Consider the following 70750-nt stretch of genomic DNA (forward strand, 5'->3'; position numbering starts at 1 on the left):
CTTTCAAAGAAGATTCAAGTCTTTGGTGTTTGTTTTCTTGTCTTTATAATTCAATATACTGTAATTATGGAGCATATAGATTTGTACGAGTGGATTTTGAACAGCGCTGTTTTGACACATTCAAATGGAAACCTGTGCGATCGTAAGGTTTTTCCAGTGCATTATACCGTAGCATTATACTCAGTTGGCCAAGTCATTAATTTCACATCGTTGCAATGCTTCATGACTTTATTTATCCAAAATGGGTAATTTCGTTGGCATGAGATATTATTCTAGAAATGTACACATTGTGAATTGCTTACTAAACTTTTCAGAGAAAGCATGAAGTATATTATAAAATTTCCCATACTTCGACGTCAACAATTTTTTATGAGGTTTATTCATAGAACAGTCACGTGACAGTTACGAGTGTGACGTCACAGCGAAATGCAGAAATTCGGAAACGCCAAAATCTTATTTGTGGGGATAACAGCGGAAATTGCAGATGGCAACAATACGGAAAGAAAAAATAAAACGGGCCTCGTCATATCATATGTTGGTTTGTAGATTAGGGCAGGTCGATTTTAAAATTTGATATGGAATAAAGTACCGGTAGTTGCCAATAAGTGAAAAACATCTTTCGCAAGTAAAAAAAATAAGTAAAGTGCAACGATCGCTTGCGGAAATACGATTAAATTATTAAAAGTTGCTCCCCGCGTTTTTTTTGAAAAGCGCGAATATGTAGCGCCGTTAGTGGAAGTCGTCATAACAGCCGCAAACGCGCGATGACTTTCTCCATACTTTATAGATGATGTAGGCCTACCTAATCACAGTCAGTTAGCGGGATTTTATAAGAATAGGAGACCTGAACAGTGAAAAACTTGTTGTTTAGCTCGAATTGAAATTAAGCACTTAATTCAGTGATAAACTGTAGGCCTAGTGCTTGTTATAAGCCTGACGCGTCTCTTTCTACTTAGGCTATCCATTAGATTGAGAAGCCTAATCAGCTTATCATTACAGCATTGGAAATGTGCTTTTTATTAATATAATAGATCGTTTTGAGCAATGATTTGACAAGCCAGTGAATTAGTTGATCTAAATAATTTTTTTTTAAATCTTATTTAATTTCAGCTAGTATGTGATAAACTTTCTTGCTTACAAACTCTTATTGAAACATGCCAAAAGAAAATCCGCGTTTAACACGACAAAGTGAACAGCATCATGGAGGCCCTTGCGAGCTTGCCAAAACGGAACCTAGCACTTATAAACAACTAATTCAATATTATTACCACCTTAATAATGCTAAAATTAAAAGAAATATTTGGGGTATTGTTTTGCGCATCAGCGAGGATTTAATTAGTAGGCTATCTGGCAGGCAGTAGGCTAAGCTAAATCCTCGCCTACGTTTGATTTCTGACAAAGCCATCAACAGAAAAATTAAGATTTATTGAAATTGGATAAACTGCATACACGCAAAAGCTAATCTGGGCATGTATTTGTTCGCTGGAAGTTGTCGCATGCAGGGATACTCGAGTCAACTGCAAGCTCTTGGATTGCAAGAAAGAGCACATTCTCTTTGTATTCTCTGCAAATGCCAAAATTCCATTGGAAGAAAGAGCTTATCTGATGGATCAAACGCTAAAAATTGATCCTAAAGGTATCTCAAATGTTAGCCTATTGGTTGATCGATCAGCAGTTTCAAAAGCACAAAATAATGAAAAACGGCTACAAAAACTTGCCCATGACTTCTACGAGGAGGAAGGCGACATACCTGGACCATCAGAATTACCCGAATGGATAAGTAGCTCAAGCACGTCAAGTTCGGCGTCAGACAAGGTATGCACGATTTATTTAGTCGATTGAAAGTGATACATATGAATTGGTACCACAATAAAAAAATCAAAACATGCATCATATTGATGTTATTTAATAAGCTCAGTGCACAAAGAGTATAAGTAACCTAAAAATTTATATACCGAAACTATTTTACCTTTGTTTGCCATAAATCCCTGATGTTTGAATGTTTATAATTTAGGCCAGTAACATTTGATTTGTATCACAGATTTATTATTACCGTAAGTTACTTTTTTTTAATGCCATCATGTTTTATTTTAGGACAAGCAAAGAGTGCCGGCCTGCGAATACAGCACCGTAAAATTTCCTTTTTTCCGTTTAGACTTTAGAGCTTGTGAGGAGCGACTATAATCATCGCTTGGCAATGCATTATTACATGACATAAAACATCTTTTGAGACCGGAAGTTGATCTCCGTCACATCATTATGAATAAGTCCAAACTGGATCGAGCCAAAGCAAAAACCAAAGCTATCGGCGAAAAATTACAGACAGCAGCAAAATCTTAACTGTTTTTTTCTTGGCGTCGATAGCAAAAATTTCAGCAGTCGCTAACTTATTTTTGTATTTTTCTAGCGAGCACAGGGCAGCAAAAAAGATTCCACTAGTCAACTGGCATGCAAACGAGTGGCAAAAGTTAGTGGATATCAGCGATCTTGAAAGCTCAAACCCACCACTGACACAGGAAGTTGACAACTATCGGAAGCTGAACATTTCTGATGTACCTTCACATTCGCAAAGTGTGGAGAGATGAGTAAAACTGGTTTCGGAAGCTTCGCAAGTTTCCTACGGTTTCGAAAATCGTCACAAAGCAATTGTTGCCAAAGCTCTCAGTAGAAATATGCGCCGGCCGTTTCCGTCTTAAGGTCATTATTGTCACTCTTACGACGAATTGCAGTCCGAGCTGTAGCTCAGCTAACCAACTTTCACTTACTGTAGTTCGCGTGTACTGAATATTTGTTTCATTTTTATTAATTTTTTACTTCGAAGAGTACGCCTGAACATAAAAGTTTTCATTTTGAGTTCCCGAAGGATTGAGTCAAAGCAGTTTAAACGAAAAATAAGCAGCCATTTTCGAAGTTGGTTTTGCGCTATCTAGCGGTAATGCAATTTTCTTTCAAAAGTCGAAAAAAATTCAAATCAATTTCCGCAAGCCGTTTCTCATCCGGTATGGCTGATATTTCACAGAAGTGAGTTTTTCAGCTAAATCTAACTACCGGTACATTATTCACTTTAATATTCCAAAAAAAGTATAAAATCGACCTGCCCTATTGTAGATCTCAAAGTAGCACCGGTCTAACCTCAAGTTTATGCGCAGCCTTCTTGATTTTGAAAGCTCAGTATTTTGTAAGGTTCGGAATTAAAGGCAAACGTTTTCAAACTTTGAATCTAAGTTTGTAATTTAAAATTGTAATTTGAATTGTAATTGCACAGAGTAGCCTTGGTCCGATTTTGCTACTATACGTTACGGCTTCTTGATCTTAAAATTATTTGTGTGACGATTTCAAACTTTCATTCTGAGCCGAGAAGACAAGGAAGCCAATCTTTTTGTCCAACTTCAGGCTTGCCAAGTGTTCTGTTAAGACATAGTCGCATGCTCTTGAGCTATTTTGACCTGTACTCTTTTCGGTGTCGTACCAGGGCGATCGTCACTTGGCTATGTAGTCTATTGAGGCTAATTAAAAAGCAGGATCTGGCTATATTTACAACAGCGTAAATTTACCAAAGCACGTTTTTGCGCATACGCATAGTCATGCGCACAAATCGTAACGGCCACTTTAGTGTTTTTTGGTAGATCTTTGCCCAGAAAAACTGCCAGCGGCTGTCTCGTAACACGTTGACGAGTTTTAGTAAAGTAGCAAACAAGCGTAAACGAAATTGACCTAGATGAAATTTGAGAAGAAGTTTTCGTGTCGCAAATATTGCCTTTCTGGAAAAGTTGTCTTCGAAGTAAAGAGTTTAGATGGAAACTTCAAATAATATATTTCAGACTACCAGAGGTGTTAAAATATTCTGTTGCTGGCTCACTGAAATCGAAATTTATTGAAATTAACATCTCCCCTATTAAAGCATGTGACACAGATTTTCTGTTATTTTTCACTTTTAATTTGCTTTCTATGAAGTTAGCCATACACTGTAAGTGGTCGCCGTGTATATTCTGTGTGAACATCAAACTATTTTGAAACAGAAATATTTTATTTCTTTGTTTTCCAATGCTTCAAATATCACCGCAGACAATAATGTACTGCTCTATCTATCACAGCACACAGGAAATTAGATAGCTTCCTCCTTCGGTCTTAAACACCTGAAATGCAAATTAATAATTCTTGATAGTTACAGTGAATATAATGAACAATAACAACATGCAAATATATTATTACAAACGTGGTGTTCTACTAATAAGGTAAATTGCTCCAGAGAAGACCATGAAAATCTAATGCTATAGTCAGTTTGTTGCAAAAACATCTGAAAAAATACCGAAATATAATAAGTTGTTGTGTAAGTAAAACAAACTTACGACTTTTGCAGAAGTATCTGACTTTATAATCCGAGCATCTTCCAGACCGCTGATCAATTCCTCTGCACACAAAGCCAGCAGAAAGACTGAATGTGCTGAATACATCACCGGTTTGTCGAGCAGGAGTCTGTCAAGAAATCAAACATTTTGAAGACAACTGAATATTGTAAAATTAATGAAGCTATTTTACACCGCCTGTCCTCAAAGCTGCAGTTAAAAAAAACTACTCTACAATTCTAAAAGGTCTACAAAAGAAATGAGTAAAAGAACAGCTTACAATACTTTAACGACTGTAAAAAAGCAGAAAAAAAAATGTTCATAAAAAAAAGAATATAAATTGGAATACAAATTGATTTTGACACTTAACAGATTGAATATCATGCTTTGTTACAGTTCAAACTTTTCTTATGAGGATCTACATTTTTCTTACATTTCCCTGAAATACTTGAATAGCAAGAGGATGTACGCAAGATGAAGGAGGATTGTTCCTAGACTCATCATCATCTCCATTAGTGTTGGTTGGTGTTGATGCATCAACGAAACTTGTCCAAATACCTAAAACAAAGATAACCAAGGCGATTCTAACGATTCTTCAATGTAATCTTTTCATTACAAGCGATGACAGCATAATCTTTTCATTACAAACTCCAGCACACAGGCGTCTGAAGTCAAGAAAAAGTTTCCTTGCTTCAGTTGTCCCATTAGGTCATGACGATGTCGCCGCCAATGTGCGGGTTCAACTATGGCAGGAGAGACTGGCAGCCGGACCGACATTGGCCAATATGGAGCTCACACCCATGGAGAGCCTTCCTCCCGGAAAACGTGAACCGTGGAAGTATTGGCGATGCCTCAACCGCTTAAGAACTGGTATTGGCAGGTGTAAAACTTTGATGAGACACTGGGGGTATTCCATGGGGAGCACAAGTTGCAAATGCGGACAGGAGCAAACGATGCAACATCTACTCGAATGCCCTGACCTAAAAGCAAGGTGCTCTGCACAGGATTTGGCCGAGTTCAACGATAGAGCAAGAGCCTGCGTGATGCTCTGGGCTACGGCCGTGTGACACACGATGAAGAAGATTACAGCGATGTCGGCTGCAAAGCCGAGTGGTGAAAACATTGGAACGGCAATCAAAAGGGCGCCAGTTCCACACCGCTCAAGAGCATGCGGCTGTGTCTTTGGCAGGACACTTAAAGGCATGCCTGAAGGTGGACACGAAAATTGGCTTCCTTGCCTTCCCGTCCACTTAATCTAAATCTTCAACCACAGGGTGTAAGCCTGGATACGATAAACCACAGCGATAAAATCTCATTTAGTAGCAATATGAAACTTGTGGATATATTTGCAACAAAATTCCGTTTACTCTGGTTCTACATATGTGTTCTATTGCGTAATTACTCGATTTTTTTCTCGTGCAGGAGGGCAAATAAAACACATATCTCTCTCCCTCTGAAGTGTCACCAGTGGTGATTTTAGCAGCGAAAATTTCACCTCTAAAACTTTCAATCAACAACTGCATGTAGCCAGAATATTTGCAAAATCTTGCTATGTCATATTTTTGGAAAATTATTTCAAAGAAACTTGCAGCAAGTACTAAATTGTTTACTGGTCAGATGGGGCTTCTACATTGATATAATAGAAATACAACCTTTTTGATGAAATATATATTATATGCCATTTGTAGCAACATTTGCAGCAAAGAAGATAACAGTTAGACCAAAGACAAAATTTTTAAAATCTTAATGATCTTAACGAAACCTCATCCAAATTCAAAACAGGTGAAAGAGTTCACAATTTAATGACAAGCAGAAATAAAACAACTACTCATCTAAACTTTTAAAATATTTTTTGTTTCATGTTTTGTTACATGACGGTTATTCCATCCTTAGTTTATCAAACCTTGTCTCAATACCTTTGCTTGCATCCACATTTGGATAATCTGTTCCTCTGATAAATCCTGGAGGACAACTGAAACGGAATTGAATGTTTCCACTAACAGTTCGCTTTTCCACTTCCAAGATATTCCTGCAGATGTCATCAGGCCTGCTTTGCAGCAGGAAATTGAGAAGTTGTGGAGCTGTGATGAATTCTTCGTTTTGGTATACAGTCGGAAACCACACAGTCAGTTCTGGAGTTGTAGCTACAAACCAGAGTACAAATAAGCACTATACGTATGATAGCTTTATGCATATTTAATACACACTGCCTATTTCATATTTTTTATTATTATTAAAGTAAAGAATACGTACTAATGCAACCTAATCAATTAAAACAATGTCTGTCAACTGCATAGCCGAGTGGTGTGAGCCATTGTAAGACATTCAAAAGGGCGCCAGTTCGACACCGCTCAAGAGCATACGGCTGTGTCTTTGGAATGTTTGAGGCATGCCTGAAGGAGGGAAGGTGGACAAAAAGATTGGCTTCCTTGCCTTCCCGTTTACTTACTCTAAATCTTCAACCACCGGGTGTTAGCCTGGATACAATAAAAAGTATAGTACCGGTAATAGGTTTTCAACGATCCTCTAGATTGGCAAGCCAACATTTCTTTCTGCAAATGGTCTAAACTTTTATAAGAAGCTATAATACTTACATCATAAAAGCGTGGATCTTTTTTTTAAGTTATCGCATTGATTTGTACCTGTGTTTGGTGAGCTGTCTACTGAGGCTCTCCAAGGTTCTAAGTTTAGGCAAGGATATGTGCTGCAATTCCTTCTCTGATTTCCTCTTACGCTATCTTGCTGGAAAGGATTTGGCTGAATCACCTCCATGTCATCGAGCTCACAAAGAAGCCTTGCAAGACTGAATTGACGAATTGCTTGAAGTTGGTCTAAAAAAACATACTTTGTTATGTAACAAAATGCCTGGTGAACAGCCTCGTTCAACTTTAAAAAACATTATGTTACGATGTAAACAAATTCCATCACAATCTTTTGTGTTGGCGTTAGACGTCAAGAAGTCGCGCAACATTCCATCTTTATCTGTCACCTCAAAGAGCAATTTTCAAATGAACTAGTTGACTCTTGATTTTAACTGACTCAAATTGACCCACACGGTTGACTTTCAAAAAACCGCCTCTCTGCAGTAGGAACAAGCGACTGTGTCTTGTTGAATCATTGTACGACATGCTACATGGGTCCTATATTTTAGCCAGCGATCTTATTCTTGGTTACAAGACCAGGAGTTTATATTCAAGTGAGCAATTGATGGGGTTTGTTTGTTTTGTTTGTTTGTTTTAGCAATTTTTGCTAACATAACGGTTTCCTTTATAGAATGGTCGCGATATTTGTTTAATCGGGGCGAAAACATTTCAACTGTTAAGTATTAAAAAAACTTAACATTTAATTTGTAACACTGAGGATGAAAATAATGTAATTGTCTAAGTGTAGATTTTTTCTAAAACCTATATAGCCTGTTTCACCTTGAGAGTGGATCATCAGAAGTTCTTTATTCAAATAAAATATGGACCTTCTGATGATCCTCCTTTTAAGGAGAAACAAGCTGTAAAGATTTTAGAAGGTCATTACTAAGCTTACATTTGATTTAATTTGCTATGCTTGTTTTTTTGCTTGGCATCGAGCACTTATTGTAGTATTAATAGTATGTGTTGCTCAAATTTAGATTCTGTGTTTTAGGCTCTGGACGTTTTGTTGAGACATCAATAACTTTCTACATCCAGACATATTGTAACCTGCAGCAAAAATGTTTTCTGTAAAGATTGCCTTTGTATAAGTAAGCTACTCTTGTAAAGAAAGGAGCGTTCTTTGGGACTTTCAGCACAAGACTGTTTGTTTGTCATATCTTTACCCTGCATTGCGGGAAAGCGGACTTGAGCGCTATGCATCGGTGTAGGCTACGCCTTCCGACGTAGCCTACACCTGGCGAAACACGATGTCTATAGCTGCGAATTCTTGCTACTATCGATTACCGAGAAACATATAAGCTACTCTTCATGTAATTTTCTAATTTTAAACTGTAACACGAAATAAAAACGTTTGATCTTCTCTTTGTTTTGTTATTTGTAAAAAAATACCTGGAGTAAAAACGGCAAATTCACCGCCGTTTTCATGCCACAGTCTATCTCCTTTGCGGATGTCTCTGAATTGGTAGCCGAGAATACAGGAGAAAGTTGCTCCAAACAACCCGTCAGTTGTGCTTAACTGCCCAAGCCCAGCCATGTACAAATCCACATCATCAACATCTCTACAATGTAAACAATGGATAGCTTACTATAAATGTTGCAAAAAAGACCTCAATGTCAAGCAAGACGGCAGAGCAAATTATACCAAACATTGTTATGCTACTATTCATCTAAAATGAAAAGCTGTTTAAGATTTTTAGTTGACTAGTTCCTCCAATAACAACACCAATAAACAACAAATATGCTACACAATGCATCTGTTTTAAGCAATCATCTAAAACACAACTACTGTACGTTTAACCAAATAAAATAGAATAGTGTTTACAAGATGTTCACATTTTCTTAGTGTTTACTTGTATACTCTTGCCATTCTTTCAATGTTAATTGAAGAGAAGTCGTTAAAATCCGCAAAGACTTTCGCTCTGTTTAAGCCACAGAACTCTCGATAAACGTTGTAGCCTGGGAGACCATGGTCACGACCTCTTTGTATGTTTCTAGCCAAAAGGTCTTGACCAATATCACCTAGACACAATCGATCATGATAATAATTAATTGATAGGAAGACATCGAAATGACCATATCGTCCACTAGTCAGTTGCCACCCTGATGTTTAATAGAACTGTGCTTTGCTGTGGATAAATTCAGTTTGTTCTAACTTTCCCCAGATTTGTTACTATATTTTAATTTTCAAAACAGACTACACAACGTACTGTTTGTTGGAAGGAACAAAAAATCACGTAAATCCTCTACAAATGACGTGTCTGCAGTCTCTGCAGCATCCCTGGCACATCCTCTCAATATGGAATTTGCTCCTCCGTGTGTGGTTGAGAGCAAGGGATGCGAGTTGAAATACCTGGAAGAAAATAAAAAGCTTTATAGAAAATTCACTTTGTTGCCCCACAGACGAACAAATATTTCGTCACATCAATGGTTTTGAAATACCTTACTCACGTTATAGTTTATTATAAATAATTTTCTGTGTGGAGAAATGATGTCAAACCCCATTGATATTACTATGACTTTATTTAGAGATAGTTATAACTAAATAAGCTTGTTTTTTTTAGGGAGCATCGGCATTGATAAAATTGTTTTCATCAGATGCTGTTGAAAGGTTATGAGTTGCTGTTAAAAAATATAGAATAATACATCTCCATAAATAATAGTTAAGAAATGTGTTACGTCATGTACTATAGCAGGGGTTCTTAGCCAGGGGTGCACGCACCACTAAGGGGTGCGAGCCCTGTGCCTAGGCGATGCGGGAATGCTGAATTATCAAGGTTTGTTCTAATATGACGTATAGTAAGAAGCAAATTTGTTTTAGCATTTCGAACTGTAGGCGACTATTACTTCTCAGCCAATCCTAGGAGGGGGTGCAAGAACTGGTTGGTAATTGCAAAGTGGTGCCGACAAGGCAAAAGGTCGGGAACCGCTGTACTATAGTGTGTATATATTCGGCAGCTATAACCATCATCTAGATAACTTCAATGGGAAAGGCAGTGAGCAGAGTTCAAACAATAAGACTGAAGCAGAAGCTACAGGTGCAAGCATTCTTGATAAGGTGATGCACAACCACATTCTGTGCTTACATGAATTTAAGTCTCAGTAAGTTCCCTTGAGGCCGGTTGAACGATGGAGCAGGTCTTGATAGAGATGATCTGATAAGAGTGTGTCCGAATCTCATTGCAGCAGTAGTATACGAATTTGATGTGGTAGCGTCATATGATGTGTCGTAACCATTCCAATATCCCTTTAAAGTTAACAAATTAAATGGTTTTTGAATCACTTGTAAGTGCAAATTAGGAAGTTTTCATTTGCATTTGGATGTTGGTAAAACATTAATTTTTATTTAACGATATACGACTAAAAAAGCTTAATTCCAGTCATCTTTGCAATTGTACAGTTACCCAAGTCTAAGGAATTGTTTTCCACAATAAAGGTAACCTCATAAACACTGTATAATATACTGTATGTAGCCTGGTTGTAAAATATACCTCAAATATTCAAAGATACTGTTAGATCAAGACGTACACTGAAAATATGGTACTTTATTGCGCAGCAATTTATCAATTTCTTTGCTAAAAATGACATTGACAGCTACAGGTTAAAAATAAGTTAAGTTATTGAACCGTAGTACATCACCATGCCTCAGTGACTTTTTCTCAAAATGAAACGGAAACACTCACTTCATCTATCAACTCAAGACCGAATCTTTTCATGAAATCTGATCCAAGAACCTCTGGAAGATATTCTTTGTACACAATCCTTTGGGTGATGGCTGACACAATCATCCTTGCGTTCTGCAATGTAATTATAGATTAGTGGGGTTTGGTTTCCCATGGTAGGGTAGAAATTTGGAAAATGATAAGGTAATATTTTCTGATCATCGTCACAACTGATGCTAACCCAGACAGCATATCAAGCATTTTTTACGTTGATGATGATGGCGTATGAGCGATCTTTCCAGGCTAGATTGGAGGGCAGAAAATCTTCAGCCACTCAGCAGTCTCGTCGTCCAGGACCCTCAGACCATGCGCACCGTGTGGAGGCCGGTGGGTTAGGCAGTGGTGGATGACATGTTCTGCGGTCTGTTCCGTGGCACCACACTTGCATTCTGATGAAGGAGCCAGGCCCCACTTGTGCATGTCCGAACGAAAGCGGCCGACGCCAGTTCGGAGGCGGTTTAGCCTGACCCACGCAAGCCTTGCGAGGGACATCCCTGGTGGACGGGGATCGGCGTCGGGTATGAAGTCACGGAGCGTGGAGGTGTGATTTTGCCACTCCGTGTTCCACATGTGGTTCGTCCAGTGTGCCGCACTTAAACCAAGTTTTTCTGCGTTCTTAAGGAGTTGTTGTGCGGCAGGCACAATGGGGCGTCTTGATTTCAGCCGCTGCTTTATAGGTGGTGGTCTCTTGAATGTTGCATGGAGGAGATGGTCGGGGTCCAAAGCACGGCGAGCGAGAGAAATCGTGGCTCCTTTACGGCGTAGCTCAGCGGGTTGGATGCCTGCTAGGATGGGTAGGCAGTCCGTTGGAGTGGGACGCAGGCATCCAGTCACAGTACGCAGTGCGTCGTTGATGGCGGTATTAATCTGGTGGGTGTGAGAACTACGACACCAGACCGGCGCGCAGTACTCAGCGGTGGAATGAACAAGGGCTAGGGTAGCTGTACGAAGAGTTTTAGCACCAGCTCCCCAGCCGGAACCCGGCAGTCGCCTCAAAAGTGCGACGCATGTAGATAGTTTTTTGCGCAGTGACTTCAAGTGCCGGCGGTACGTGAGTGACCTGTCCAGGGTTATGCCGAGGTATGTAGGTTCGGCACAGTAGGGCAGGCGTTCCCCATCAATCTTGATGTTTATCTCATGCTGTGCCTCCCGGTTGTTAAGGTGGAAGGCCGCCGACACTGTCTTTGACTTGCTGAGCTGTAGCTTCCATTTCTGGAGGTATGCTGATAGTGTTTGCATGTCTTGGCTGAGGTTCCTCTCCACTGACTGCCAGTTTTCTGCTGAGTGCAGGAGTGCCAGGTCGTCTGCGTAAGCATATTTCCTGGAAATGGTGGGGGGCAAGTCGTAGGTGTATATATTGAACAGGAGAAGAGCCAAGACTGAGCCCTGTGGGACGCCGTTTTTAAGCCGGCGTAGTCTGCTTCGACGACCGCTACCGGTTGTGAGGGTAAAACTGCGGTTTTGCACAAGTTCCATCATCATATGGACCATGTGTCTGTCAGGGAGCAGACGGAGTAACTTGCAGGTAAGGCCGCTATGCCATACGTATCATAGGCAGCCGTGAGATCAACAAACACGGCGCCAGGCTTCTTCTTAGCCGAGAAGCTGTCCTCAATGTCTTGGGTCATAAGTGTGACCTGATCTACGGTTGATCGTCCGTGTCGGAAACCAGCTTGTTCACGGGGGAGCTGCGGATCTATTATTAGTTCGACACGGGCGTTGATGAGTCTCTCGAGGATCTTGAAGGGGATACAGAGCAGTGAGATTGGACGGTAACTCTTCGGGTCCCCTGGGGGCTTCTTCGGCTTAGGAACTGCAACCACAAGGGCTCTTCTCCAGATTTTGGGAATTTTCAGGTGGCACAAACAGCAGGAAAGGAAGTCTTTTAACCAGGATTTTAAGGAGGCAGAAGCATGGAGTATCAACTCCGGGCATAGGTGGTCAGGGCCCGGGGCTTTACCTGGCTTTATGTGCTGGAGGGCGGCGGAAAATTCTTCCGGGGTGAACTCACCCGAGAAGTTGTCCCCGTCTGGGGTTGTTACCCTCCAGAGGTCCGTCATTTCTTGCAAAACGGATCTATCTGATTCACGGTCTCTCGATTTGTATTTCCCGTTCTCCACAAGTTGTGAGGCGATGGAATTTGCTGAAACGGGACATTGTTGACGAGAGGCACGTGATCTGCTAGTTAGGTTGTTCAGTGTACTTCATGCTATGCGGCTGGAGTGCGTGAAGTCGATTGATTCAACGGCTTCTGTCCAGCGCTCCTTTCTCTTTAAGTCCAGCCTTGCCAGCAGAGCTGTGGCTGAGCTGTTGGTGTCATTGCCCTGAGGGGCGTGGAGGAAGTCGGAGTAGAGGCTTTCGCACTCCTTATCCTAGCACGGTATGTAGGTCTTTCGTCGGCCGCGGGGGATGGATTGTTTTGCCGCTGATGTTATTGCATCACAAAAGTCCTGGTAGGCTTCTTCCACGTTGTTGGTGTGAGGGGATGGGAGATACTGTGTGGCTTCATTGGTGATGAGGCTATAGTACTCCCAGTTAGCCATTCTGAAGTTCCATCGCTTAACAGGCTTGCTCGGGACAGGCATTATGAGCGTTGGAGCCGTGATAATCGAGGGTCGATGTTGGGACCTGGGGAACTTCTCTAGCACACGTCTGTCCGGTTGGCAATTATCGGGGTCATCACTTGCGAAAGCCACATCCGGGTTTGTACCAGTGTTCCAGCGTCCGGAGAAGAAGCTCGCTGCACCCTTGGGATTGTGCAGTAAGGTGAGGTTATTATTGACTGACCATGAGGCCAGGCTTTCTCCGTCGGTGTTGGTAGTGTTGTATCCCCAGTCAACGTGGTGGCAATTAAAATCGCCAGCATAGAGGCTGGGTTGGGGGAACACTGGGATGGCTGTTGGTGTTAAGCGTAAGGGTGGTGGCTTATAGACATTGATGATGTGATAGCCTGATATGTCTATGCATAACCACTCTATCTCCGATTGGGCACTGGACTGGTCTATTGGCGTCCAGCTCAGTTGCTCATAGACAAACGTGGCGAGGCCGTGTTTCCTGCTGATGGTTGCGCCTGCGAGTGTGAAGTTGGGTAATACCAACTTATCCACAGATGTGCAGTGGGTCTCCTGGAGGAGAATAACGAGGGTCTGATGTTTTGTGGCCAGATACTCGATGATGCTGAGCTTGCTGGCCGTGATGCCCTCGGTGTTCAGCTGCAGTATACGGTGGGTCGTCAGTACTTTTCGACAGAGGAGCTGCAGCGCCCTGAGAAGGGCGTTTCCCTATCCACCCTGCGCTGAACATGGGCCTGTTTTGCTCGAGTGTGACAAGCTTCGCTTCGCATATCTTTTTTCTTAAAGATATGGTACTGACGGGAGGAACCACGAGAAGGTGCTTGTTCTTTTTTACGTTAAATCAATGTAAAAAAAAACGGTTGATGTTCTGACTGGGAAGTTCAAATATTTTGAAACAGTTGTAAGTATTTGCAAGATTTGTAGTTTGCTTGAGAAAATTGACATTAACAATATTGTTTGCATACCCATGATGTGTAAAATTCATCAAAAACTAAATAAATTAAAACAACTCTAATAATACAGAAATGATTCTGAAACAAAAGATATACAATACTTTGATTATTTCTTTTCTGGTCCATTGTGGATTAATTCTTTTCAGCTCTCTCACAACTTTATTGTGAAATCGCATGAACAAAGTGTGAAAAGACGCTAGAGCTGTGTTTTCATTTGCACGAAAATCACCTGAAACAGTAAAACCGGTTTTAATGACAATTGCATCTAAAAATGACTTCCATGAAATGTTGTTGTGTACAAGGCACCACGATGTTTCTAGTTGTCTTTCCCTTTCCGAACCCTTTTCTATTCTAAGGCATTTTGTGCTTTCACGTAAGTGATAAAGTTAATACAATGGTGAGATGAGTCTCATGCTTGAATCCAATAATCGTGGAAAGAGAAGATAGGGTTATCATTACAATAAGTCTTCGGCACTAACGAGAGTAGGATAGCCAGTTACTTTCTCTCGACCGCCTTTCCCCGGACCAGACAATTTTGAGGTTATTAAGCTGCTGGGTCTATTAGCGTAGAGACGATTCTCTGCCACTCCTATACATTTAGTAATTTCGTACAGACCAAACTGGGCTTAATAACTGGAAACTGCTGTATTGGGTGTAGTAGTGTATTCGAAGTGAGATACGAGAAGCATATGTGAAAGTCTGATTGAATGAACAAGCAAATAAAAGCCCCTGGCATTGTTTCAAAGTGCATGCTTATGATACAAAAGTACAAGTATGTAGACTGCGGTTGTACTTTCGTCAGTTTGTTGTCCTTTCAAATAAATTTGATTGGTAATTAATCATCGCAGTAAAAGTTTGATTTTTTTTCCGTTTGCGCATGCGCGGTCTAGAAGTGATGTTAAACGAGAAGTGACGTGGCTGAAAATTAACAAATGTTGAAATGGAGAATATGTTAGACCAGTGGAGCTCTAAGTGGGGCCTGAAGGAACAACATTTGGGCCCGTGGCTACAAACTTTTGGAACCCCTGTTTTGCACATTCAACTCTGGCAGAATGTTAGCTTACTTTAGAGTTTTCATAACGACTTTGGGTTCTAGCTAAATAAAACGAAACATTCCTTTAAAAATAAGATCGGGAACAACGCCAATATCAATTCGCATTGGTAGATCCTGTGAGAGGTTAATTTGGGGCAGTGGTACCAATGGCATTTCAGGGCCGCAAAAATAAGATATAAGTTAGTCTCTTGTGAAAGTTAGCGTTTCAATATTTGAAAATATCTACAAAAAATGCTACATTTCGTTGAATTGCTTATTCGTCTTATTTAGATTATTCCAAACTATAAAAGCAAGTGGACTATTTTAATTTTATTTACTAAATAGATTGTTTCCCCTACTTTGTGAAGCCAATATATATATTGTACTGCAAATTGTCGACATAAAGATTCGCGTCATGTCATGGTATATTGTCATGCGTGTCCGACGTTTTTTTCATAAACAATTGTTCGTAAGCAATTGTTCGTAAAATTATTTCTTCGTAACACAATTCTTCGTAAAGCACTTCTTCGTGCATGCAATTGACCGTAATATTAATTGTTCGTAAAACAGTTACAATTCTTTACGAACAATTAATTAGGGTAGCGTACATGCTAGAGATGTGCTAGATGTGACGTGCTGTAGACGAGCAGAGAGAGTGTAGAGTCGCTGAATGGTGGCCAGCTTTATTACAAAGATTATAGTGCACTTAACGCACAAGGGTAAGAAGCTACTTATTGGAAATTTGAGAGTTTTCAAAGGAAATGTCCTGCACGAGTAACAGCAGGGGCGCCGAAACAATTTTTGACTGGGGAGGGCAGGATTATAAAAAAGGGCACTTTTGTTGCTGAAAGGCCAATTTTTTTAAAACTTAAGATAAGATATAGCGATAATGCTCATCTATCAGCTCACTATCGAGTAATGATACAAGTGTCCGGTATACAAAGGGACACGTTTTCTTTCTATCTCTTACCAGAAAAAAGACTTGGAAAGATTCAATGACGTAGTTTGATGGGTCAACCGAAAAGCAGTCAATTAAATGTCGAATAATTCTACTAGCGAAATGATAATCTGACTTCTTGAAGAACTTTAACGAACGGCTTCTCAAATAACTCTAATTTCTGCATCAACTACCAATCCACAACTCATAGCACAACTCTCATAATCAACTCGTAACAATCACCATAATAATAATCTCAGCATCTCAGAATACAAACTACACCACTATTTATAGTTGGCTGTTCAGTCCAGTAACTTCGAGAAGGTTACATCATAAAGAACCATCGTTCGGTCACGTAGCATTTAAATGTAAACAACAGAAGTCTCTAGAATGTCACGTTCGCAAGAAGATTCTTACATAATAACGATTTCGCAATCGGACATTTACTGATAAACAACCTAATGACGTCATGACAAACGACGCTCAGAAATCATGAAAAACAACAGAACCTTCTAGATTTGCATGCTTACAGATGATTCTAGAAATACGTTACATAATACAAATTTCTCAATCAGAGGTTACTTCAGGTCATACCCGATAATAACACAACGCACCAGAATTCCATAATGAAAATAACACGCTTGTTGAAGATACAAAGCAAGCCATCGCGAGGCTTTGCACATTGATTGTGACAACGCTATGTTATAATAATGTAACCTACTCTGTTGCAGAATTTGTGCTGTGAATATTATTTTGAGTTTTTGATTGAAAGCTTTTGATTAACGATTTCAAAAATATTTTCATTGTCGAATATCTCGAAAACTAGAGCCAATTCGAAAAAAGTAAGTGCATTTTTGGAATCAGGGGCCTTGAAATACTTTAAAATGACTCTCACCTTTATTTGTGCCAAAAAAATTTTGTTGGCCTAGCTAGGTTATAATTAAGCTAAAAGCGAATAGCAGAAATTGTTTAATTGCAAAATGTGCAGTAGCTTACATGACTTTAAAAGGGCACCATTGCCCCCCTGTCCCTCCATGATGCCCCCCTGCCCCCCGCTTCCGGCGCCTCTGAGTAACAACTGAAAAATTGTTCACAAACAATTGACCTATCACCTGTTTACGAACAATTCACTATACGAACAATTGATGTATACGAAGAAATGATTTACGAAAAATTGTTTTACGAAGAAATAATTTTACGAACAAGTGTTTACGAACAATTGTTTTACGAACAACTGTTTACGGACAATTCACCTATAACCATTGTCATGTATTGCTTACAAACGTGAGTGTCATTCTATAGAGCTATTGCAACAGACGTTTACATTCCTAACTAGTATCCAACAAATCAAAAATACCTGCAACAAAGCAAGGAACTCCAATAGGCTTGTGAATATTGAGAGGACATTCAGATTCTGGCCAAGAAAAGTTAACCTGTGTTTCCAATGGAAGAGTAGGGGCAGTTGGTGTAGATCTCCCGAACCTTTCTATATTGCCAGTCTTTAATTTCCCACTTGCTGAAATATGCAACACAGCGCATGTTTGGTTTGGGGTACACTGACCATTAGCAATTTCCTTCGCGCACCTGGTTGCCTGTCATATATTGCAAATATTGCACAGCCCATCCCTGAAGGTTAACTGTTCTATTAAAGAGTACCAAAAATATATGACTTAAACTCAATTCCTTGTCGTGGCAGATTATTTCTTGGTCAATAACATTTGCAAATTAAAGTACTTAGTGATTTACAAATTCACTTCAAGATCACACAGAAAGAGGTACTTGTATGAGTTTAAATAATTGCAACCATCCCTTTTTGAAACATAAAAATTTGCAATTTTGTGAACTGAAATTTAGAAATATGTTTTCTGTTTATTTTAAAAAATACCAATTTAGACATCATTGAACATTCCACAATTTTTCTGTTTTTTAGCACTAGCAACACCTTGAAAAGTTGGGTTAAATTTTCAACTTTTATCTCAGCAACCAAAGTTAAGGCTCACTTGAGTTTTCATCCAATAACTCTTCATAGATTAAGTCACTGTTGCTATAAATAGTTCCTGCATCTATGAATGGAGTAAGGTCATTGATCTGTTCCCTCTGAGATGATGACGATGAGTTACCTGCAAATGAACACATGCATTGAAAGTAGCATCTCTTGTTTTAATTTTGCTTTTTGTTAATTAGATTGATTGATTGCGGGAATCGCGATCCTCGGACTAAGAAAGCCTCTTTGACAGTTTAATTTTGGAAGGTTTGCTGCCTGTGAACATTACGTTATCGAATTAGACAGGGTGAAGTTTTTGATTGTTGAAGTGTTGTTGATTGTAAGTTGTTCCATCCACTGGTAGCCACTAAATGAAGAGCAGTCCTTGAAATGCGCTGCTCAAGCGCACATCCCTAGTTGCACGTCGTTGTTGCACTTTCTTGCACCGTTTTTCATTAAATTTTACTTTAAGTTGAACTTAACCGTACGTTTTTGCATTCCCTGAATTAAAAATAAAAGAATACGGTAGTATCCACAGTTATATCTAAAGTCTTGTTAAACAGACTGATAATTTACCCCGTTAAATTTCTTGGCATAAGATTGATCGAACGATTCTTTAACTTAAAAAGATGGTCTGACTCAAAAAGAAACTTCTTATGAAGATTAATCCAGGCAGTTTGATATTATACTAGTAGTCTCCATTTGCGAAGACTTGAACACTGAACAGGTCCGGTACACAAGCTGACTGGATAAAATCTCCGCTTGCCTTAGAACAGAGGTCGGCAACCTGCGGCTCCGGAGCCACATGCGGCTCTTTCAGCCCTCTGCTCTGGCTCCCGTGACTTTAAACACTGCGAGCTTGGGCAATACAAAAAAATTTTGTTGTAACTTAATAACTGCTCTAGGCTATAGTTTAAACTAGTTTTGTTGAAAATTATGACTTACAAATCCGTTTAGTATGTTTTTTTTTCACCAAGATTTAATGCTTTTATCTTGCTAAGGAAAAAAACATTTAGGACTGTTAGGAATAATGGCGGCTCCTCACGGCTTACAATGCATGTATTGTATGCGGACAGATTCTGATTTGCCCGCCCCGTCTGTGAAACGTTAAAGAGCATATTGTTACGTGATTTACCGCACAATTAATGTTAGCATTATCTTATACCTGGCAGTGTCACAGTGCAGTTTGTAGTAGCCTGTAGTATTTTGTAAGCAGTTAAAAGTGTCAGATACTTACTCTTTGTTAAATATGTAAATCGCCATTAGTTATTAATCAGTAACTTTGGCAAATTTGCCAAATTATTGCCAGTATACCAGCGTTATCTTTACTAGTAAGCCTAGTTTCCGTAGTCTAGAGCAGGAGCAAAATTCAGGAGCAAATATCGCATTAGCTGGGTGAAATAAATGATTATTTGAAAATGTATGTTTTTACCCAATACTGTGCCCGTAGGTAGCCTACTAAAAAGGGTTGTGTTTAATAGTCAGGCTTTGTTTGTTGAAATTCTAGAATATTCGCATGTACAAAGCAAAAATTGAAAGAAATTCTACATGAAGTGTAGGCTATAATTACCTTTGGTTTTAGTGGCCAACTCGACAGTTACATGTTATGGCTCCGAATATGTCTTAATTTGAAGAAACTTGGGAACATTGGCTCTTTTAATGCTAAAGGTTGCCGACCTCTGCCTTAGAAGAATTCCATTCATTAGGTACCGCTGAATAGAGAGCTGTTCTTGAATGGTGTTAATCAAAAACGGTCATGATAAAACCAATGAAAAACTGAAGGATCTTTGTAGTGATTGCGATGGTTCAGTATTTTAAGTTTATGACATTTGATGTTCTATCAAATCTACTGGAGTGGATAGTTCAAAACATCAAGATCAATACAATGCTGGTTCGACTCTCGAGACGTGCGCTGAGTAAAATAATTTTGAAAAATAAAACGCAGACTTATCACTTTCAAGTCTGGCTTAGATTAACTTTAGATACTCAAATTAGGCTAGACTTGGTCGTATATGTAAAAAAATGACTTCATTTCGTTTTTTTTTCAGTTGTAAGTTTTAGTATATCTACTGGGTGTTTTATGTTATTGCCACTCATTGGTACATGCAGCAAAGAATCAACTTCAGCAACAGATCTTACATATTGGAATTTCTAAAGCTTCGGAACGGACGATTGGTAAACATGTTCTGTTTTCTTCACCGGATATTTCATCTCCTCTTGGAATTGGAATGTTAAAACAATCTTTGTCTTCATAATTACAATTGTTGCAATCTGTAAAAACAAAACATGTCTTCATTTACTTGTTAAAAAAGAAGCCTCATTTTATCCAAGCAAAAAAAGTGAATTTGAGACATGCTGTAATTTCTTATTGTTTTTAAATTGTTTATGCTTCCATGTGACATAAATTGGTAACAATTGTTGTCAAGGAACGACATTGCTGCTTATTCGTACATGCCAGTGCACACATTTTCAGTTTAGTATTACGCAGAAAAAACACAGCACTATACTACATGTAGAAATACATTCTTCAAAAAATTAACCTTTTTCAATGGTAGGGGTCGCAGAAATGTCATGAGATAAATACTGGCCGAAAAAGGCTAACATATGGGTATGTGTGGTAGACTTTGAAACATCTACATCTTGAAATTCTGTTGATACTTCGCGGGCGGATGGCAAAGGTCTTCCATTAGCAGCTTTACGTGGCTCGCCTGTAATTATAACCAAAACAATAACACATCGACGGATTTTAATAACACTGCAAACGTATGAAAACAGTAATGGAACTCTATGAGCAACCTAACTCATACCTCTTCCATCAGAGTAAGCAGCCGAGACAAGCCTCTTATGAGGGCGGCCTACTTGTCCAATAGAACCATCCAATGGATTGTTACAGCGTCCATCAGCAGTGTAGAACCTGGTGATTGTTTAATTGTTAGGTTTGTACTTACTGGAACTAAAATGAAGTGCAACCAGAAAACACGTGAAGAATTTAGTCCGATTGGTATTGGGCTACACTAAGTTTACAACTTTGTAGAAGCGTTACCACTGGGTAACTTTACCACGTTGCACTGAGTACAGACATTGTTCACGTGACAATTTTGCCGCGGTATATCTCTTGTTTCGCAATATTTCTTCTTCCATTTTGCTTGTTTTATGGCCTTCATGTTGTGTAGCGTTAATATCAAGGCGGCTGTCTTCTCAAACAGCAAAATTCGTCATTTTTACATTGATTCTACATTGATTTTGCCTTTTGGTTTGCGAAGTGGTAAGGGCACCTCCACGACGTTCCGAAGAGCGTCAGTCCTACTAGCTGTACTTTTGCCACGACACGCAATGACAAGGATAAAGATAAATAAGAAAAATACCTTTTTTGTCTTTCCGCATAGATGCAAAGTTTGCTCCATTTTTCTAGCAGATTACTCAAGTTGACTATACAGTACTTAACCAAATCAGCCGTTTTTACAATGATTGTACATTTGTAGACGTTAAATTAATCTTGAAAGGACAGATTTTGCTGGACGAGACAGTGGCTACCAAGGTTGAAAGTTTGAAGTTTTGCGTATTTTACTTGTTTTTGCTGGCAGCTGTTCCATTGAAGAATCAATGATAGATAATTGAGTAGGTTTATGAAACCAGATAACTACAAATTTTCAAAGAATGTTTTGAACTTGCGCTGTGATTACAGATGTAGATTTGAATTTTTATCAGTCGGATTTTCCTTGTTTGCCAAGCTCTTACCTTTCATGTTGAGAGGGACATTCAGGCAATGGTGTACATTCCTCTTCATGAACTAAAAAAAACATAAAGCATTTTTAGTAGTTTTTAAAACTCTAAAAACTTAAAGTTTTTAAAACTCTAGTTCTTCGTTCACACAAGATCTCGGTGTCGCGCACAATGAAACCAAAGACTGGCTTCTGTCCAGTTGCTTTTTTCAGTAGTCATGGAAAACATTGGTGGTAAGAGGTCGAATTCTGGTGCTATAGGCTCCAAAGACGATGATAAGTATGTCACGTTATTACCAACATTATGTTATCTACTGGTAAATGTAAACAGCGTTTCAATCTGCTGCAGCATAGATACTCGCAGAAATTGGTTTACTTTCAAGACAATTGGCTGACTGTATAGTTAACAACAGAACGACACTTACCATCAAGTGCACAACAGTAAGAAGTGAAGAATATAGCGACTAACACAATTTTAATTGCCCTCATTGCGACAAAAATTTTCAATTTTTAGTTTGTTTCTAAATTACTGTTTTGCTAAAAAGTGGTTGGAAATTTAAAAATTAAACTAAGCTAGAAAAAGCTTGACTTAGAAAAAGAAATAATACTCGATATCATTTTTTTCAAACTCCTTTTCAAAACTAAATTTATCAAACACAAACACAAATTAACCCAAAATTCACAACTAACCAGAATTTCATTTAAATTAAAAATTTTGCACTAAAAATACGCTTTAGATATTTTCAACTTTATTGCTTTAAAAACGTAGCAACAATAAATTTTTATCACAAACTTTTTTTCAGCTAAACTTCCTCTTTTGAAAATCGTATGTCCAACAAATTAGTAAAATCATTTTTCAGATCTGACTTTTAAGTCAACCTTTCCTTTTCTAACTTTCTTCTCAACAACGTAAGAATAATAAATTACTACATTGGGCTTTTTTTACTTGAACGAAAAGCAAAGTTCCGGTGAAGTTCGCGAGCGATTATTATGCGCTGCGATTGTTTACGGAAGCTTTGCGTTACGACGAAGATCCTGCGGAAAATCTCAAGTTTAAAGTAAACAAACGCAAGCTCTAGTCTTTTCTCATTTAAATCACAAATCAAGTCATTGGCATATGAAATAACCATATTGGCTTTCGCAATCGCAAATATTTTGAAAGTGCAAAGGACAAGGAACAAAAACTCATTTCCTTCATTAATCATAACTAAACAAACGGTTTCAATGCAACATCTGCATACATTTTGTATGACCACCAAATGGGGCTACCACCAATGGGGAGATTTCCCCATTCTTCCTGCCCATTCGTTTTTCTTTTCAGGTGGTGTGGCACATTTGTCTACCTACAAACATAATGTTTTGAGTTAGAGGATAAAACATGAGATCACCCAGCACAAGAACACACCATAAAACCTACCTCTGAAGGTGGCCATAAACAAGGCCAAATTGGATCCTCTAAAGCAGTGTTTTCCAACCGGAGTGCCATTTACAATACTCTGGGGTGCCACGATCTATTTCTCATATTCATTTATTATCTCTTTTCAAAGTTTTAGCTTGGATGTTGGATCATTGTTACTAAAAAAACTTGCAAACACGATTGTTTTTGTTGCATCATTGCATGTGTCCAGTATCTTGTCATACTATGTATGATGTTTCGTGGTCACAAATTCTTAGTGTGGCATCCTTCTTTTGTTGTGACTTTGTGATGCCACAGTGTCTGCACAAGTTGAGCTGATTATTCATTATTGTTCAACAGGTGAACGCTGCGCATGAAAAGTTTTTTTTTTCCATTTTGTCTACTCATGGAAAAAGCCTATATTTGCCTAAGTTTAACACTGACTTCGAAATAAGAAGGCCTACATCTGGTACATCAATGTAAATTTTGACATGGATATTTCGGAAAATGGCTGTGTCTAATCATAGATGACAAGTTTGTTTTAGAAATTAGCGATTCTATTATATCACAATATCGTCAATTTCGCAGGCCAACAAAAGCAAGAGTCATTTTATGATACTTCAAGGACACGAATTTCAAAATGCTTCAATTTTTTGAAATTGACTCTAGTTTTCAAGATACGGTACTGTATTCGACAATCAAAATATTTTTAAAATCGCTATTCAAAAGCCTCCAATTTCCACATCACTCATTTTTGGCCCTGTTTAGGCTACTATTAGATGTTATTATTGCACTTGTCTAGTTCATTTGGCTGCTATTGCAGCAAGTTCAAAACGCAAACAGGGGTTGATGAAATATGATTAATGAAGGAGGGCATGAATATTCAATCGAAATGATTGTGAATCAGTTTATCACAAAAAAAAATAGCATAACTGATAGTAATCTCAATACATTCAGTAATGTTTTGGAGCAAGGACAATTCTTTTCTGAAAACCATCTCTATCACCTACTGTAGTCAGAGATTTAGCTATCAAAGTGGAAGCTGAGATTTTGACTCCTCGTGGATCAATATGGCATTCTTAACTCCAAGGCCAAGATTACGTTCTTCTGTAACAAGGATGAAATTCTAAGTAGTTACAGTACTTTACTAAAGAACATAACTTTGTAATGGTCTTCGTACCTAGATGGGCGTCGTTCAGTACCATAATAATGAGTTGCGTTTGTTTACCGATACCTTTGTTTTGCTTTGTTGTCTAGTTTGTTTTAAGCAACACAATGTATGTAATCTGTAAGTAATTATAGTAGCCTAGGCTACATAGCAGGTCCGATACTGTTGAAATAAACAAATAACTTATATGTAGGCCTACTTCATCTAATTGTATCTTCAGGACTACTTCACATCAAATTTTGAGTGTTACTAGGCCAGCAAACTTTAAATAGCTGTTTGTTTGTAATTCAAGCTGCAAAATTACGTTTCACTTGCGATCAATTCAATTCAAATATTGTTATTAAACTTGTTCAACTTATCTCCAAAATTTAAGATTTAGAAAATCCTTGTGTTCATTCGAACACTCCACTTCTTTGGCTTCACTTATCACTCTCCTGGAATAACTAATAATCAGACAACTGCACCACACTTTGAAAAAGAAACAAAAAAACAATTTAACTCACCGACGCGTTCTCTCATAGGATGACACATGCCGTTCAAAGTAGAAAATTAAGAGGAATATATCAAACCCGATATGCCAAAAGCATGGTTGTTTAACAAATCCTGCGCAATCTTAAAATTTCCCGAACAGCAAAACTTACTATCTCTATCTAGACGAGGTTGCTTTTTCAAACTTTTATTTGTCACTTGATACTAGAGTAATACTTCCGATTCCACTGATGTTTCACTGGTCATTCCAGGCTCACCAGAAAAGAATTTGCAGCAAAGTTAGTACAGATGGTCAGAAAGTTTTCTATTTGATTTGGGAAAGGTTTTTGGGCTTAGGTCAAACATTTGATGATTGCTGCAATGTGAAAAGTGGTTTTGGTCTAATTTGTAGTCCAGTAATAGGGATAGCAATCTTCTTACATGTGCCATTTCAGTTTTTGAGTTTAAACAAACATTAGCTTGTTTATTTTGAAATTCGTGTTTTGGGTTATATTTTACGAAATATTCGTGGTTAGGGAAATCACTATACTAGACTAAATTTTTATTTTACTGTTTGGTGGCTGAAGTGGCTATTTTACCACCAGAGAGCTGAAGTGGGCCCGGTACCCCGAAGGGGGCCTGGTAGTTTACCATCTGACGGCTGAAGTGGCTGTTTTAACCTCTGATGGCAATTCCTTTAGATCTTGATAATGTTTGAAGTCGCGGGGAATCTTTTAAATCCGAGCCCCTTAAATATTCCGGGCTCGGGTCCAAAAGTACCACTTAGACCCCTCTGTCAACGCCCCTGCCACTGTTCAACCGTTTGATGGCAGTGATGTAGTTTCAGGTCTCTCATTAATCATGTTTCTTAGGATTTTACATAAACCGCATTGCGTTCTGTATTGGCTGCTCTGTTCTATTTTGGCTGCTTGTTTATGTTTGTGACTCAATAAATACTATTGTTTCTATATTTTTTTAGACATGAGTGAGGTAGTAGAGATCCCCACAATACTCAAGTGGGGCAGCGAGACAAAAAAAGATTAAGAACCGCTGTTCTAAGAGGTGCATGGTATTACAAGGATATTATATGCAAACACCACAAGACATTATATGCAGTCCATAATAGCAGCCTAAAATACTTATTCGCTGTCAGCAATGCAAAATACCCTGCCAAAGAGCCTTCGAGAGAATGTCATACTCACGCTCACTGATGACGTAAGTTCCAAGCTCGGAGCGAACAAAATGATGGGTATTGAGCTATGTGTGTTGAATGGAAAATTGTCCTTAAAATTAGTAGCTCAAGCGCATATCCCGACAGCCTAACTAGATTTCTTCAAAATCGCTACCGATAAATCTATAGACTGAACTGCTCATACCGATAACGCACGGTATACTCGAGGCTATGATAACGAATAGTAAGCAGCCTAGCCTGAACATCAACTCATGTCCCTGCATTAAATGAAAGATCATGCGGTATATCTTTATTAAATACAATACAAGTTTGGCAATGGGTCTTTAGAATTGTAGTAGTCGCAAATGTATCGCACGTTTAAACAAATACTGTTAAGAACAATTACGTTTTAACGATGCAGTACAAACTCTGTGATAGGTAAGTCACATCACAAACACTTAAACATACATTCACACCATTATTTCGGGACCACCCTCATAATATGACACCCTCTATATTACATAACCATCTTTTTGCAATAAATATCTGCCTATGAATAACTTGCACACGTCACACATCGCCCTCCCACCCTTGATAAGTCTTTGTAAGGTATTATTCGAATTCATTAATTGGCATAAAAACAAACGTCGCCTAGTCAGGAAGAATACAAATCAATAGCAATAATGATAAACGATATCAAAATTATGATTGAAAAAAAAAACAATTAATTTACAAGAATATAAACTCGCATTAACCGGCTAAATGGTTTAGTGGTTAGAAAGTCTCCCCTTTCAATAATTACGAGGCTTGGATTCAATAACCTACAGAGCAGAGTCATAGCATGAACTTATAAAGTTGATACTGAATCTTATTCCTGCTTGACAGGCAGCAAAGAATGCATTTATGGCAATGATGTAAGTATTTGCGAGTCTGTATGGCTGCTCTGAGACTATCTGCTCTGTAATTTGTTGAGAGCAACGCATATACTGTATGTGATGGATAAAGCGATATACAAAACACGCTATCATTTCTTAGAGGTACGGCAGCACATTGCACAGTCATGGAAGATTCTCACGGAGACGTTTGATTAATTAGCACATGGCGTGCAAACATCGCATGTTTTTGGACATGCTATAAGCACGTCGGGATAGCCTTTGGCCACATTACAATAACCAAGTTCATTCCAGTGACCACAAAATTCATTAGTGTCCTTACACGTTGAGCTGAAATACATCAGAAAAAGATTTAAAATAATTCGAAAAATTGAGTTTTTATTCAAATTATATTTATAATTAAAATCATTTAGTTTAAAACTTAAATAGAAATAATTCTCTTATTAACTTAATATATGATTGACACTTCACCAAACGTGAACTGCAGCTAGATCGTAATCATCAAATGCTGTTTCTACGATTGAAAGCTTTATTTTAGTAAGAGTCTTATTTTGATGCTTACCAATCTTTCGCCGTTGTTGTTGCTACAGTGGTCGTGGTTGGTGGCTCAGTTGGGCAAAGTTTACAAACTCCACATGACAGCGGGCAAGCAATAAGAGTGTCCGGGAAACCTTTCTTTTTATCACAGTAATTTCTTTTTTTCCATAAAGCGCAAGGTTTATCAGGAGAATCTTGACAATCTTGAAAAAGCAGAAAATTAACTCACAATTTTTTAACAAAGTTAGTGAATTATATTTTAATTACAGTAGCCCACACTGCGATCACAAATGCGATACAACAAAGAACAGACAACAACACGCGGCGAAGGGACATATTAATTTTCGAATCAGCTGCCCCCCCCTCCTTGGCTTGGCTTGCCATTAAGTGTCTTAGCCAAGACACAACCGCGTGGTGTGGAAGGGTGTCTTCCAAAGTCCTTTGTCGTGCAGACATTGTCACCACTCGGCCACGCGGACGACCCAGATAGCAAAACCTGTCATTTTTACATTGATTCAACGTTTGCAGACGTTGAATCAATGTAAAAATAACGTTTTTTTTGTTGTCTGGCGATACAAAAAAAAAATTAAAATTAAATTAAATTAAATTTTACATTTTTATTCCATTACATTTATAGAATTTTCATTCACCTTTGGTACATGCCAGTTCTGTAGGAGGAAGCTTACATGGCTTGCACAGTTTACAACTTGCTTTGCATTCGTTTGCATAAATCTTACAGGCATCTTTCACGTCTTTTTGCACTATTCCGCACCAAACTGGGCCTCTGGTGTCTAAGCAGGGTCCTGTAAAACAAACAAAAGTATGTGTATATTGAACTCCTCCCAGTTAGCTCAGTGGTTACTCGCCCGGCTCAAAATCACGCGGCGAGAGTTCGACTCTCGGGATGTGCGCTTGAGCAACGCATTTAAGGACTGCTCTCCATTCAGCAGCACCTAGTGAATGGAATAATTCCCCGGCAACAACACTTCAACAATCCGAAAACTTCACTCTGTCAATCTCTGTAACCGGCCTTGCGTCAAGAGCCTCCACAAGTAAGCGAAACTACCAGGAATAACCAATCAAGGCTTTGTCAGTCCGAGAATAAAGATTCAAAACCAACTCATTAGTAAACATGAACTTTGTTAAATAAATTCATCGATCCAATGCAAAATGATGGTAATATCGAAAATATAAGTTTCCAATGCCATTCAGTGAAACCAATGAAAGTGTACAGACATGAAATTGCAAACTCACCAAGATCACAGGTCGCGGGAGGTTTACCACCACCACGGGTAGATACTCCTGTCAATGTTGCTTTTGATCCCGTACATGGCGTGCATAAGCCACAAGCCCTTTGGCAGGCGATGCTTGTTGCAAAGCTAGCACATTGTTTATTCAAGAATATGCATACATTTGTTCCAGCCAAATCTTTACAATTGTTTTCTGTAATAAAATTTATTGTTTTATCTTTTAGTAATAGATTACATAAAATATGCAAAACATTGAACTTCAGTAAATTCGACAAACTTTACATTTGAATTTAGTTCTGTTTGAATTAGCGGTTCAGTTTGTTTTTATTCCTTGCTATCACGATAATAAATAGTGTAGGCTAAGTCATCGTTAGAAGTCAGGCAAGTCAGACAAATGATAAGAGCTATAATACGTAGAAACTAGTTTTATAGTTAAAAGTTCTCTTCAATTACAATTTTAATAGATTTGAAATTTTACATGTTGATTATTATCTAGTGTATTGACCTAAAGTCTTATAGTTATATATAATATTTGATCTTTTCTATTCTTTTACTATATTATCTACTTTTTTAACACTTTCATTAAGTTTTATAATCATCTTAATAGTATATCATTTTTTATTATTGTTGCAGTTTATACTGATGAAGCCACACTTGTGTAGCGAAAGCTTTGTATTTAAATAAACCGATTCTTCTGATTTGGTGTGATATTGTTTACTTTATTTACATTTAAGTTTTGAAAATATTTTTGCATAATTGATCTTTGCTTTTTATAAGGCATAACATATTGGAATTGCAATGAACTATTTACATTAAATATAAACCATATTTAAAGAAGTTGGTTTAAATTTAATGTCTATTTTTAGAACAGTAAAACTTTTCTTTGATTACTTACGGCATGCAAGTTGAGAATACACTTGGTGTCCACAAAGAATAAGAATTGCTGATAAATAAATTGCTTCCATTTTAAGACTTCTTAAAAGCTTTGGGGTCTTCTGTTAAGTCAATTCAACTTGAATTTAATGTGTAGTAATTCTTTGAATAACTGATATTTAAAAAACCTAAAACAAATCATTATTTTTTTACTTTCATGAAATTTACCCAACGAAAAACAAAGCTTCTTTTTGTGTGGCTCTAAAATCGTTTCAATATTTTAAGAACTTTGTAGCAGGTGTCTATCAAACTCTAAGGAATAAAACTGAATTATGATGCTATCAAGCTTTCAATCTTACATCAAGAAACCTTAACGAAATGTCCAGATTGGTTGTTAAATCAACTTCCTGTGCGTTTGAAATTAATACAAACATCTACTGAGAGGGGAATGCAGCACCTATACGATGTGATCACATGTTAAAGCTTTTATGAAGATTCAATCAGCAAAAATAAGACTCATTATTTAGTTACTTTAAGCACCTTTGTTTGTGTTTGTTAATGCACACGCGTTGCAATAACAATATTGTTTTGTTCTTATTCTTGCTTTATACTGAATTCAATCGGAATGTTGTCAGTATGCACAGTGTTAGTAAATGGTGTTATTCCAATAATAAGTTTCTCCCCAAAAAGGAAAACAAAACTTTTTGTAAAAAAATAAAGGCAAATGACGATTGAAAGAAATCATGGTATAGGGGATTTTAATCAATGCAGTGGTTATTCATCAAAGTGCGTGTTTGCGCCATCTGTTGAGTTATACCACAAAGGTGTCTCAACCGTCTGGGGTGATCGAGTGACTTTTCCTCTTAGCTGTACAACAACGCGAAGTAGTACCTTCTTGTAAGGATGCTGCTAAGGTATGGACCGCAGACCATTTATTATCGATTGTAACATTTACTGCCCCTCAAATTGAGCAGAGAGTCTGTGTGCTGTGGGCAACGAAGCCACAGACTTGCTGTTTTCTCATAGCTTCCAGGAAGAGGCCTTGAGAAGATAATTTGGGCTCGGTACCAATAAAATTTTCGGCCCCAAATTGAAAAACTTCTAAGAAACACGCATTGTATCCAAAGAACAGGGGTGGTTTTTTCAAGTTCACGGGCCCTTTGGAAAAGTTACCGCCCCTGAAATGATCTCGCGCCCAGTTCCAAAAGCAACTGTTGGACCCCCTGTCAACGCCACTGCTTCTAGGTGCAGTCTTGGGAAACACTGATAACCTACATGGTAAGGTGATGGATCATTGCACCAAAAGCTCAAAAGACTACAATAACCATGAAGCGTCGTTACCAGCATATTTCGCTTATTAGAAACTTTAAATGTTAATTCAGCCTACTGCAGCATGCGTGCACGTAAAAAAGAGTTCACTTTCAAAGTATGCTCGATCCCATCTTTATTTATAGCGTAACCTACCCACTATGAAGTGCGCAACATAACACGACTGAGATGACCAACGCAGCACAACTGATACAATTTTAAGCGCCAACGTTGTTAAAAAAATTATAAATTTGCTTATTTCTGAAAACTCATTTGTTTTGCCGATAAAGAATTGCAGTAACGAAGCGAAAGAAATCATTGATGTGATCAGCAATTTCAAAGATTTTTCCCATTATTTCTTTTTCAAAATTTCTTTTAAAAAACTGAATAGGCTTCACTGAATAAATTAATATTAACCAAGGTTTTATAGCAATTAATTTTGAACTGCAAATAATTACCCTTCATGGATTTTCAACTTTAAGTTTTCAACAGTAAGATCACAACTACAAAGTTTATCTCTGAATTTTATCTTTTTAAAACAAGCGTAGAGCAGACCTAAAAAACAGCAATGGGTGAACGTTGCTTCCCCACCTTTCTTTTAAAGCCATCTTTTGCTTCCTATCTGACTTCACATAAGTGCTAAAATTTATCTATTGTTTGGACATTTCTTTAAAGAAACATCCAGTTTACGTATAATTATACTGTGGTCGTTTACGGAAGCTTGCGCTTTAACGGAGATCCTGTTATAAACAATCAATTCACGGACGTTTCAATAATCTTCCTTTGTCGACTTATAAATGAAATTGTCAGCATATACAAACGAACGTGTCATCCGCCGAATACTGTAGGCCCACTCATTCATCCACTCATTCTTACTAAGGACTTGCTGAACATCAACGTGATAAATTCACCTTGGGTTAAGTTTATCTCTTTTGGAAGTGATAACTTTTGGAACTGATAACTTTTGGAACTGATATCTCTTTTGGAACTGATAACTTTTGGAACTGATATCTCTTTTGGAACTGATAACCTGATAACCTTCTGAACAAGTTCCTTTGAAGCTTTTACTGTGGTTTGAAAACTTTTCATAGGAGAATTTGGTTGCTGCTGGTGATAACATCTTTAATCTTGAAAGAATTCCTAAAGTGACTACGTGACATTACATAGAACTCTAGTTACAAGCACCAGAAGCCCCGTTTTGCCTTATCCACAAGCGCTACATTGTGAATTTTCGTCATGGAAAGGAAACTAATGGATACAATTTAATTCGACGTATTTTTAGATGTTGCTAAGAAAGTTGAATATCAAGAACCAACTGGTTTTATGGAAGATCTTCATCATATTTAGATCGTTGCGTTTCTGGTTGGGCTACCAGTAGTCCAGTAGTTTTTCCGCTGGTTAGCATGTATGATATCTGATAGTGCATGGAAGATGATTGGGACATGCTCCAAAGGTGCGACAATTTTCAAGATAGTCTCCTGATAACTTACATGAAAACCGCTGAATGTTCTGTTTTAGTAATCTTTTGTTTGTCAACTCACTGTTTTCCTGCATGCCGAAGAAAGAGATTTCTTGGGCGTTTCAAAAGAAAATTTCCGTTATATCAACAAGTGAATGTTGTTATATTGTGGTTGTTTACGGAAGAGTTGCGTTCTAACGGAGATTTTTCTATAAACGTTGATTTTAAACAAAACACAAGCACGATAACCAACAACACCTTCTCACAAAATGCATAGGACGCCAGTTGTTTAGGGTTAAAACAACAGTAAACTAAGGGTCACCAACTGGCGGCCGCCATGTTGTTATGTGCACTGTGCAGCCTGCAGACGGCATCAGCATTCAAGTACACCCAAAACTCGGGGACGCCAAAACTACCAGTCAGATTGTAGAAGTTTGCTTCTGGGCAGTTGAAAAGCATGAGCAAAAACTCCTTTAAAACAATTTTGTATGTTTGAAGGTAGAGCACAAGGTATAGCAAGTATAGTTGAGTTGCACAGTTACTTTTTACTCTTTTTTTATATTGTTACTGAGATACAAGGATAATGAATGAAAATTATTCAGTAGATTGGATTTCGCTTTTGGCAGCATGATCGTTGTTTGCTTCACAATAAATACAAAGACCGGTTTTAGCCTTATTCTGCCGGTTTGCTGTGGTAGTTGCGGTTTGCCTGACTCCAACACCATTTGTCATGGCGCATGACTAATTAGACTGAAATCAAAAATCTTCAACACCTACGTTCTACCAGTCGTGCTGTACAGTCTAGAATGCGTAAATTGGACATTATCAACAATGAAAAAACTCACTACCTTCCAAAATCACATCATGAGAAGCATGACCAACAAAAGGCTACTTGACCACACGAAAACAGAAGACCTTTTAACTATGACAAAACTACAACCAATTGCAGCAATAATAAAATCAAAAGTTTTAAAACTTTTCGGCCACACTAAAAAATCACAATTCGGAATCAGCAAAGTTTGCACAGAAGGCAAAGTAGAAGGAAAAAGAAAACGTGGCAGACAACCAAAACGATGGCAAGATAACATTCAATCATGGACCGGACTCAACTTGGCGACACTGGGCGAGTTGGCTCAAAATCGGCACTCTTGGAAGCAAATAATCCATGCTGATGCGCAATCTGCTGCAGACGGAGATACTCATAATGATGACTAGGGAAATCATAGAAATGTGTTCCAATAGCTCATGACCGCTACAACCACAGCGAACCCTCAGAATCAAGCTCAAACAGGTCGTGTGCATCTATATTTGTGAAGAATAAAAATTCCTTTATGAGGCAAACTGGTGGCAGCGTGGTTGATTCATTGAGTGTTTTAATAAGTCATAAAATAAATCTTCATGCGTTACAGAAGTTTGCTTGCAAAGAAAATTTTTGTTGGTAGGTTTCCACTAAGTTACCAGGTTTACCCACGTGCCATGTATCAAAGTGGTCGATGAAACATATGGTTTTTGATATAAGATGTGGCCATCACTGCATTATTTTAAGTTCTTTTAAAGGTGTTAAAATAAACTAAGATTTTTGTTAATATCTCAAAAGAACTTTTGCAGTTGGTTACATTAGCTTGTAATCTCGAAGTGTAAGCCACGATTTAAGGGGAAAAAATGAAAGTATGACGCGCCAACCAAGACTCATAAACAGCGACTCTCGAATCGTGTTTTACAAACTTTAGACACCAATGATCTCGATCTTCGTTGCAAGTAGCCTACACGTTGTACGTCGGGTACGTAGCCTACATGCTTATTTTACTGCATTGTTTTACATGTAGGATTGTAGGTATTCACTTTATTGACATTTGACATATTTGCATTTACAACAGATTTGTCACATTTAAAAGAACGTAGCACAATTAAAGTTGAAAGATGTTTGAGTGATAGTCGACTTTTTCTAAGCTGTCACATTAAAAAGAAACGTTTTTGCGTTGGCAACATGATGACTATGCAACAATTTGTGAAAAATCCACAAGCGCTCTTGGATACAAAACATGTTTGAATATATTGCTACAGGTATGCACTTTTTCAAAGATTAATGTCTTAGAACCAATTGAATAACGAGTCATTGCACACCTATCTTATACGCAGTCTATACATTCACTATTTCAAACGAGATGTACTTTATTGTGCTATGAATAATGATTTGAAAAATGTATCTTTTCAGCTGGCAATGGACTTTTCCTCTTTATGATTGGCAGCACACACCGAAGATGCGGCATAATTTCCTCGTTTGTCTTTGGACGCCTGAAAGGTCAATGCTTTAGTTAGTCGGATTGTACAAACCAAACAATGATAAAATTGATGTACAATTTTTCACATCAGATCAGCTATATTTGCAAACATAAAACAGTATACACAGCAGGGTATATGCTGTATTTAAGTGTCACTTAAAGCGCATTTGCATTGTGTAAATTTGAGTTAGGCTAATATGTTTTCAAAGTACCCTTGTGGTTGAACATGTTGTCCAAACGACACTAATGCAAGAGGTACAGTAGATTACTTTTGAATTTACTAAAAAAATACATTTATTCGGCTTGGTAAAAATAGGTCAATCTCCGAGTTGTCTGCACAAAGCAGCAGTTTGCAACGCCTAGGTTGCATAAATCGAACAAATGCAAACGCATTGTATTAAACACAATTTTCTAAACTAAAAAGAAAAATGAAGATTTTTGGTTGAGGGGCATTTGAAGACCATTTGGGAGATACTTGGACTCAATTAAACCAGCCACAACTGATAACTTTGATAGTGGGATAGACTATTTATGAAGGTATAAACAGTAAACACTGCAAAAACTTAACCTAAACTCTTACTTGTTGGTGTTCTCCTTGTTGGAGGTACTTGTCGAACTGAAGAAAAATAAATAAACAACCATGGTTGAGTTTTCTGGACATCGACCAGATAAATACACGGTTGCAACTTGTCAGTTTTATCTCTCAAACTCCAATTAAAAAAAGTTTAGGATGTATACAATGGGATGTAGCCTACATGTTTATTTTAGATAATTTTGTGTTACAACTTACAACTATTTAAAATATACAGAATGCAGTTGCTAAGTTATCATGGTTGGTCAATGATTTGTTGCTTCTGCTGGATACAATTTGCCAAGAAGCAATGTGAAGTAAACTAAGTTAGATTTTAACCGCAAAAGTAATATTCTTCACTCATATGGTACCCTTAAGAAAAAAATGTCAAAGATGTTCAACAAATCATTTCGGTTTCGACCACGCTTCAACGTTGGAGTTTACTCGTTTCTGCTTTTCTCTACAGTCCTGCTATGTTATGGCAAGAGCCACCTTCCAATTTGGTGGTCGGACATAAAAGAAAAAAATGAAAAGAAACTGAAAGACTTATGAATTGTGTATGATTTATCTGTAACAAATTACAGTGCAGCATTTTAGTGTAAGTTCCGCTGTGTCGAAAATACGTCAATAATTTTGTCGCCTACTCGAAATGGAACTTACGGCTTTTGCAGAAGTATCTGACTTTATAATCCAAACATCTTCCAGACGGCTGATCAATTCCTCTGCACACAAAGCCAGCAGAAAGACTAAATGTGCTGAATACATCACCGGTTTGTCGAGCAGGAGTCTGTCAAGAAATACTGCACATTAAATTGATGATAACAAGAGCTTTAAGTAAATAAATAAAGCTATCTTTGCTACACGACTACCTGCCAAAGGTTTAGTTTTTTAACAATTAAAATGGCCCCAAAAACTCAAGCAAAGATGACGAACAACTAAACGAATAAGCAACAAATGGCTTCCGCATGTAAATTAACTTTGCAAAATCTTTGTCAATACTTTCACCCACGATACGCAACAGGTTACAAAAAATTGTTTTGTTACAATTATGCATGCATTTGGCCAATCTTCTTACATTTCCCTGAAATCCTTGAATAGCAAGAGGATGTACGCAAGATGAAGGAGGATTGTTTCTAGACTCATCATCATCTCCATTAGTGTTGGTTGGTGTTGATGCATCAACGAAACTTGTCCAGACACCTAAAACAAAGAAAAAAGAAAACGCACTCATTTTAGATAACACATGAAAGCAAACTGGGCGCTTTGTCTATTCGATAACTTTTAGAAACATTTAGTACCTTTACTGGCATCCACATTTGGATAATCTGTTCCTTTAATCGATCCAGGAGGACAACTGAAACGGAATTGAATGTTTCCACGAACAGTTCGCTTTTCCACTCCTAAGATATTCCTGCAGATGTCGTCAGGCCTGTTTTGCAGCAAGAAATTGAGAAGTTGTTGTGGTGTGGTGAACTCTTCGTTTTGGTATACAGTCGGAAACCACACAGTCAGTTCTGGAGTTGTAGCTACAAACCAGAATACAATTAAATCGCGTTGAATCAAATGAGCATTTTATCAATATCAACGTTCAATATCGAAAAGATTTCTTTGCTCGTCCATCTTTCAAATTTGACTCATGCAAATACAAAAATTGCTGTCTTGTTTACTTGTTCTAAAGATGAGAAAGATCAGAATTTATACCAGGGCTGTGGAATCAGAGTCGAAGCTGTGATTAGAGTCAGAGTCGTTGAAAAAAGGGTGAAACTCTTGCTTGACACAAAATGATGAGCAAAAAATTTTGTTTGCACTCTTTTTTTTAATATTTATCTTGTTCTTTGTATTAGGCCTACGCTCTTAAACTTTACCAGAAAATAGAATTGTTTGTTCTTGCCAGTTTTTGGAAAAGTCGCCGTTTCAACTTCGATTGCAACTGAAGTGAAATTAAATTTTAAAAAAGGAAACAGGACAAAACTTAAAAAGTCTGGCTTCCCTTAAAAAAATGGTAACACTGAAGCCGGAATCGGAATTTGCCAGTTATAAAGCAAAGAGTCGCCGTCGTATCGTTTTATAAATGCCGAAAGAAACAACAACCGACTTTATGCGCTTTTTTATATGTAGGTCTACGACAAATGTTTGCTACGTAGTTTCTTGCAAGCTGTTTCTGCTGATATCGCTAATGAAAGAAGATTCAAATTTCGTGTTTTTTTAAATTGATGTTTAGTTTTGCACGCTAGTGTTACTGATTGTACTTTTAATTCGATAACATTGTTCTGCAAATTTCTTAGATGCAAAAGTTTAGAAACTGAAAGGTTTTGAGTTTTCAAAGCAGGCAAACAGATTAGAAAACTTGCTCGATTCATCAAGCCAGCAGTAAACAAATTCCTGTAATTCAAGAGCTTTAAGTTGCAGGGACCATATAGCTGAAAACAAGAGTTACTTCATTGGCTTTTACCGGTGTTTGGTGGGCTGGTTACTGGATCTCTCCAAGGTTCTAAGTTTAGGCGAGGATATGTGCGGCAGTGTCTTCTTCCATTTTCTCTCAAGCCAATTTGCCGGAAAGGGTTTGGCTGAATCTCTTGCATATCATCGAGCTCACAAAGAAGCCTTGCAAGACTGAACTGACGAATTGCTTGAAGTTGAGCTGAACAGATGTAATGCGGTTCAACCAAATTGAAGAACTAACGATTTAATTAATGTCTTAATTGTTGCTTAACCATCAAGAGTGCAATGTCAGGTGGTCGCATTTTTCTTATTTCGAACTACAAACAATTTCACAAAAAATATATAAGCAACACGGCCAAATGGTTAAATATTTTGCTCTATAGTCTAAATCTCTCTCCTTCGGAACCATGCCACTGTACCTTGACGAGACACGAAATAGTGCTAAAAGGAAGACAAAAAGATTCGCTTCCCATGCGTTTAATCAAAGTTTTTCAACAGTCAGCGATAATCTTGAATATGTCAAAAAAAAGAAGTTACAACCAGATTTAATTCCAATTCTCGTTTAGCGAATTTGAAGCATCACATGGCCTGTGTCTTTAAAGTGCCTTCACAAAGTTGGGAAGTCTTGTAGTTTTTATTTGTTATTATATTGTTTGATCAGCGAGCTGCTTTAATTTCTTTCAAAAAGCGGTTTTCTTTCAATGGACTTTTACTAGATCCCAAGTTGTTCACTGAACATTACACGAATCTGTGTCGTCATAGTCGCTGCATGCAACAGAAAATTACCAATTTATTATGTCACAAGATTTAAATTTCAAATTGAATAGCAAAATATTAGTAAAAAATACTTTGTTTGTGACAAGTTACATTGTAGGGCGTTAATTTCAAATTACTTTTTATTAAATACTGTAAAACATTATGACTCTCTTCTTTATTTTGTCAACGGAAAGAGATACCTGGAGTAAAAACGGTTAATTCGCCGCCATTTTCATGCCACAGTCTATCTCCATTTCGGATGTCTCTGAATTGGTAGCCGAGGATGCAGGAGAAGGTTGCTCCAAACAACCCCTCACCACTGCTCAACTGTCCAAGCCCAGCAATGTACAAATCCACATCATCAACATGCCTGCAATGTAAGTCCATTGAAAAAAATGGTCATTTGTACAAAAAATGTTACTCTCTAAGAGGCAAAAAGGTACTTTTTAAGTCGCAATTCAGGAAGTGATATTTTGTTGAAAATTACAGTTTGTGTTGAAGGCTCATTTTACTGTACTGTAGCCTACATCAAAAATTGAAAATGTTTGTGAAAATACAACTGTCTGCAGCTTGATCAATATAGAAAACGGTTATAAAACATAAAATTGATTCATGCAAAAAAAACAACGTAAATTCATATCACACAGTCAGAGCTTTGATAGAGAGTCGACCCTGTTTCATTTAAAAATTTCAAAGTTAGGCAGTGGTTTCAGCCAATGTGGTGTACCCCTTTACTTTTCGATCAAATGTGGTGTTAGTTATTTCAATTCAGTTTTTTTTACGTGACGCCAACGAGACATACACAAGAAGCCTAGTTGCAATCACATGTTCATGAATTATAAAGCAAAAGCCAAGGAAAATTTGACTCTTGCAAGTACTGTAGATATGCATTGTGCAATCATAGATCATGTTGGACTCAAATGTTCAAAAATCAATATAAAATTACATTCGAAAGTTCAGGAGAAAATCCTAAAACACACTTCAAATAAAGGGTAATAATCCCTAATTATTTATTATGATCATCCAGCCATGGCCACCTGGATTGATCATCCAGCCATGGCCACCATGGCCACCTAGGTGGCTACCATCCAGCCAAGTATAAGAAATTGTGCTGAAAAATTACGTAGTATCTGCTACAACTAACTTGTACACTCTTGCCATTCTTTCAATGTTTAGAGGTGAAAAGTCGGTGTAATCCGCAAAGACTTTCGCCCTGTTTAAGCCACAGAACTCTCGATAAACGTTGTAGCCTGGAAGACCATGTTCACGACCTCTTTGTATGTTTCTAGCCAACAGGTCTTGACCAATATCACCTACGTGTAAACATAGTAAATGGAAATAAAATATTATCTACTCTAAATTTAATTCAAACCTATTTACAAACTTTATTTAAACTATTTGTCGGCAACCAATAAGCGTTTTAATACAACCTATCATACTTTTGTGCTTTGTAGTATCTACTAAGTGTTCAATAAAACTAATATATTGTTCAAGGCATCCGTTTGTTTTTACTTTTAGCACATTACCTACAATGACTTTATGTACAAAGCATATCACGCACTTTCTCTTGGAAGGAATAAAAATTCCCGAATATCTTCTACGAATGTTGTGTCCGCAGTTTCCGCTGCATCTCTGGTGAGTCCTCTCAATATGGAGTTTGCTCCTCCATTGTCCGTAGTGAGCAAAGGAATCGAATTTGAAAATCTGTTTAAAAATAATTAATTAATGAAAGCTGTACAAAATTGTAAGCTCTCAATTCTGTTCTTCTAAACTGCATTCTTACAAAGCAAATTATTTGTACTGTATGAGTGTATAATATTTTATGGACATCAAATTATAACTCTGCTGCAAATAATGTTTCGGCTACGACAGTGCGATCTTTTTAATTTCTCCAGCTAGCGTTCACATCATAAGTGCCGTAAATGAACACAACTTAGACTGCTGCTGAAAATATAAGTGCCGGAAAACGTCATAGACTGACTCAAAGTTAGTTTTAGTTTTGATAGAGCTTTGGTTGAGAGTACTGTCACAAGTATCCAAAGCCAAGTGAAGTAAACGAAATTAGCATGATGCTGAATCTGGTTGTTATACTTGACTTTGTATGCTTCCAGTACAACAGAGTGAACTTCTCCTCATTAGCCCCGTTATCTCAGTGGTTACTCGCCCGGCTCAAGATCACGCGGTACAAGTTTGACTCTCGGGGTGTGCGCTTGAGCAACGCATTTCAGGACTGCTCTTCATTCACCGACATCTAATGGATGGAATAACTCCCCGGCAACAACACTTCAACAATCGAAAAACTTCACTCTGCCAATCTCGGTAACTGGCACTGCGTTGAAAGCCTTTACAAGTATGCGAAACTACCAGGAATAACCAATCAAGGCTTTGTCTGTCCAAGGATAAAGATTCAAAACCAAACAACTCTAGAAAAGTTTAGAGCAAGTTTTGAGCTTTACTTACAAGTTTTTAAGTCTCATTGTTTCTCCTTGAGGTCGGTTAAAGAATGGAGCAGGTCTTGTTAACGATGACGTAAGAAGAGTGTGTCCGAATCTCATGGCCGCGGTTGCAAACGAATTCGATGTTGTGGCATCAAATGATGTGTCATGACCATTCCAGTATCCCTATCAAGTTAATCATTAGATATGCTCTATGAAATACAGTTATTTTCAGCCCAGCTTGAAAATATTATTTTGCTTGTAGATTACTAAGCTGCAGATGTTGCTACTATTAAGAAATTGATTTGCATTTGAAATGTACAGGGTGGTCCACAAAAATGTGACATATTTTGTTTATCTGTCATTTCCATAAAAATTAATTCTACCTCTTGATTTTCAGGTTATTCATAGAGTACAGCTATAAGTTTTATGTGTAGCAGTATGGAGCCGGGATATCAATTTTCAGTGGCTGAGCGGACAAAAATCATTGAACACTACTTTTCGACAAAATCTGTAATCTTGACCCAGAGACATTTTCGTCATGACTTTCCTGGAAGGAAAACACCGTCTCGGAATACTATCAAACACTTGTTGGAGAAGTTCAGAGACACTGGCAGTGTGACTAACAACAATAAGAACCATAGTGGTCCACCTTCCACCGCAAGAACCCCCGAAAAAGTTCACGATGTTCGAACTCGTGTGGAGAAGTCTCCACAGAAATCCACCAGAAGACTTTCTCAGGAAGTGGGGATTTCAAGATCTTCTGTCAATAGAATTATTCATGCTGACTTGCAACTTTTCCCATACAATATTCAGCTTGTTCAGACTCAAAGTCAAGCCAACAAGGATGAACGATTTGAATTTGGTCAGCAAATCAGTGAACGGATTGAGAACAATCCCGGTCTTTTGGATGTGCTTCTCTTTAGCGACGAGGCTCACTTCTATTTGAGTGGCCATGTGAACAATCAAAATATGAGATTTTGGGCAGAAGCACAGCCTCATGCGCATGTGCAAGCACCCTTGAGTGTAACAAAAGTCACAGTTTGGTGTGCAATAGGACGTAATGGCATTTTTGGTTCCTACTTTTTTGAGGACGACGAGAGATGCCAGGTGACTGTTAACACTGAACGTTACATCAAATTGCTCAGACGACAATTCATTCCAGCAGTAAGGAGGAGAAGGGGGGCCGACTTGAATACAGCTGTATTCCAGCAAGACGGTGCCCCACCGCATTGTTCCAATCGTACCCTTGAGTATCTGCATCAGTACTTTCCTGGGGATCGATTGATTTCAAGGAGGACCAACAACCCCTGGCCGCCATATTCACCTGATCTTAACCCTCCTGACTACTTCCTCTGGGGATATCTAAAGGATAGAGTCTACCAGGACAATCCTGATACCATTGACAGACTGAAGGAAAACATTAGAAGAGAAATTAGAAGAATTCCGAGGGACATGTTAGGGAGAGTAATGGACAGTTTCAATGTGAGAGTGGCAGCGATGATTCAGCAGCGAGAAGCATGGATCGAACATATTATCAAATATTGAAATAGCTCAGAAACCGGTTCGTTTTTTCAAAAGTGTTTTTGAAGGCAAAAACTTATAGCTATGACCAATCTCGGGCTGAAAGGATTTTGAAAAATCTTCAGATTTGTAGAAATTATGAACAAACGAAATGTGTCACATTTTTGTGGACCACCCTTGTATCTTGAAAATTTAGATTGTTGTGCACATACCATGCCAAACTTGTAAAAAAATTCGAATAGCAGTAAATTTCAGCCAGGTTTCCAATTTTATATGATAATGTTTGTTTTGTATTTTGAAAATACCCTGCATCCTGCATTTTTCTTTTAATTTACATTAAAACACCATATCGTTTGTTACTCTTGGCTTCGTTTGCTTATGCTTTAAAAAAAACATGACATGAAAATAAAGTTGACTGTTTGCGTTTTGCTTAAAATAAATATTTATAACGTGTAAAAAGATGTAATTCTGGCTACAGGCTTACTGTATAGTGGCTTGGTCAAATTGAAACGGAAACACTTACTTCATCTATCAGTTCAAGACCGAATCGTTTCATAAAATCTGATCCGAGAACCTCTGGAAGGAATTCCTTGAAAGTGATCCTTTGTGTGATGGCTGATACAATCATCCTTGCATTCTGCAACATCAACAAAGCAATAGATACATGGGATTCATCTTTGCATAGTAAGCTGGTGCTTTGGGGAAGTGATAGTGACAGATTTAAGATTACTGTTCAAAACAAATGTTAAAGTGGCATTGTCCACAAACAATTTCTACTATATAGTTTGTGCTTGCATAGGCTACAGTCTAAAAAATATTGTAAAAGTCAATCTGCATAGCAACGAAACAATATAATAAACCACACAGAGTGGTTGATAAAAAATGTTAAGTAAAGCAAATTGTTAATATTTTGGAGAAGCAATGTTAATCCAAGCACATAATATTATTATCAGAGAAAAGTTTCTTTCAGGCTAAAACAGCGGTATTAAATTTATTTACAAAATACGTAATGAGGAAAAAGTAGTTACGTCGATTGTGTCTTGTCTGGTCCACTTTGGGTTAATTGTTGCCAGTTCTCTCACAAGTTTGTTGTGAAAACGTAAGAACAAAGTGTGAAAAGATGCCAGAGCTGTGTTCTCATTCACACGAACGTCGCCTGATGCAAAGGAAAAAACGTTATCAGAACAATTACAATTAAGAAACACTTCACTAAATTTTGATTGTCCATGTGGGACAACGTCCTCTAGGTCTTGTTTATTTCATGCATGTCTCTTACCTTAGACTGCAGGTAAATTTGATTTTATTATAAAGTTAGTATTTATTGTGTTCAGCAGTTAGCATCGTCCATTTAGGATGTTTGCCCCGATTGATCTCTTGGCAAAGCGCCTAACTTTCTGACGAAGAAACGGTGTCCGGTAATTTCATCGCAGTAATTTCATCGTGGTAATATCATCGTGGTAATTTCATCGTGGTAATATCATCGTGGTAATTTCATCGCATGGTAATTACATCGCAGTATATCACATCGTCAGGTAATTACATCGCAGTGTGAGAGCTGCGTAGACTACCAGCTGCGGGGCGACGGAAGCACCGCCGGCCGGCCGCGCCCTGAAAGGGCCGGCTCCGGCAAGAGCACGGTCGTCGGGACCCGAAAGACGGTGAACTACGCCTGGGCAGGCCGAAGCCGGAGGAAACTCTGGTGGGAGGGCCGTAGCGATTCTGACGTGCAAATCGATCGTCCTACCTGGGCGTAGGGGCGAAAGACTAATCGAACCGTCTAATAGCTGGTTCCCTCCGAAGTTAGGGTTAGGGTGGGTGGACGTTAGGGTTAGGGTGGACGTTGACGAAGACGATTAAATTACTGACGATGTGGTGTCTTGCGATGTAATTACAATGCGATGACAATGTATGCGATGTAATTACCATGTGATGAAATTACTGCGATGAAATTACCACGATAAAATTACCGCGATGAGATTACAGTGAATCCGAAGAAACCTCAAAATCAAGCAGCGCTGGTTCAGCTCTCGGGGTGTGCGCTTGAACAACGGATTTCCAATGACTGCTCTCCATTCAGCGGCATATAGCGAATGGAATAACTCACTAGCAACAACACTTCAACAATCGGAACACTTCACTCTGTCAATCTCGGTAACCGACTGTGCATCAGTGGTTCAAAGCCTCTATGTCTACAAGTATGCGAAACTGCCAGGAATCGTGTATCAGAAGCGTTCTTATTTAGAGGATAAAGATTGAAACCAACATTTTCAGAAGTCTGTAGGTGTGCCTTAAAGTAAAAAGGGTTAAGAAATACTGGTCTAAGTATATCTTTTATATGATTTATAAATGATTGTTTCTTCTTTGTCATTGAATTGTCTCGGGTGACGAAAGAAAGATGAAAGATCAAAGAAAGATTTTCCAGCTTTTGCTTCCATATTACGAGGCCGACAAACAAATAGTGCCTGCTTTTGACATTTTTTAATGGAGATCTGATATTTTGATTAGTTTTGTCTATTGTAAAGTTTAGTTGCCAGGAGTTTAGGAAGGTTTTTGTCCATAGATGTCTTGATCAAGCAATAAAACTTATAAAGGATGAAGAAAACAATGGAAGTATAGGAGCAAACTTGAAGAACATATTCTTAGCCGTTTAATATTTGTACATTGAATTGAATCGTTTAATTGTTCATATTAATGTTAATCGTAATAGAAAACGGAACAGTGTCTTTTTATTCTTGAATCTTGATTGAAGAGTTATTTTCACTACGCAATGCCAAATCTTGTAGATACCTATGCCACAAAAGATAGTCCTGACATTTTGCTGCCTTTAGTGACGGCTGCTATTCTATGAGAGCTATTTTGGCAACCCCGTTATCATCAGTGTTTTCATGGACTAATTGAAGCCCAATGTCAATACCTCCATACATACTCAAGAAATAACACGCCGTTGTAAAGCAAGACACATCTTAAGAAATATCTAACGAGAGAAAATAGTCTAGTGCTGTAGCGAAATAACCGAAAAAAGATTGTTTTACTCTCAAAGAACAGAAATTGTCACCAAAATAAAATAAACCAGATGCAAATGCATTACAGTAAAAAATATGCAACGTTTTCGTCAACATTACAAGATTTTGTGCCTTAAAGTTATTTCGGGCCCCGTTCTAAAACTATCCTTTGGACACCCTTGCTAAAGGTATTGGTTATCATAATAAACTTCTATCTATGGCATAATGCACTAACACACCTGCAACAAAGCAAGGAGTCCCGACAGGTTTATGAACGTCAAGGGGACATTCTTCTCGCGGAAAAGAAAATTCCACTTGTGTTTCAACGGGAAGGGAAGGAGCATTTGGTGGAGAAGTCCCAAAGTCACCTAAATCTCCGGTCTTCAATTGTCCAATTCCTGTAATAAGCAGCATTATCTCCATGCTTGGTTCCAAGTAGGTCAAAATACTAGCTTATCGATTTCTGGACCTTTAATTTTGCTTTCATATGCACTTTTTGAATTGCACTGCTTTGTGATAAATAAACGTTTCTTAAACGTTCTGAGCTTAGTGCTCCATAAACATTTTTGGTTATGTTATCCTCTATCATCTACTGTTGCAGTGTTTCCCGTAGTTTCTCATTGTACAAGTTTTTTGTCAAACTAGCAAATAAAAAATCACCAACGTAGCGATTCAAACACGAAAATATTGAACTTTTCATTTTATATATTTAATTTGAAGGTTTTTAAAAATTAAAACTACTTTTAAAAAATATCGATGATGATTTTATTTTTTATGACTACACCCTGAAAATATGGCTTAATATTTCAACTCAATTTATAAACCACGCTTCAGCTTACGTGATGTTTCATCCAATAAATCATTGAACATTGATTCACTGTTGCCGTACAGAGTTCCTCCATCTATGAAAGGAGTGAGGACATTGAACTGCTCCCTCATGGATGATGAAGTTGTGTTGCCTAAAGAAGATCAAACAAATCAAAAATCGAAATGATAAGTTATATTTTTGGTTTATTGCTTAGTAACTAGTTCCCGCTTATTAAGCCCAATAGTTCTACCATTCATCATCATCATCATTTTCAGCCTGTGGTAGCCCACTGCTGAGCGAAGGCCTTTCCCTTTTCTCACCAATTCAGTCGTTCATGTGTTTTTGTGTGTTTTTAACTCACCCACTTTATCAGCCCAAAATAGTTGGTCTCTGGGATGGGCTTAATAAACGAAAATTACTAGTAATCTTAAAATTATATTTGGGTCAGGCTTAAGCCATGTTGCCATATTGACCCAAAACAAAAATGATAATAAGTATCTAAAGTAAATTGCAGTATGAGAAATCAACTTGAAAGCTATTGAAATTGTTTGCAAATACATTTAACATAAATAAGCTCGTATTTTATTTCATTAAACACTCATAGTTTGAATGCCTTAGATCAGTGTGGTCCAACTGCAGACCCGCGGGCCAAACCTGGCCCACGAGCTCCGTTTTTTTTGGCCCGCAAACTGATAGTCAGCTTTGCTTTAATCTAGCAATATCACTTCAATTTTTGTTTCTTTGTTGTTATAATTGACAAAAAAAAACTTTGTAAATGATCCTTTGTGATGCATAACAATACCACTTTATTTAAAAAAATTGTCCCATGGGCGTAAGAGTGAGTACACAGCCCCCAGAGCTTCAACTCCAATTATGTGAACTTCAGAACGATCCGTTTTTGCTGTCCAGTTTCCCCTTTCAAAAGATGCTGTTCTGAACCTGTAAGCCACTCGATGTTTGGAAGTACATACATTTGCGAATGTAGCCTACGTTTTCAGCAATGAATTATTATATTAAAACCAAAAATCGAAATCAACTTGGAAACGAGGCTCTTTACGCTTGCATTCGCATGGCCACAACTACGATTCTCATGGATACCAACGCTATTGTCTAACTAAAATTAAAATCTAAATTTAATGAAGTTAAAGATGATCCCCCTTTTAGGGTGAAACAAGCTGTAGAGGTTTAAGAGAGTAGTAACCATATGCCATAGGTTATGTATAATTTGCCAGCAATAAGCCGACGAATGGCTATTTAAAAACATTGGCTCACAAAAAAAAAAAATTTGGCCCGCGATGAAAAGAAGTTGGACCACGTTGCCTTAGATTATAGTCTTATCAAACAATCTCATTATAAGCTTATAGTTATCAAGAAATATCTTCATATTGCTCACTTCTCACTTTTCGATTAGATTTCTGTCGTTGATAACCAGTATAGGTAGGCTGCCTAAGTAATGGAAACAAAACACCATACGGGAGATTAATAAGTTTCTAACCTGGTCAAATTTCAGCGGTTCTGATGACAGCACACTTCTGTTGATTACTGTAGGTGCACTGATGATTCTTCATCATTTTTAAGTGGCCTACTGTACGTTAAAAACGTCAGGTTCAAGATATGATGTTTCCTGCTGTTTGCAGTGAATGTGCATTGTGCATGCCTTCAAATGCGCTATGGCTTATAATGTTCTTGTCAAATTTTAATTCTTGCAACATGCTGTGCAAAATACACTCAGCAACAAATCTTACATATTGGACTTTCTAAAGCTTCGGAACGACGGATGGGTAAACATCTTCTGTTTTCTGCACCGGATATTTCATCTCCTCTTGGTATTGGAATGTTAAAGCAATCTTCATTTCTAGCATTACACTCTGTACATTCTGTAAAATTGGTTCATAGTACTTATTTTTTTGTGCATAACATATTTGATCATCAATTTTAGTTAATAACAAATTAGCCCATCATTCTGTTTGATTGAAAACTTTTGTGTAATTTGTAAACAGAAGCTCTCTCTTGAGTAGAAGGGGACATGAATAGTTTTGCTGCTTTATTGGGAAAGTAGGTTGTTCAAACTCACACTGTGTCTCCATCCTATCCGCTTTGTCAATTGCCTACACCAGTGAGTCAGCTAGAAAGAAAACTTTTGGAGCAAAAGAAACTCTTGATAGGGGGCAAATGTTTTAATGTTTGAAATAAAGAGTTTCTTTAAAAATATAGTTACTGAATGTAGCCAAACGTTTATGAAACGTTATTCAACGTATAATTTAATGTCAGTATAACGTTGTAATAGTATCACAATCATATAGTGGCCAGCTAAAAGTTTGGCGAGGTGATTGCTCTCTCAAGTCCCCCTGTAACTACGTTCCTGACTTACACTCTAGATGACATTGAGATGCGACACACATACTTTCAAGAACTAACCTGTTTCAATCGTTGGAGTTAGGGTAATATCGTGAGCTATGAATTGGCCGTAAAGAACCAAGATATGAGTATGTATGGTTGACTTTGGAACTTTCACGTCTTGAAATTCCGTTGATACTGTGCGGGCAGATGGCAAAGGTTTTCCATTAGCAGCTCTACGTGGCTTGCCTGTGATTATAAAGTGAGTGAACAATCACACAACATTGGCTTTTGATAAGACGACAGATACACAAAGACCCAAGGGTGGATCTATCAAGTAGCCTTAGGGGGGGGAAATTTCAACAAAACACAATAATGTGTAGGTCTATATTAATCCAACCTTGCAATACACCGTGAATGAAGTTACTTGTCTGGGTTTTAGGGGAGGAGTGATCGCTGCTACTGACAAAGATAATGATGGAACCATATAAACACCCGACTCATACCTCTTCCATCGGAGTATTCAGCCGGGACAAGCCTCTTGTGAGGACGACCTGATTGCCCAATAGAACCATCCAATGGATTGTTACAGCTTCCATCAGCAGTGTAGAACCTGGTGATTGACGTGATTATTCAACTTACTGTATGTGATAGAGCTTTGGTGGAAAGTTTGCAAACATTAACACCTTTGTATTCAAACAGAAAATAATGGATGCAAGAAAACATGTTGAGAAGTTTTGGTTATTTGTTATTAAGTAACTAAGAATATAAGACAAACCGTGGCCTTATAATTGATCATTCCAAAAGAAATTGAATCAAACGCAGAATCCTCTGTTGTAGCCTGCAAGCAATAGCGCAATACTCTCTGGCAAGTAACTTTATATGTTTTACCGTCGCCACCGCTTGCGCCAATAAACACAAATAATAATTGAACATCTAGATTGAGTTTCGCTTTTAGCGGCATGATGGCTGTATACTTCACAATGTAGGTACAAACGACCTGTTTTGGCCTGATGTTGCGGGTTCGCTGTGGTAGTAGCGATATTACACTAACTTTCGGAATACAGAACATAGAGCAGGTCGTTTGTATCTACATTTGTGAAGATAGATCAACTGCATACTAAATTGTATCAAGAAAAGAATTCAATGTTTTTGAAGTGAGTTTCATAATGTGTAATGTAACTATTCAAACTTTTAAGGTTTTCAATTTTTCATCTTAAAAATGATCTGGTATTTACAGTTTTAGAACAGATTTCATATTTAATTCAGTTTTTACAAGATTTGTAATTACTGGTTAGCAAAACAATGCAAAGAAAAATCTATTGGTGATTTTCAATACGAAGTTGAATGTCGTGGATTCTTCAAAGGACGCAGTTTCTTCAGTCAAGTGAATTTAGTTTGCATAGATGTGTACACTAGGGTGGGCCGTTTTTGACTTTTTTTCGAAATTCAAAAACGGCTAGTCATAAAAAGTGGCACATGCATGAAAAAATTACGTGTGCAAAATTTCATCAGTTTGGGAGTGCATCTTTTGCTCCCGCAAGGGGTCAAACTTTCAATTTTTTGAAAAAAAAAGGGAAATTTCACTTTCCGTTTTAACATAATCTTTTTTATAATTTTTCTACTGGCTAGTTATAAATTGTAAGTGGGATGTACCCAGAACTTACCTATGTAAAGGCATGTTCGAAGCTTTAGGTTTACTGCCCCGCATCGACGACCAAAATGCTGAATTTTCACCAATTTGAAATGCTATTTTGTCATTGCTCAATAAGCAAACTTGTCGCAAAAGGGCGAGATGGTGTTAACGCTGTACGCTCATTTATGTTCTGTCCACTAACTTTGCAGGATGATACGAACTGACAAACTATAAGACGTAGTCTTGCTTAAACTAAAAGCAATAGTAGCCTACGTTTGATCAGTTGCAGCTATAAAACGCAACCTATAATTTACTTCAGAATAAAAGCAATATGATCTGCAGGTTCCGTAAATGGAATGTATTGTACAGTTCCACGTGAATTGTTATCATGATTTTGTTTACACAAATTTGTCGTTTACAAACATTTACAAATGTTTTCAGGATGGGCATAAAACGCATTCCTCTATATTACTTTGTTGAGGATATTGGGGTTTAACTTATTCGATAGCTTCTGAGCAGAGTGTAGAATTTTAAAGAAATGTTTTTGGTCATTAGTGAAATTGCTTTCCTTTATAATGGCAAACCATATTGAAATATAAACATTCATAATATAGTCCAAACGTTCCACCAATACAGCTGACGCGTTAGATGCAACATATAAACGTAGAATTCTATTGACTGTGTTTAACCATCTTGAGTGGTTCATCATACCTGGACTCCTATATGCAAAATGAATTGATATATCTCCAATTTTCACTGCTCTGTGCATGTGTAGAAGATATTTTTGGTCAGTGCTTAGGTCATTTTCATCAATTTCAATCTCTGGTGCAGGAGCTGCTTTATATTTTACAACATCTAGTTGTGTGACAGTGGATATAGCTGCTTTATAATGGGCCCAGTGAAGCTATCAGGTCTGCTAGAATTGCCATATCTTTAATAAGATGCCTAAGAGGCAATTCATTACTATGGAGTAGGCATATTAACTATTGAAGTGGCTTTTGGAAATGATCTTCCAGGAGCTTTATCACGACGCCTTTTTGACCTGTGTTTATTGCGGTTCCATCGCATCCAATTGCCATTACATTATCGTAGCTAATTTTATTGGATCCAAGATATTCAAGAATCTCGGTAGCTATTGACACATTAGATCAGTTGGCTGCAGTAAAATGACCAATGAAATGATAACTTGGCTCCTCAAGTAAAGTAATGTGTTCTTCAACTGCGAAATGTTTTCGAAGTCGCCCAGCAATTTCATTTTGTTTGATGGTTTTTTAATCTTTTCGGCCATCAAAATATATGCCTTGCAAATTTATGCACATGATAGGCCTACTTTCCATTTGAGTTGTAAACCTCATTTTTTTCTCGCTCTTCTCACTTTGCTTTTATATATGACTGATTGAGATTCGCTATCCGTTACAACTCCCGCATCTTGTAGAAATGATGAAGCAATAAGTGCTGCAGACCTATCTGAAATACCAGTACGATCGCATGATTCAGCAAATACTACTAAACTGGAAGTAACCTTGCTTTTTCTGGGGTTTTCCGAGGCAAAACTGGGTTGATAATCAAAATCTTCGCAGCGTTCTTCATTGGATGACAGAGTTTCTGAGCTTGAATAAGAAGTTAAAGGTGTTTTAACCAAAGCGCGACTTGTGCCTGCTCCTGGGTCTTCACGTAAATAACCGAATTGTTCTGATTCTCCTCGGAAAACGTTTAAAATTAGATTTTGTGGCCGATTTATCATGTTTATCAATCACCATTATGCGAGTTGTTCTTTGATCAAGAAGGAACTGTTGTTCTGTAACAGGGACACGATTTTCCTGTGGGCAAGTACATTGCAGAAAATTGAAACACTTAGGCTACAACAACCGATTTCAAATATTTTTGCTTTGCAGACTCTTTCATTTGGTCCAAATTTTACTGAAATTTAGGCCCACCTCTGGAATTGGACTTCAAAAGGTTATTCATTTTTTTTATAACTCTTTATCATAAATATGTACTGATGTTCGTACCTCATTCGTATCATCCTGCAAACTTAATGGACAGAACATAAATGAGCGTACAGCGTTAACACCATCTCGCCCTTTTGCGACAAGTTTGTTTATTGAGCAATGACAAAATAGCATCTCAAATTGGTGAAAATTCAGCATTTTGATCGTCGATGCGGGGGCAGTAAACCTTAAGCTTCGAACATGCCTTTACATAGGTAAGTTCTGGGTACATCCCACTTACAATTTATAACTAGCCAGTAGAAAAATTATAAAAAAATTATGTGAAAACGGAAAGTGAAATTTCCCTTTTTTTTTCAAAAAATTGAAAGTTTGACCCCCCTGCGGGAGCAGAAGATGCACCCCAAACTGATGAAATTTTGCACACGTAATTTTTTCATGCATGTGCCACTTTTTATGACTAGCCGTTTTTGAATTTCGAAAAAAAGTCAAAAACGGCCCACCCTAGTGTACACTGCTGGGTAGAAACGGTTTACAGTACAGGAAGCTACTTGAAGTTGACAACTGTGGCCAAAGTTGACAAATTGGAATTGCCGCTTGCATTTTAAATTTTGTTCCTTGCAGCTATTTTGGAAGTCTCTTGAGTTTTGTGCGTAACTACGTAGGATCATAAGGCTTCCAAACAAAATGTCCTCATCTTGCTCTTAAACTACAGGCTTGACTTTGAATCTATAGGTTTATATTATTTTCAATAGTATAAACAAGCTCTTACATTTCTGGTTGCGAAGGGCATTCAGGCATTGGTGTACATTCTTCTTCTTCATCATGAGCTGAATTATAAAAAGTTTCAATGTACTTCATCAAAAGCATATTTTTTCAGAACTAAGTTATACTCATATTTTTCGAAGCGTGACGCAACAGAATTTGACTTAATTTCAATTAGACATTTTACATAGGCTATATTTCCAAAAAAATAAATATCGGGAGATGAGAACATCTAATCATGAAAGGGTAGTAGGAATAAAGTACTCACTTTCTAAACTTGCAATCTTAGTTCGACTCCCAGGAAAGCTGGTTGTCGAAAATCACGACTCAAGTACCATCAAGGTGTAATCACCTGGGTTGGGGTCACCCTACTCTGGGTAGTGCCGAAAGCTTATTATAAATAAGAACTTTGCCTTTATACACCCCCATTGCTTGGATTTAAAATAAGAACCATCATCATTATGTTCCTTCCACGTATTGAGGGTTAGATACAATGCGCCATTGTTCTCGATCATGAGCCGCCCTTTGTATCACACTTTCATAATTTCATTTTGTTCATTTAGAGATGTTTGTTGTCCAAATCATTCAAAAGAACCACTTTCTTTTTAGTCACGGTAAAAGAAGTGATTGTTGTGATTTAGCTTTTCTCTGTAAGGGGATTATTGTGAGACACTCGTGCGCGTGTTGAAGCGTCAGTGTCGCGTGCCAACAATTGTATACTCACGCGGTGATAAAGTAGTTGTAGCTGGTCGTGGTTTGGGGCGTGTTCGTCGACCAGGTACACGATTGAAAAGTCGCGCTAAAACAAAGACCACATTGTCAGCCAAGTCATCATCTTTTCCCAAAGTTGAATAATAAAAATTTTGAATTTTAGTAAATTTGAATTCTTACAATGTTTTTGCAATAAAAATACATTTACAATAGATTTTAAGTTGGAACAAAATAGCTGTTATGCATGGTCAATGGATTGCTTGAACGACGGAGTAGTTGGTTGATAGTAAGGATCTATCCTCGGACTGAGAAAGCTTCTTTGTGTGCTATAACTTCTAACACTTTCACATACTTGTAGAAGAGGTTTCGAATCACTGGCTCAGTCACCGAGTTTGACAGAGTGATGTTACCGCTTGTTGTTGTTGAAGTATTGCTGTCTGTGATTCTATCCACCGAGTGTAGTTGAATGGAAAGCAGACTAGGTTTCTCAAGCGCGTACCCGGAGAGTCGAACCACCGTTACGTAATATTGTCGTCTCTTCACCTCAATTGGTTGAACGTATGATAAGCTATAGGTTGGCTGTCTTGTTATCATTCAAACATGCAATGTATGTTGACCTCTGCTTAAAGATTTTAGAATCACAGAACGCAATCATCGATGGTTTTTGTGTAATTATTTTATGTGTTGATATTATTACGCAATTATGTAATATTTGAAAAAATTTGATTTCTGTGCAAACATTTAAAGCGGAAAAGTAGTGACAGGAAATCAGTAGAGCATTATAGCTTCTCTTCATAATGTAATCTGACGCTTTTTGCCAATTTTGCATCGTGCTTTCAAGAACATCTATAACTTTCAGTAACCGATCATGATTTAGCTTATGCGATGCGTAAATATCATATTACAAAATACTGCATTAGCTGCATATAAGTTAAATATGACAAACCAATAGTTAGTTGTACAGCAGTTACGCTTAGAATCAGGATATTTTACAGCTGAACAACATTCCGAAAATAACCAGATATGGTTCAAAACTGGCCAGGACTAACACAAGCAACCATGACTGAAAACTGTGTATGCACATCAAAGGCAGAAAACAAACTCAAGAGTTATTTGTAGAAACACGGTAACCAGCAAGATGTTGGTAGATTTTAAAAGTATCCACTCAATCTACTGCGACACCTTTATACAGAGAAATTGTCTGACTTGCGAGCTAGATTTGAAGGGACAGTATTACCTTCTTGTGCGTAACAATAAGAAATGAATAGTATAGTAACTAATAAAATCTTGAACGTCTTCATTGTTATAATTGTTTCTTAAGCTGCGGCTTGTTTCTTGCTAAAAAAAAGATTTCTAATTTTACAATTAAACCAAGCTGAAAAAACAAACTTGATCAGAAAGCAAAACTAAAAATAACTGTTTTGAAATATGGTTAAAGGTTCTCAAGATGCAAGGGAATCGACCAAGTTAAAACAAAATCAATCTAATAAGATTTTACTTCAATTAAAATTGCACTGAAAGATTTTTTTCCGCTCAGTATTTAATGCATTACGATTTGAACACTAAAGCCTTAAAATACACAATATGGCACCGGCTAAGAACGTATTCGTCTGCTTTTTATCTTTTTAGTTATGCAATCATTACCACAATAAGTGAGAGGCTTTTAAACACCTGTCTTTTAAGGTGATCTTTCGTTTCCTTCAATTAGCTCGCTTCCTCATTGTGTTGAAAAACTCATTTCCGGAATTTTCTTCGTAGAAGCGAAAATCAGATTTCCGGATAAGTTCATGATGGATTTTTCATTCTTTGTTAATGTTTACGGAAACTTTGCGTGCTAAATGTGCTTTCCCTTGAAACCCGATTGTAAAAAAAAACAAAAGCAGGTGCATAATGCACCCATACATCAAATCACGAACGCAATTTACATTTTCCTTGGTTAAAGTTACAAACCACTGCTTATTGAAAGTAAAATTTTGAAATTGCAAATTTCTCGAAGAAAAACATCTTTTTTCATGTAAAAGACTATACTAAACGACTAATCTGTTTCAAAAAAGTACAAAATACACGCTTACGCATAACATATTCACATCAAGTGAATCTTCGTCATATTCGAATCTTTTGGAAAGCGTAGCAAGCAGCTTGGAAGCAAGATCGCCGTGCAATGCGGTGCGGTACAATGCTGTTCGATTTAAGGTCACAGTAGGCTACCTACCTTTTTGTTAGCCTCAAAGGAGTTCCAGATTACCTAAGTAGAAGGAGTGTCTGAGTGCATTGTGAATTTCCAACGCCGAAATCTATCTTGTTTCTCTTGGAGAGGCTGATCAATTGGGTTAACATGGAGCTGGAACAGACGTTTCAACCGCCCTGTCTACTTTATCTGTGTGACAGAGTTGTTGGTTTAACAGGCTGTATTGATAACAGTCGACCGTTTTGAAATTTCCTCGATGCACTTCGGGACAGGGTTTTACAATATTTGGCCCGGTTGTAAAAAAAATTGTGTTGAGAAATCAAGAACTTTCCCAGCCCACGTCTGCCGGTCAGAGAACTGTCGACGCTTACGGACTAAGTCAAGAACTGTCCATTCCTCAGCATCCAGAGTGAAACTGGCTGGTCTCTTCTAGTAGTGCAAGAGGAACAAGTGGTTAGTGGTGGTCCGGTCGGCCAGGAGTTTGTCCCAGTCGGCCAGGAGTTTGTCGTCACTGATTTTCAACTTTTTAATTCAACTTCAAAAATTCGGTTAATACGCAATGTGAATTTTGAAGTGTGCATCCTAAATATAGCCCAAAGCCGTACAGGAGCAAAAAATAAGTAACATGTTACCTAAACAAGATAAAGTTTGTCGAAATGTTATGCAGGGAAAGCCCCAAGATGAAGCAGCCATAGACTCCAGGCTTCTGTAATTTTCATTTTTATGTTATCAACTTTTGCTGACAATTTTGCCCCAAATTTTTTGTGGTGTTCCATTTTTTTGTAAGATCTGCGCCTGCATACAATTGGTCCATGGTCACTAAATACAGTAGTAAATAACTAAATGATAAAATGACTTAAATGCAGGATGTCTTATTGGATCCACACAACAGTTTTCTGAGACGTAGGAAAACCCGAACATTTTTTTAGAACAATACCTAAAATTGGTAAAACTTCGATTTGTGGGAAATGTGACAAAGAACATGCAAAAATGTCGCTTTGTGGTGACATACAAAGTTTAGGCTAAGGTCTACTATGCAAAGAATCATTATCATTTTGTGATTTCTTCCATTGAAAACAACATCGCAAGCATGAATCATAGAATTGAAAGCTTAACAAAGTTAAAAAGACCTAAACTACTATCCTTAGACATGCGCACGAGCACAAACGGCTCTTGTTAGATTATATAAAATAAACCAGTGGTTCTCAACTTGTTTGTTTTGGTAGACCTCTTTTGAAACCTTCAAAGCGATCACGGGACTCTAAAAAAATTGATTTTAATTTATTGTGTCTTCTAACAGAAACAAATGAAATACAGGAGAGTAAAATTTACAATATTGTCCTTACAATCACCTTACCGAGCTGCATTCTAGTACAATTATCTATTTTACACGTTACAATGCTCTAGCTCGATGTTGATGAGATAGTGACAATCTCATTTTGGTATTACAATATAAAAAGTGATTGATGCTCTTTGCAACAGGTTTTTGAAATGTTATAATGAATTTCTCTTTGAAAAATATGTTCTGCATTGCCACATATTAACATAAGGTGGCAAATGTTTCAACCAATTACAAAAATAAACCACAAACAATCTTTAAGTCGTAATTTATCAAACATGCTGCAAATTTAAAAACTTTTACAGAACCCCTGATAACATTTCGCGGACCCACGGTTGAGAACTGCTGGAATAGACAGTAGTTAAAAATGCCTGTTTTATTGTTTATATAACACTTCCTAGTAGCTTATCCAAGCGATGTAATGAAAGATCAAAATTCAAGCTGTTACTGTTTTTTGTTTATGCGTTAGTACCGTAGGCCTACATGAAAAGTGAACGATACATTTATTCCATTAGTTTGTGCTGTGAGTCAGCAGCCTACCGTAAAGGTGTTTATTGTTATTAAGCAAAGAAAATTTCTTTATAGCCTATCCTGACAATCATCGGAAAAAGTCTTTCCTGTGTGCGCTAAAAAGCGAATTTTCCGCTTCTTGCTGGTATTGTTGTCTGTGAATCATTTCATCCACTAAGTGCGCTGAATGGAAAGCAGTACTGAAGTACATTGCTTAATAGAGTGGCTCGTTTTTGAACTTTTTTTTTAAATTCTTTCGGGGTAGTGGGGAAATGGTGCTAATGAGTGAGAAAACGCTCATGACAAAATTTGAGATTTGTAAAAAAATGTCTTCAGCCTCCTCATGGGGCCCAAAAATCGAAAAATGGGGTCAAAAACGCAATTTTTTTTTTAAATATTTTTATTTTGGGTAGATACAATATTGTTCAGATATATCAAATTAACCTAAGAAAAAAAATTGGCGTCATTTGAACTATTCCTTCAGCTTCCTCACAGCTTCTGAAAATTTCCATTTTGCTGAAAATTTCGCATTTTTGTTTGTGGTTACATGATACATAATTGCGTTAGACATTTTTCCAGCTATAAAACGTCATTGTATTTCTCTTTATAGACCTGCCCTGAGCTGTTGCGTCATTTTTTAATGAAATTGGGTTAATTTGGTAGGAAAAAGTGACGTCTTTTATTTGAATTTACGTCACTGACGAAGTTTGTAGTTATGTAACCACAAACAAAAATGCGAAATTTTCAGTAAAATGAAAATTTTCAGAAGCTGTGAGGAAGCTGAAGGAATAGTTCAAATGACGCCAATTTTTTTTCTTAGGTTAATTTGATATATCTAAACAATATTGCATCTACCCAAACTAAAAATATTTTTAAAAAAAATTGCGTTTTTGACCCCATTTTTCGATTTTTGGGCCCCATGAGGAGGCTGAAGACATTTTTTTACAAATCTCAAATTTTGTCATGAGCGTTTTCTCACTCATTGGCACCATTTCCCCACTACCCCGAGAGAATTTAAAAAAAAAGTTCAAAAACGAGCCACCCTATTGCTTAAGCTCACACCACCAGAGCCAAAAAGCGCGGCTTTGATTTTGAGCTAATCACTTGATTGGTTACTATAGAATTAGTTTAAAAAGTTCATCTGTCCATCAGGCTCACAAAAGGTTGAAAAACACCAATAAAAAGGAGAAAATACAGTAAGACAAAATATTTACTTTTCTGAAATAGGACGTGATTTTGATTTTGTATCGAAAATTTTTGCAATATTTTCTTGATTTTATTACTTGGACTTGTACTGTTGTCAGCGTGTGATTAGTACCAGCTTACTTAGAATAAATTCTTCACCACTTGTCATGTTTGAATTTCATCCATACCTGACAATGCCGGGGCCATTTGTAAGATTTTAATTTAGTTGTAATTCTTATCTGAGCTAAACAACATAACTCTGATGTTTATTTTCTTTCAATCAACGTATTTGAAAAAATACCGTAGATGATGTCACCTGCGTTTTTTTGCGCGCGACAAAGCTAAATCGGAAAGTGCTACAAAGCGGAAACAAGCAATGATACCAAGAGAAAATGTTTAGTAGCTGAAAAGCGTCAGCTGTTGCAAAGCGACAATATCTCAGTGTCTGTTTTACATTATGTCAACCATTCACTGAGTGATATTAAAAGAAACGATTTGAAGAGGCCAAACTTGCAAGCTGGGATATGAACCAAGGCAATAACAGTGGCGGATTTAAGGCAAAAATTTAGGGGGCGCCAAAGAAGTATGAAACAACCTCGCCGCAAATGGCTTGGCAACAATTTTTGCGTTTTTATCAATAAAATTGCCTATCTAAGTCAGATAGGCTACCAGTCATTCCTACATCACAAATCAACACCACAAGTGACGATCAGTTGTAAAGTTGAGGCAATGCCATAATGCCGCTCGTGGCAATTAAAAGCAATAACGAACGTGAAATGATAATTTAGGTATTTTCCACTAAAACTTTAGGCTATACAACAGTGATTGCTCCAATCCAAGTGAATGAAAAAGGGTAACTACCAAAATCCATTTCAATAAATCACCAACCTGGAGTGCCTGAAACTCACTGGTGCATACCCCAAAAAACTGCATTATAAAAAACCATGGACTTCTAAATAGTAGAATCTGGACTGGAAACGCAGTGTAGGCTACAACAGTTGGCCAAAAAGTTACCAGTTCTTATTTTAGTGCTTTTTCAGTTGCTGCCCCACCCCTTCTCTTACAGTACCAGCACTGTACGAGTTAGGGTTATTCGCTAAGGGAGGTTTTTGGATACCTTAGTAACTAACCCTAAACTTGGCTGTTGGCCAACTGTTGGCCAACTGTTGTACCAACTGTTTGGCCAACTGTTGTACACTGCGTTTCCAGTCCAGATTCTACTATTTAGAAGTCCATGTAAAAAACTTTCAAGCGGTGAGGCCTAGGTGTACTTAGTACAAGTGAGTGGTACTCAGTTAAGATATTGCGAATAAAAAAATAATTCAAATATAAACAAAGCGCTTGCAGCAATAAGAGTCTACTACAGTATTTCTATTTTGTAGAATAAGCGAAATCGGGCCTATGCCCTATCAGCAAAATAAAATATTGCGACCTGACAATGATGCAATTGAGCAAAAGAACAATACTATTAAACTACTCATGCTGATTATGTTGCAAAAACGTCTCAATACGTAATTGTAATTTGTAACAACGTATAAAAATGACCTTAGATTTCCTCAAACAAGTAATTCGATCACAAACATGTTTTGAATAAAATACGTAATAAATTTAGCAGAGATGAGTTCAAGACCAGATCCAGCTTTACTGTCCAAAAGGTTGATGTACGGCATTCCATCCTATCTCTCTGCCTAAACTGCCATAAAATCTGGATTGCTACCATGCATTATATTATTTAAACTTGAGTTAAAAAAAGTTTCGTTATTAGTATTCTATATAATGTCCATTGTCTCTTGTACCGTTATCAGCGGTTATTAGCGGTTAGTAGGTCTACTTGCCGAAACTAAACATCACGCATTGTTTTACGTTAGTAAAATTGAAATTTACAAGTTAAAGCTTAGCATAAAATGGAAATTTGCATGCAGACATAAAAAAATAAATTGGAATTTTAGGGGCGCCGCGGCACCCCGGCGCCATAGGTAAATCTGCTCCTGGGCAACAACGACTGAAAAAAGACTGTGATTTGCGGGTAAAATTTGTGAGTTTAGTAGACAAGCGCATGCGCATTGCACTCCTGCTACCCCTATATGTATTTTTCATTAACTGTAAACCATAAAGACTAAAATTGCACAAACTATATTTGTTACCTTGGAATCCACTTGCTTATGAAGCATTTTTATTTGCAAAACATCAACGTTGTTGATAAAAAGTTTTTCATTGGAGAACATAAACTTTGCTACACATAAACCTTTGAATGTGAAGTTATTGGTCGTCCTGAAGATTCGTCAACCCAAACACGTCGTAACAAATTCATCACTTGCATATATACCGGCTACAAGGCGGAAGCATAAAAAGGCATTTGAACAGTAAAATTTCACTGCGCACTTATTGCAAAATAGCCATATCCAGAGAGCAAATCAACCGTTTTTTACATTGATTGAACTTCTGCAATCGTTGAATCAATGTAAAAAAACGGTTAATTTGCTGTCTGGAATAAGGAAAAAAGAACTTTGTCATTAAGCTGGACATTTGCAGCGCGATCAAAAACATTAGAAAGCAGCAAATGAAATATTGCCTTCTTTGTCCAATGTAGCAGCTGTTGAGCATAATTATCTTCCAAAAACATTGTGAGGTTTCCCTTCAGCAGTAGTCTTGTAACAAGCTAGACTGAAAACTTGTATCATTTTAATTCGAAACCTTAGCAATAGAATGGAAGTTTAACAGACATGCACAATTGCACATTAGTGTAAAATGTAACCTGCGACCATATTTATCATGTTTATGGAGATATGATTTATATTCATTTGGAGAATGGCTTATTTATGATGAGTATAATGTTACCTGGCAAAAAATTAACTTCACAGCAAGAAAATTTAACGATAAATTTGTTCAGTGGTACAATTAAATAACAAATTAACAGGACATCATGAAAAGTAAATGGCTAACTAAAGAAACATTTTGTGAACAAGTGCAAATAATATGAATACATTTTTGGCAACTATAAAGTCACAACTGTAAACTTGCAAACTATAGACATCGTTGAATCAACTACAACTGAAAAAGTCTATTTTCAAATTAGGTTTGAAATGATCGCAACTTCTGTCATGATTGGATTACGTTTAAAAAATACTTGTACTACGTTTTCGTTAAAGTGTCAACTTTATTGCATCATAAGAAGATAACATAGCCCTGCAATTATTACGAAAAACTTCAAATGTGATTGTAAATCAGAAATAAAGCGTTTCAAATACCAATATATTTATACTACGTTTATTTACTGCAAACTTTGAGACAATAAAATTGTGAATTAAAATTATCTAAATTTCTTTTTCTTTCTTGGAGATTCATTTTTCTTCAGAATATAGTATATCCAAAAATCTTCTCCGCACTACTTTGTGTATGGTATTTCTGCAATAAAAATAAATTTATGTAAAAAATCGAAGTTCAAAAATATTTTCAAACTGAATAAAAAAGAAATATCATTTGCTCATTAAAATAATGTTGTAATGATGAAAAAGTAGGTTATGCTAAAAAGTAAAATACTATCTATATATTGTCATAATACAGTAGATACAAAGAAATTAGAAAATTGTGATAATGCTGCACTTATTATGAGTTTCATTTAGAAGAAGCTATAATGAGTTATTATAAAGCAACTGATGGCTTAAAACTTAATTTTCTTAAGTTGACAAAAGCATTTCTTTAAAATTATAAGTTGAATACAATTGAATAAACGATTTATTGCCTGAAAATTACGACTCACCTCATTTCGGCTCTACTCAGTCGACTTGTCAGATTTTACTACAAAAACAGAGATGAAGATTAACGCATAGCCCACAGTGATCCTACGTTTTATGACATTACATGATTATCAAAAAGATCTTACCGAAAGATGCTCTTGTACATAACGGTATTTGGACAAAGAAAGTAAAGCTTACAACAGCGCAATGATATGTTTAAAAACTGAACACACAATGAAAAAGGAAATTTACACATACGAACAGCATATGGAAATACAGCCTGGTTTAAAATTGAGAAAGGAACACGCCAAGGGTGCATTTTATCTCCTTCTCTAGGCTCAAAAATAAGCTGGGACTCTAATAACTCACCAGAGATAAGGAGAAGAATAGCGCTGAGAAAAAATGCATTTGTTGGAATGAATAGCATTTGAAAGAGCAAGGATGTAAAATTAGAAACAAAAAAGAAGCTGATCAAAACTATAATATTCCCAATTGCAACTTACGGATGCGAAACATGGACAATGAACAAAACAGACAGAAGAAAGATTGACGCATTTGAATTGTGGTGTTGGAGAAGGTTACTGCGTTTTCCTTGGACAGCCAAAGTAACAAATGAGAAAAATTCTCGGACAAATTAAACCGGACATCCCTAGAAGCTTGAATCGTCAGGGAGAAACTTTCATATTTTGGCCACATAATGAGAAGCAAATCAATGGAAAATGATATCATGCTTGGTTTGGTCAGCGGAGGAAGAGGAAAGGGGCGCCCAAAAACAAGATGGCTTGACACAATCGTGAATTGTAGTGCATGAATTGTAGGAGGCTGCGTGGGATCGAGAGATGTGGAGAAAGATGACATACAGAGTGACCGAGAGTCGTAAACGACTCAACGGATGAAGAAGAAGAAGAAGAAGAAGATACAATTAGTATCAGCAAACTATGGCTGTTTGATGGAAGTCCATATACGAAAGCTCAAGAGGTATGTCGACATACCTCAAAGGAATGATAATAATAATAATGCTTTTTTTAAATAGCATATCGTACAATGCGTTGCTCAGCGCTTTAGACAGCAGACAGTGTCAGTGTGGCCGTATAGAGGCGCAACTGAGTACATTATTACCCGAATCCATTCCGTTGCTCAGTGCCAAGCAGGAATTAGATTCAGTACCATTTTTACAAAGTCTTTGGTATGACCCGACAGGGTATCAAACCCATGTCTACGGATTCAGAGGCAGACGCACTAACCACTTAGATGCAAGGTTAGATGATAAATCCAATAATGCAATATTTTATCGAAATGAACAAGGGTATCTTTCCTGTTTTTGCAAGGGTACATAATTGTTTGTTTAATTTTTGGGAGTTTTTGTCCTTGTACTGAAAAAGTCTCTGAAAGGTTATACTTGGCAGTTTTTCAGACTTGTAGAGGCTTTCAATCAGTCCTGGCGCAAGCCATATCACCCAGATTGACGGAACAAGGTTCCTGCTCGTTGAAGTGTTGTCTGCGAAATATTCCATCTACTAGATGCTGCTAAACGAAGAGCAGTCCTTAAAATGCGTTGTTCAAGCGCACTACCCGAGAGTGGAACCAGCGCCGCTTGATCATGAGGTTCGTTTGTGCGCAAAGTTGGGTGATTTGAGCAACTAGATTATCGTGGTAAACTGTAAAATATTATGAATATTTTATACCCGTTCTTGACACATTCCGTTGTTTGATTTAGAAATCTAATTCTGCACTTACTTGCTTTGCAGAAGAATCTGACTTTGTAAACCTGGCAACTTCCAACCGGTTGGTCTTTTCCTCGACATGCAAAGCCTGAGGTGGCACTGAACTGAACAAACACTTCACCGCTTTTTCTGGCAGGAATCTGCAACATATCATGTGTTAAAAAAGAACTTGGGACAGTGCCTCATTTAAAATGCGTTTCGTTTGCTTAAATGTTAATGTCTTGGCTAGAATAGCGTTAAGAGTTTGCTTTATTCTGTTTACAATTGAACAATTTCAGAGCCATTTAAAATTCATGCACTAATCGTGAAGTCTGCAGCGTCATAACTTTTGCCAGAAGTCGCTAAACTTTAAAGCGCAACTAGAGACAAGGTGAATCATGAGCACCCGTGGAAAAACTGTTTCTTGATAAACACATGTTTCCACGCCAGGGTTACTTGGTGCGTAATAATCCTGATTATTATAGAAGTGATTGCCAGCGAAACCGAATGTTCACAAGATTATCAGGATCATCTCAGTTGGCAAATCAGTCGTTTTTTACATTGATTCAACGTCGGAAGACATTGAACCGATGGAAGAAAGGTTGAGTTTGCTGACTGCGACGGCATTGCAGGAAGTTAAACAAAGGAAAGATAAGTGACAGGAAATGCTGACAAACTATTGCCGGTGTAACCGCACTCTTGCCAAGCTTCTATCTAGAATAGGCCAACATTGAATTCTCTACAATAAGCTGGAGTTCTGCAACTTCGAGATGTGTTTAAAACAAGTCAAGCAACTTACCCCGTTTTTGGTAAAGACTTGGATAGCTATCGGTTGAAAGCACGTTCTTGGAGGCTCAATAGCTGGGGTGTTTTTGTTTGGAAGAAGTGGCTGCCTGTAATTTTCCCATGCGCTCCAAGATCCTAAAAATACGATGTTTTATATTCACAATACGACTAACCAAAACGTGGCGGAGCTAAAAGCGTTTCAAAGTATGTCACTCGATTTTTTTATTCATTTAAGTCAGTTTTCCGAAATGCTTTGCTCTTATTTTTCCTTCTAATGTCAACGAACCTCTGCTGACATCCGCGTTAGGATAATCCGTTCCTCTGATGGTACCGGAGGGACAACTGTATCGGAACTGTTTGTTCCCTTGGATGGTGCGTTCCTCTGATCCGACAGGGTCTTCACAGACATCATCAGGACGGATTTGCAACAAGTAATTGAGAAGCCTCTCTGAGCTGCCGAATACATTAGTCCGGTAGATTGATGGAAACCATTGCGTTGTCTCTGTGCTAATTTCTGCAAATAAAATGACAGAGAAATAACTTTTTTGAAACTGGGCGTGTTACAGGAAGATAAAATTATCCCAACAAGTTCTAGCGTTTGTGGTGGAATTAAAGATAATGTACGTAAGTAATTAAAGCTTCACATTTCATTTACATACATTAACCACGCATGGGTGAGCATATTTTCAATAAATTATCATTTTCATAGATCTGCTATGCTCCATTTATCAAACTGAAATATTTGCAAGCATAGCTGCTTCTTAAAATCCAAAACACCGAAAAAAATTCTCAATTTTTTTAATCTCTGTGTTGAATGTTTAACGACAGATGAGTGCGCCTGCACGCCACTCAAACGAACGTCGACGGTTCGACACTTATTTACATCACTCGCTTGCATTTTGAAACGACACTTAATCACATGCCTAAAGATTGACTTGCTTCAATTTTTAATGATTCTCACCCGTCTGAAGAGCACTAAAGGATGGCGTCTTCCACGCATTCAAACTCATGCCAATATTTGGTTCGCAATACGTCCTTTCATTTCCTCTTAAACTGGACAACCGGAAGGGGTTCGGCTGAACCGAGGCCATGTCATCAAGTACACAAAGAAGTCGGGAAAGCGTAAAGTTACGAATTGCTTGAAGTTGATCTAAAATAGAAAACAGGTGGTCACGATCTTATAAGAAACAATGGTGGTTTTAATACCATAGCCTATGTACCTTCTACACACATTAACTGATAAATAAATCTATGTCACTTCTTTAGTTTTTACACAACCCACTGAGAAGAAGGTGCAAGACCAAATGACACTAGTTTTGTGCATCTTTGACAGGTTAGTGTTATACTTTATGTACTGTGCCACTTACTGTATTTTTGTAATTTACTAAGCTTTGTATAATTTAAAGGGTGTGATCCTAATTGCAGGCTAAACCACACTAATATCTAGATAAAGCAAATTTCATGTTCACCATTTGCGCAGTTTATACATATCATAAGCTTTTACTATTCTTTTTAATTGTTTAATCAACCAAAATGAAGTAATAATGAGGAACCAAATGCAATAGCACAAGACTTCAAGCTATAGACTTCCTTTTGATTAAATATTTCAAAATTGTTCTTATAAAAGAACTTGTTACAGTAAATAACGGCACCTGGAGTAAAAACAGCAAGACCACCACCATTCTCATGCCACAGTCTATCTCCTTTCCTGATGTCTCTGTATTGGTAGCCGAGGATGCAGGAGAAAGTTGGACCAAATAATCCTCCTTGAACAGGGGACTCGGCAAGTCCAGCGATGAAAAGATCAACATCATCAACTTTCCTGAGAAGGAAATTTTAGAATATCAGAGCAAAGAAAAATTTTGGTGTTTGCTGCAACGCATTGTGCTGTTCCTATGGATGATATGAACCAGATCTGCAGTACATGAACTCAACCTATCAAACAGACTTTACATCAATACAATCATAAAACATAAGCTACAAGAATGAGTATTAAAAAAGGTTAATAAAGCTCTTAATGAAACTACAAAATGTGACAACATTTTTCCAAAGTGTTTACAGAAAATGTTTTGTTTTATAAAATGAAGCACCCTTATACCTGTAAAGGGTTTGCAATCTTTTACGAGGAGTAAAAGCAATTTCTTCGAAGTTATTGAAAATCTTTGCTCTTTTCAAGCCGCAGAATTCACGATAACTGTTGTAGCCTGGAAGACCATGGTCTCTGCCTCTTTGTAAGTTACGGGCCATCAAGTCTTCTCCAAATTGACCTAAATAAGTCATAAATTAAGTTGTGAAAAATATTGTACGACCATAGAAGCTACCATAAGGTCACTAAAAACGGTGTTGAGTTTTGCGACCACTCAGTTATATAATCGTAAAGAAACGAAATATAGACTCCACTGAAACTTCATCATGTAAAGAGTCGAACAACTTTTGAACATACTTGATTTATTTTGTTTTGGGTTAAATAACTAAAATTACCGAGGGCGAGATTAGTCATCTTTTCAGAAAAACAAGTTGAAATATCATATTTCCTTAGTTGCAATCTACACAGCAGAACGCCTACACTCACAAGTAGGCTAACTGGACTAATACCACTCCACCGTAGCAATCAATACGTTTAAAAAAAATGCTAAACCCAAAAGTCTTCAGAATGTGACTTGCCTAGACTTAACCGTTACTTAGTGTCATCTTTTGGAGTCAATTATTGGAAGGTTAGGAAACACAATTTTGTAAAAAAGTTTGTGCAGTAATGACTAAAATAAAACAATACAGATGTTGAATTACCAGAGGGAGCAAACAAGAAATCATGGAGGTCCGATACAAAACTTGTGTCTACTATCTCTGTGGCATCTGACGTCAGACCTCTAAGTATGGAATTTGCCCCTCCATTTGCGGTTGTAAAAAGAGGCTCGGCGTTGAAGAACCTGTTGCAAACGATTTTATAAATGTATTGCATACTATATTGATAGTCCCATTAATGTTTGATGCATATTTATAGTAACTATGTTTGCATTTCATGTTTTATGCACACTCAATGAAAACAGTTTTAATGTACAGACTAAATAACTTTTTAAAGAGATACATTTGTATTGTATTTTAGATTGATTGGATGTTTTTTTTGGGGGGGATTCTTATCTTCAAACTGAGAGCAGCTTCTTTGAGAACTTAATCCTGGCAGTTTCGTAAACAAAGGTTTGAATGATTGGTGCAGATTCGGTCACCGAGATTGACAGAGTGCAGTAATTTGAGCTTGCAAAGGTATTGTCTGTGAATTAGTCCATTTGCTAGATGCAGCTGAATAGAAAACTGCCGTGGAAACGGGTTGCACAAGAACAGTAGCGATTTAATCAAAGATTTAAAACAACAGTGATTTAATAAAAGAATTATGCAGTAGGCCAGGAGTGATTCATAACGATGTAAGGTTTAGATCGAAGTAAGTGACACAAGAAACAATCACTTACAAATTTTTCAATTCCAAGGCACTTCCTTGTGGTTCTTTATATTCATAATTGGGTCTTGTCAAAGGTGATGTGACAAGAGTGTGTCCGAATCTCATGGCGGCCGTGGCGAAAGCATTCGATGTTGTGGCGTCAAAGGAAGCATCGTATCCGTGCCAGTATCCCTAAAAATAACGACGAATTACTTGCCGTAAAAGAAAGCTGGAGAGACTTTTAACAGGTGTACAGAAGAACCAAACTCTTTTTACGAAGCCACTTGAACAAAATTGGTCAAAGGTTCAAACGAGTTCAAGCAAAACGAAAACGTTATTGAGAAATTCAAATGTTGTAAACCGGAGGAAAAAGGTGACATGTCTGCAGCACCAATCGTCTAGATTCACTTTGCTATTGTTTAACGTTGGCGGTTTGTTAAAAATCACGTGTGCATTTTGAATATACACCTCAACATCATTTTACATTTAGTTTTATTCTGACTTACGCTCGTGACATTGACGAAGGCACTTCCTCAGGCATTAAATGTAAAAAGATGCTACACTATTCTGGTGTAAAATAAGCTAAACAATCATAACGTGTTTTAAGTTGCAAATGCAAAGTATCACTTATTCTTCGCACCCTACTTCGCACTTGCAGTAGGCTACCTTGTGATAGTTTGGCTTATTTATAACCAGACGAATGTACAGTGCCATGTGTTTACTTAAAGCTCATTGGCATAAAATTGAACAACATACTTTTAAAAAGCCAGCAAAATTTAAGGCAATGACATTCTCTAATTATCCTAGTTAGATTTTTTACATGCGGCTTATTAGCAAACGATCATTATACAACGGCTTTGGTATTGGAATAAAGTTTTATATCTATAGTCACCTTATCGGCCAACTCGAGATCGAAACGTTTCATGTAGTCACTGCCAAGAACTTCGGGAAGAAACTCAGCGTATGTGATACGCTGGGTGACAGCTGATACGATCAATCTTGCGGTCTAGAAAAAAACATATTGAAAAGATCACTTGGCAGCACGTTTTGTATTGGCCATAATCTCAAGCAACTATAGCAGATATACAGCATTCGTTATAGCACATAACTGGGGAACTGTGTTCCGACAGCACAGTGCAAACCACTACTACCACAGCGAACTCGCAGCATCAGGCTAAAACAAGTTGTCAGTATCCACATTGTGAAGTAAGCAACGATCATGCTGCTAAAAACGAAGCACAATCAATTGCATAGTTGATATATTTTTAACAGAGGATTATATTTCGAGATCTTGCAAGCCACTGTTGCAGGTTTTGGGCAATACAAAAATTAATTGCACTTCTGAAGGTGAAGTTTTAGGCTGACCAGAAAATGTAATCAGAAAACCGTTAGCCTATGATAAAATAGCGTCAGTTAACATGCACAGCCATACTGAACAAAATGCAATATGCTCTCAACAATCTTCCAATGTACCTCAATCCGCTCTTGCCGCGACTGCTTAGGATTAATCTGGAACAAGCCATCAACAATTTTGTTGTGGAATCGCAAAAACAAAGTGTGGAAGGAAGATAGAGCGGTATTCTCGTTAACCCGGTCGTCCCCTTTAAAAGACAATCATTTGCAGGATTTTTTTGTTGTATATTTTCGTCACATTAGGTGATCTTTAATGTTAGACTGCAGGTACTTTAACATTAAAAACAATGGTTACCTTATTTTTTAGATAAAAATTTGAAATAACCAAAATATAGGTTATGCTTGGGTGCACACAGTATCGAAATAGAAGTCCCAACAGTTGTGACCTAACTACAAAGAAAATCAGGAGAACAAAGGAAATTGTTTGGGATGCAACCGTCATTCAACATGAATTACAATACTATTAAAATCTTGTGATAAGAGTAAAACATATTTTTTTGGGAAAAGCAATATAAAATGGGGAGTTCCCCAACCCCGTGGCTACGTCCCTGCTAGTTTTGCTCTAAAAACAACCAGACATGCTACCTGCCACAAAGCAAGATGTGTTTGTAGGCTTGTGGAGATGAGCAGGGCAATCTTCCTCGTGCAAGCGGAACTTTACTTGGGATTGAAGAGGCAAAGCTGGGTCTTGCAATGTGGCATGACCGTAAGGTTCAAGCTCACCAACTTTTAGTTTTCCAACATCTACAAAACAATTGATTTGTTACACCTTAGACTCAGTATTTAATTTTAAGCAGACCAAA

General features: G+C 37.5%; 5 protein-coding genes across 5 annotated transcripts in view; all 5 read right to left on the minus strand.

Moving 5' to 3' along the window:
• Positions 1-3937: 3937 nt before the first annotated feature.
• On the minus strand, positions 3938-16412 carry LOC145786588 (peroxidase-like protein 3). Its single transcript, XM_082598271.1, has 12 exons — positions 16240-16412; positions 14338-14465; positions 10672-10785; positions 10075-10235; positions 9199-9341; positions 8842-9010; positions 8381-8550; positions 6989-7177; positions 6263-6490; positions 4780-4904; positions 4350-4476; positions 3938-4136 (listed from the first exon to the last, which is right to left on the minus strand). Exons 2-12 carry the CDS (start codon positions 14410-14412, stop codon positions 4129-4131), a joined length of 1509 nt encoding a protein of 502 aa, XP_082454397.1. The 5' UTR covers positions 14413-14465; positions 16240-16412; the 3' UTR covers positions 3938-4128.
• A 734-nt stretch (positions 16413-17146) lies between these two features.
• On the minus strand, positions 17147-22447 carry LOC145786878 (peroxidasin-like). The gene is made up of 8 exons (XM_082598619.1): positions 22338-22447; positions 21929-21980; positions 20998-21104; positions 20731-20898; positions 20330-20461; positions 18207-18326; positions 17564-17722; positions 17147-17151 (listed from the first exon to the last, which is right to left on the minus strand). Exons 1-8 carry the CDS (start codon positions 22399-22401, stop codon positions 17147-17149), a joined length of 807 nt encoding a protein of 268 aa, XP_082454745.1. The 5' UTR covers positions 22402-22447.
• Positions 22448-26409: 3962 nt separating this feature from the next.
• Positions 26410-29819, minus strand: LOC145786591 (uncharacterized). Its single transcript, XM_082598274.1, has 5 exons — positions 29691-29819; positions 28800-28988; positions 28196-28348; positions 27571-27748; positions 26410-27338 (listed from the first exon to the last, which is right to left on the minus strand). The coding sequence occupies exons 1-5, from the start codon at positions 29758-29760 to the stop codon at positions 27203-27205; spliced, it is 726 nt and encodes a 241-aa protein (XP_082454400.1). The 5' UTR covers positions 29761-29819; the 3' UTR covers positions 26410-27202.
• Positions 29820-34269: 4450 nt separating this feature from the next.
• On the minus strand, positions 34270-55015 carry LOC145786583 (immunomodulatory peroxidase-like). Its single transcript, XM_082598265.1, has 20 exons — positions 54891-55015; positions 53667-53741; positions 52950-53007; positions 49099-49205; positions 48674-48841; positions 48001-48132; positions 46287-46406; positions 45687-45845; positions 43474-43601; positions 42969-43082; positions 40947-41107; positions 40048-40190; positions 39631-39799; positions 38687-38856; positions 37741-37929; positions 36587-36814; positions 36364-36488; positions 35949-36075; positions 35298-35333; positions 34270-34730 (listed from the first exon to the last, which is right to left on the minus strand). Exons 1-20 carry the CDS (start codon positions 54952-54954, stop codon positions 34672-34674), a joined length of 2532 nt encoding a protein of 843 aa, XP_082454391.1. The 5' UTR covers positions 54955-55015; the 3' UTR covers positions 34270-34671.
• A 6013-nt stretch (positions 55016-61028) lies between these two features.
• LOC145786584 (immunomodulatory peroxidase-like) overlaps positions 61029-70750 on the minus strand; it is a 12800-nt gene continuing 3078 nt past the window's right edge. The window contains exons 7-19 of the mRNA XM_082598266.1: positions 70533-70691; positions 70008-70135; positions 69427-69540; positions 68566-68726; positions 67889-68028; positions 67200-67368; positions 66754-66923; positions 66063-66251; positions 65388-65615; positions 65115-65236; positions 64350-64476; positions 62636-62673; positions 61029-62280 (exon numbers count right to left, since the gene is read on the minus strand). Of these exons, the coding sequence (XP_082454392.1) occupies positions 62648-62673; positions 64350-64476; positions 65115-65236; positions 65388-65615; positions 66063-66251; positions 66754-66923; positions 67200-67368; positions 67889-68028; positions 68566-68726; positions 69427-69540; positions 70008-70135; positions 70533-70691 (1733 nt within the window). The 3' untranslated portion in view covers positions 61029-62280; positions 62636-62647. The remainder of the gene's footprint in view (positions 62281-62635; positions 62674-64349; positions 64477-65114; positions 65237-65387; positions 65616-66062; positions 66252-66753; positions 66924-67199; positions 67369-67888; positions 68029-68565; positions 68727-69426; positions 69541-70007; positions 70136-70532; positions 70692-70750) is intronic.

Source organism: Aplidium turbinatum, chromosome 17 (assembly GCF_918807975.1).
Source record: "Aplidium turbinatum chromosome 17, kaAplTurb1.1, whole genome shotgun sequence".
In the NCBI taxonomy this organism is placed as follows: Eukaryota; Metazoa; Chordata; class Ascidiacea; order Aplousobranchia; family Polyclinidae; genus Aplidium; species Aplidium turbinatum.

Bases quoted from the DNA above. Each gene is read 5' to 3' on its own strand.
- LOC145786588 (XM_082598271.1), bottom strand. From the start codon at position 14,412: ATGCGATTTCACAATAAAGTTGTGAGAGAGCTGAAAAGAATTAATCCA. The intron at 10,236-10,671 runs GTGAGTGTTTCC...TTAACTTTAAAG, and splicing joins GTCTTGAGTTGATAGATGAA to GGATATTGGAATGGTTACGA. The intron at 9,342-10,074 runs GTAAGCACAGAA...ATTTTCTTCCAG, and splicing joins TTACTGAGACTTAAATTCAT to GTATTTCAACTCGCATCCCT.
- LOC145786878 (XM_082598619.1), bottom strand. From the start codon at position 22,401: ATGAGGGCAATTAAAATTGTGTTAGTCGCTATATTCTTCACTTCTTAC. The intron at 21,981-22,337 runs GTAAGTGTCGTT...TGTTTTTTTTAG, and splicing joins TTACTGTTGTGCACTTGATG to TTCATGAAGAGGAATGTACA. The intron at 20,899-20,997 runs GTATGAGTTAGG...TTATAATTACAG, and splicing joins TGCTTACTCTGATGGAAGAG to GCGAGCCACGTAAAGCTGCT.
- LOC145786591 (XM_082598274.1), bottom strand. From the start codon at position 29,760: ATGGAAGCAATTTATTTATCAGCAATTCTTATTCTTTGTGGACACCAA. The intron at 28,349-28,799 runs GTGAGTTTGCAA...TTTGTTTTACAG, and splicing joins TCCCGCGACCTGTGATCTTG to GACCCTGCTTAGACACCAGA. The intron at 27,749-28,195 runs GTGAATGAAAAT...TGCTTTTTCAAG, and splicing joins AGAACTGGCATGTACCAAAG to ATTGTCAAGATTCTCCTGAT.
- LOC145786583 (XM_082598265.1), bottom strand. From the start codon at position 54,954: ATGAAGACGTTCAAGATTTTATTAGTTACTATACTATTCATTTCTTAT. The intron at 53,008-53,666 runs GTGAGTATACAA...TTTATAATTCAG, and splicing joins TACAACTACTTTATCACCGC to CTCATGATGAAGAAGAAGAA. The intron at 43,083-43,473 runs GTAACTACTTTT...TTGATGTTGCAG, and splicing joins CCAGACAAGACACAATCGAC to AATGCAAGGATGATTGTATC.